The sequence below is a fragment of the Arvicola amphibius genome, chromosome 5 (genome assembly GCF_903992535.2).
Source record: "Arvicola amphibius chromosome 5, mArvAmp1.2, whole genome shotgun sequence".
Classification (NCBI taxonomy): Eukaryota; Metazoa; Chordata; class Mammalia; order Rodentia; family Cricetidae; genus Arvicola; species Arvicola amphibius.
Genome location: NC_052051.1, coordinates 39,492,459 through 39,564,547, shown reverse-complemented (window position 1 = coordinate 39,564,547; position 72,089 = coordinate 39,492,459).

Sequence of the window (72,089 nt, the reverse complement as noted above, 5' to 3'; positions counted from 1 at the left end):
CAAGCTGCGTTCTTAACTCAGTGTATTAACATTCACCTATGAAGTGATCTTAGGAAATGTTAATACCTCTAGCCCTATTCCATTATTCTTTGGCCCTAGCTTCCTCTTTTCATCGTGGTCACCACTGTAACTGAGGACCAGCTCCCAATATCGCCATTGCCATATCTTTCCAGTCTTTGGAGATAATTCTGTTCTGAGATGCCCATTAATTTAAATCTGTTTGACAGAGGGTGAATGCATATCATATGGATCGACCACTTCCTTAAATCTCATCAAATCCAATATATTTATAGGATTTTATTTAACTTCTAGATATTCTTGGAGTGCCTATCATCTTTATGTAGTTCTTGTATAGCAACTAGATAAAAAAAAAAAAGTTGGTTTTTAACAACCCTGGGCTGCCCCCCATTTTAATTACATCATGTGGTAGTTTAGTAGATTTTGTCTAAATTTTTCTGTCTGTGTCTGTTTTTCTTATTTCCATTTATAAGTCTTTCTAAGGTTTGTATCTTCTCAATCCACTTCATATTTGGCACAAAAATTCTCTTATGTTATTAAGGATAAAATATGAATTATCAGACTGATAGTAAGAATAATTGATATTATGTTAATCTCAGTTAAATCATTTATCTTTTCATACTCTGCTTCTATTTTCAAGTCATCTGAAGTAGCCTTATACAGGGTTCTAATGCCCTGTATTACAATATTTCCAATCCTTAACATGGGAAAAGTTTTTCCTTTTAATATTATTTAACTCTCTTCCCGAGGACTTCCCAGGTGACTTATGAAATCTGATGGCTTCTCAGTTTGTCCATAGCTGATGTGGCTTCTCTGTCAATGTGACTGTGTCACACACTGGATTGCCAAATGTTGTTTTTAACAAAATCTCAAGTGTTCAATTTTACCAATAAAGACTTGGGAGCCAGATTCTGGAGCGAAAGCCTGCTAGCTCAGAGAGGGAGAGAAAGCACCCAGCTGACCTTAGTCCTGAGCCAACATCTCTGAGAAACGCCCTCTCTCTTTCATTGTTGCAAAAAATAAATATAAACCTCAAATTGAGTGTCTCTCCCTCGACTTCCTGTGTGTATGTCTTCCTATCATCCTCACTCCTGCTTACTCTCTATGGTTTTCTTCTTGTTCACTTCACGTCAACTGGTTGCGTGTTCAGCCTGTTAACCTATGGTTAACTTTATTTAATCCTGTTTATAATAATCAAAAAGCTCTTGGGTTAAAGGTGTTGCTAGAGCTGAGTAACACCACAACTAGAAACAGATTTTTCTAGTAAATAAGGCAATCTCAGGGTGCCCAGTGTGATAAAATATCCTGCAACAAGAAAAAGTCCTCAGAAGACAAGAAGTGGGAAGACACTAAAATCAGAAAGAATATATTAGTAATCTTGTGGTTCCCCTGGAAGCTGGTACGTTCCTTCTACAGGAATTATTGTTTCCTGAAAAGATCCTACCTAGGACCATACTCTCCAACAAGGCCAATAGAAGTAACCCATCCTAATATCAGGGTTTTTGTTGGCCTGTGATTGTCTAGTAAGAGTTTTGTTGCCATGTTATAGGGTAAATTGATTTACATTCTGTTTATATGTGTATATGTTTATAATTTAAAAAGTTTATCATTTAAAAAAGATGGAGTAGTCATCTAATATTTTTGCAAGTATTTAGTACTAGTGGTCTCCCCATTTCCTTCCACCTTGCTCTTGTATTACTTACCCATTTAATCTTTCCTTTTCCATTATTCTCAATTTTCCTCTTTGATACTGTAGTTTTCCTAACATTCCTTGAAAGTTCCCACCTCAAAAGGATGTCCCCTTACTAGTTCTTTGACCTCTGTGGGTATTCCAACTGAGACACATAATATCTAAATATTCAAAGGAAATGACCCCCAAATATTACAGGCTATTGCCATCCTGTTAAGCTCCCAAACTTGGTAATAAAATTTTATGGCTAAAGACATCACACACTTCTGTAAATGGAAGCTGCTTGTTTGTTTCCCAGTTACGAATACCCGAAATAATCGCACGAAAACTGTAGTAATTAAAACACTGCTCAGTCTATTAACTAAGACCTCTTATTAACTGACTCTTACATCTTAAATTAACCTATTCCTATTATTTTTTATATCACCAAAAGACTATGGCTGACCTAGCAAATTTCAGGTGTCTGTCTCCTTCGGCAGCTATGTGGTGTCTTGCTAACTCCACCTTCTTTTCTTCTTTTATCTCTGCTTGGAATTCCTGCCTTGGCCTATTCTGTGCCACCATGGAACCAAAGCAGGTTCTTTATTAATCAATGGTAATAAAACACTCAGAGAATATAGAGGGGAATCCCACACTGTACTTCAGTCATAGAACAAGGAGAAATCAACCCATTATTAATCCAGAAGAATCACTCCTATTGGCTAACCTTCATAGAACTGGAATGTACTTATCCAGCTGAGATCTTTGTCAGCTACAATAATTACTGACCTGGAAAGACATGAGCACAGCTTCAGTAGTGGCATGGACATCATGGGAGTTAAAAACCACTTTCTTATTGGATTCCAGTTTTACTTTATAAGATAGAATTCGTACTTAGAATTATTACTGTGGCAAATAACCTGTGGCTATACAGGTCATGGGCCCTAGGAGAGGACCTATTATTCTGTCTCTGAGAACTGGACACAGTGTTAAAATAACTCATAATTTCTCATTATATCCATAGATCAGTGCTTCTCTCAAATCTCATTGGAGAAGCTTCTTTTATAGTACATGATAGTTAAACTAGAGAATACAACTGGTCAATGTTGTTTTAGAATAAACTTTAAATTAAACACCTATATTACAAACACACACACACACACACACACACACACACACACACACAAAGTACCACCCCTAGATGAGAGCTACTGGCAACTGATAGATATTGGGTGAGGCAGAGTTACTTAATTTAAGTGAGTAGCCCTGTGGTAGGAATAATATGATATATATTATCTCCAGAACACATTAGCAACACTAACTGAACTTGATGGTCATTTCTTTCCTTTTGAAATGAATGAGGACACAAGGTTGTGTGTGTATGGAATAGGTGTGTGGGTGCCTTGCCACATGCACCAACTTGATGATGGTGGCAAAAAGGCACTCATCATATCTGCTTTCTTGTTTTCACCCAGAAAATTTTCTTATTACCATCTTTTTCAGATTTTTTTGCACAATTTCATTCTTCTTCTTTAGTAAATGGTTGTATTTTGCTTTCTGAAACTGATCCAAAGTATAAATGAGCATTTTCGTATCCTGAAAGAATAAAGCTCTGAATTTCATGCTCAAAACACAGTAATTCAAAGATAGAACCACAATCCCTATCTTGTTGTTACACAAATGATAGCCATGATTTTTTCTGTCGACTTTCTTTCAGCTTCTATTAGCTCTTCTATAAATAGCAAGAACTTTCATATCTGACTCAGTATTTTTAGCATCTGGCATAGATCTTTCCTAGAGCCCATATCCACCAAATGCTAGAGAACAGTTTAATGAATTAATATTAGGTATAGCTAAGGAGATAGCATTTTTCCTTTAAGATAGGCATGTTTGAAAAATTTATGGATGGGTTAGGCAGTTAATAAAAAAACTTACAAATGAATAAACAAAGTGACACTACACACACACAAATATATATGTATGCATGTATGTGTATATATATATATATATAATTTGAAGTCATGTAATTTGCTGGACCAATTGGATAGAAGTAGAGACCACCATGAATTAGAAGGAGAGCATGAATGCATAAATAGAGACTACTAAGAATGTGGAAAAACGGGAAAAGGGAAAAATGAATAATGAATGGGTAAATGTGGTGAAATCACATTTTATGGATGTATGGGAATGTTATAATAGAACATCTCTTACATTTTACAATTAAGAGATGAGCAAAGCATAGTGCTAATCCCATCACAATGGGGACTGAGGCCGAAGACCTGCTTCCAGATTCACATCAGCTTGAGTTACACATTGAGTTCAAGGACAACATGAAGTACCTCTCACCTTAAGCTACTTGGCAACTTCTAGACTTTGTAAACAAACAAACCTACGAATCAGGCAAAACCCAGACAGGACTGGAAAGAAAAGAGAAAGCTCCAAGCGCTGATGGGAGAGGGGAAAGTGAGACAAAGAGTGAGATACATCTAGTACAGTGTGTGCCACTCTAGCTACCATTGTGCCCTGCTGAAGAACTCTAAAGGACAGCCTAGAACAAACAGAGTTATTAAGCTTATCTCAGCTACCATGCCAGCAAAGCATTTTCCTACAAACTCCTGGAAGTCACTAGCTAATACAGCAATTGGAAGTGTCCCTAAACCAGGGAAATACTCCCAGGAGGCGAGCTGTAGAATAAACATGGCAGTAATGAAGAAGGATAATGTCAGTGTTGAGTGCATACATTTCTCTGTAAACTTACTCTCTCCAAGCAAAAGCTAACTAAAAAAAATGCAACCCACATGCTTTTCTCCCTCATTCTGAGTCATACACCTGTTCTGGTGCTGTGTTTATGATCTGGGATATCCTCTTCAAAGTCATTATCTGCATAATTAAACACCTACTCATTAAGTAAATGACAGGAGTGAGGCATTATGTTGAACTGGAATGGACCAATGAAAAGGTAGGGACTGAATGAGAAATGACAGGCGAGAGGAGTATCACACATACCTGCTCCAAGTCTGAATGATGTTCTGTCCATCTTCCCAGCCTTGACTTTTCATCTCATACAAAATGGGCATTAAGTAGACATTACTGGCTTTATGAACTATAGTCTATGGACTTCATTTGGAAATGATGGGCACTGGGAACAATTAAAAATTAACCTGGATATTTGGGTATTTGCTCTGGACTGGGGCATTGAGGTAAGGTAGCAATGCTTAGTTGTCACTCGTTGGGCCATACATAACCCGTATAGATAAGAAGTGATTATTACGTTAGAAAATAAATACTGGCCTAGTACGGAAATAATACATCATTTGTGTTAATGGAGAAGCAGCGACAATTGAATGGTTCATCATATGGCACTGCTCTTTCTAATGGCTTGTTATTTCTTAGTAAACCAGAAGCAACATTGAGGTCAGAGTCACTCCAGTTGATCAGACATAGTTCAAACCAGGCTGAAGAGGCAGCCCTTTGGTTCTTTAAAGTAATTCCCAATATGGCCATTAAGGATCCCCATCCAGCAAGTTTGGGGGAGTCAAGGGCAACACGATGCAAGGGCACAGAAGTATTTTGATTATTTCGTGTGGATACAACTCAATTCTTCCTAAGACTGCAATGAGAATTTTAAAAACAAAACAAAACGAAAATCTAAAACAAGTTTTAAAATTCAAGAATGGGAATTCCTGCAAATTCATCTAAGGAACTTGTTAGGAGTCACAAGTTCAAAGAAGTTCTTGAAGAAAGGGAATTTTAAGCATTCAGCAAATTACCCGGCATCTTTATTTCCACAAGGACTCTGTAAATACCTAGTGAAATGAACTTGGTTCACTAGTGTGATCAAGGGAGCCACCTTTTGGGCATTGTTAACAATTGCACCATAGTTAATTGCTTTTTTGTGTTCTTTTTCTGGAGCTGCTGGCAACATCTGCTAAACTCAGAATTGTGTACAGCACTAATAAAGAGCAGAAGTGCCAGCCTGGTCTACAAGAGCTAGCTCCTTGACAGACTCCAAACCTACACAGAAACCCTGTCTCAAAAACCAAAAAAAAAAAAAAAAAAAGAACAGAACTCATCAGTCATCAGGTTTCTCAAAGAAGGACAGGACCTGGGTCTATTAATCATGTCCCACAGATTTTTTCATTATGAGAAATTATTTTATGCTGAAAACTTAGAAAGAATATTCAAAAATCCTCATTGTTTCCCAAAATTTTGATATCACAATAGTAAGAGAAATTAGTCTGGGAAATGGTAGCACACGCCTTAAATAACTGCAATCGGGAGGCGGAGGCAGGCAGATCTCTGAGTTCAAGGCCAGTTTGGTTTCCAGAGTAAGTTCCAGGACAGCCAGGGCTACACAGAGAAACCCTGCCTTGAAAACAGAACAAAAGAAAGGAAAATGAAATTACATAAAGTCGTCATCCTCATCTGTGATGAGGTTTCAGTTATCAGCGGTCAATGCTAATCCATAACTATAACGTGGGAAAATCCAGCAATAGATTATCTCTGTTATGGAGAAATCTGCAGAGACAGTGGAACCAAGCTTGTAGAAGCTCATGAACTCTGGACGACAGATGTGAGGCCTCCATAAAACTGAACTAGGCCCTCCACATGTGGGAGCTTGGACTATCTGTGGGGTACCTGGCTGTGGGACCAGGATCTCACCCTGATACATGAGCTAGCTTGTTAGAGCCTATTCCCTATTGTGGGATGCCATGCTCAGTCTTGGTGCAGGGGGAGGGCCTTGATCCTTCTCCAACTTAATGTGCTGGTCTTTGTTGACTTCCCACGGGAGCCCTTGTCTGTTAGGATGTGGGGGCTGGAGTAGGCAGGGGAGCTGGAGAAATGGGGAGAACTTTAAAAAAATGGTTTGAATTTAGCACACGCTGTGCATCTCTCTTAAGCAAGGTGCATGGTTGAATTCTCTGGTACTAGAATTGCAGACTTGCTCTATCCTGGAGGTAACTCCTCAAATTTTTCAATGAAGCTTCACCAGAATCTAAGTCAAAGGCAGATTTTGTTCCATGGCCACACCAGAAGTTGTTCCAATCCAGTAGGAAAGACCTTGCACTTGACTTGGTCATTTCTGGAGGAGTCTATGCAAACATTGATGATGACAATGACTTTCAGGAATCTGCTGAAAGCACCCTGTTGGCTAACTACAGTGTCTCTCAGAGGACCTATGCTAGTCCCTGCAGGCTCCCCGATTGTCAGTTCAGTCTCTGTGAGGACTTATGAACCCAGGTTAGATGATTCTGTGGGTTTTTTTTTGTGATGTCTTTGACCCGTCTGTCTCCTACAATCTTTCCTCGCTGTCTATAGCAGGATTCCCTGAACTTGGCCTTATGTTTGGCTGTGACTCTCTGCATCTGTTTCCACTAGTGGCTGGAAGAAGCCTCTGTGATGACATTGGGTTAGGCACCATTGGGTGTTACCATCCCATGCCTGTGAAGATTTCCCTTTTATACTAGTATTAATTTTTATCTTAAGCAGAGACGCGTGTGAGCACAGATGTCATATGAACAGCTCAGTGTTCTGTAATTCTATTTTTCTTAAATCCTCTAAATGTTCCTCACCCCTGCAGCTCATTGCTCTCCTTTCATTCCCTATATGGTTTGTGCTGAATCGACTTTAGTCACTATCTTTCTGCTCCTGGATATCATATCCCCTCATTGTGCTGCTAGGTTTCCCATTCATTTTCCCCACAGAGCTTGGCTCAGCCCAGGGAGAAACCTCACACTTTTTATTTGTTCTTCCAGCCCATGCCTGCTGACACCTCATCAGTCAGTGCGGATGGGAAATGGCCTCCATCTTTCCAGCTATTGTTAACGAAGATTATATCCAGGAGAAATTTATCAGCTGTCATCTCTGATTTATTTTATCTTCTCACACTGGTGATTTGGTAGTTATTTCAGCTGCCCAATGCAATTATTCAAAAGCTTCAAGGCTGTTTATTTTGTAAACAAGAGTTTCCTCTAGGTCTTTGTGAATTTTATAATAAACTTGCTCTTCCGAATGGTTCTTGCAGGTAGGTGTTGCCCTTGGCTTTTGTCTGCCTGAAGTCAGGGCGGCACAAGGCTTCTCACAGGGCTTGCTTTTTGTTCCCTTTAACCAAACAAAGCTTGGACTTTATCTTCTCTTCCACAAGAGCTTTTGCAAAGAACTTATTTTTTTTAGATTAATGAATTAGTTTATTTTTCTTCACCTAGAAAGTTTCTTTGGAACTATTTGTATTATTTTTCCCAGACTCTCTTTCTAATATTTTGTTCTGTTTCATATAGTTATTTTCTTTTATATTTTCTATTCCAGTGTTCCTGACATTTAGAAATAAGATATAAATACATTTCATTTTCTATAATATTTTATTCTTTAGTCTATTTGACTTTGTAAAAGATGGATCAAAACTGTGCATCTCTTCCTCAGAGAGATTTACTTTGTATTTTGACCCCCACACTCCCAGACAAAGGTCTTGGATGCTTTCATAATTTTTTTTCATATTTTGCAACTTTTAAGGTTAAGACATTTTTAAAGCATGTGAAATATTTGGTGGTCAGCTGAATATTCTCCTTAAGATAATGGCCTATGAACAAAATCTCGGTTAACTAATGTTAGTTATTGATTCAAGAGGCTGTTTCATGAAAATCATACCTGGCTCAGTGTTTGCAGAGTCTGTAGCTTGCATAATCCAGAACCTGTTATTTCTGGCCTCTGTGGAGAAGCCACATGTTATTACCAAATGCATATTGGTCTTTCTGTGCTTGCTGCCCTCTAGCTTTCAGAGAGCTGAGACATCTCCTCTAACCGATGTGAGCCATCTTTCAAGTCTTTTCTAGCTCGGTTTCTTCATTCTATAATGGCCTCTTAGTTTTTCTTACCCAGTATTGTTCTCATTCCCTTCATTGTTCAGGATTCACTTCTAGGACTTTGTGTCCTTATTCCTGCCATAATGACAAAGATTCGTCCTCTAAACAGCAACCAGAACTACGTAGCCTAAGGACAAACCTACCAGTTATTTTATGTAGATAAAATTACTGGAAAGTAGCTGACTCCATTCATTTAAATATTGAACAGACCACGTTCATGCTGGAAATGCAGAGTTCTGTAGTCATCAAAGAGACCATGTGACCTGAGGAAAACAGTGATTGGCTGGCATGAACGATGCAATTTGAAGGCTTCTGCTCTGAAATGTTATTATGCCAAGTGCAACTCTTGGTGCTAAAGACAAAAGTAATGGGTGATCCCAGCTAGGTCATTCCTGTGCTCAGTCTCATTACTTTGTCTTCGAGTACTGTCCGTTTCCTCCCTAGCTTCAATGGCAGGATGTCTATTGAGAAACAGTTTATTCTTGTTCTCACCGAATCCCTAACAAAACTTTCTCTCCTTAAGGGATCAAAGCCCCTTCTCCTCTGGGGAAACAAACCCAGGCTTTATCTGTAGGGAACAGTGACATGCTTAAAATAACTGCTCACATTATTAGGTGGACAGCGAAGAGAATGAGAACTCAAACCATGTAATTTTTAATTTTCCACATTTTGCACCTATCAAAGCACATTTTGTTCTGATGATATATAAAAAGAGACAAAGAATGTCCTGATACAAAAATTAAATATAAAAGGTCCAAGATATAAAAATGAAGTATAATGCATTCATAATGCAATATAGTACAAAAATGGTCTTAATTCTCTGAGCCTTCCTGATCCACCTCTCTCCAAGGCAACAATAGCATTTCTTCTTCTGGGAGATTCTTTCTTGCTGATGACTTGGCCCTGACTGTGGGCTGGCTTTAATTGATAAAACATACCAAATATAAAATGCCAATTCCAAACCTTGGGTCTAGCAACCTTAGATCCTAGCTGTGACTAGAAAAGTAACCCTGCAACAACTTGCTAAACATAGGGAACACGTAATCAGAGAACTGGAGTTTGCCTTTCTAAACTACCAATCACAGGCTGACCTGCCAGTAGACCAGATTCTAATGAAGAATCATAGAACAAAATATTGAAACCTACAGACACATAAGAACTAGTAAGCTGTTGTTCTAAATGACATTTTATACAGGTTGTTAATCAATAATCCTTTAGAAAGATCTGTTGAATATACGAATAGCCAGTCAAGATAGAATGCAGTATCTACTGTACATTGATACTGCTGTTTACATTTCTTGTCTTTCTATGGATCCTCTTAAAAAATGATAGTTGTATGATGACCCTTAGACACTAATGTATCATATCTACTTCCTTAAGTTTTTCTTTTCAGTGTTTAATCTTTATTCTTGCTAAAATGTAAATGATAAATAGAAGATTAAATATTTTTCTTCTTATGGGACCTCTGTGGACTTTTTGTTTTGCTTGGCTTTGTTTTGTTAATTTACTTTCCAGCCCCATCACAATTTCCACTCCCTCCCTAATATCCTCCCAGTCTCTGCTCCCAACCTCATTTTTTTCCTCCCATCCATTGCTCCTTTCTCTTCAGAAAAAAAAAAACCAAACAGGCCTTCTATATATCAGTCAGTCAGTACATATCAAGTTACAGTAAGACTAGACACCTCCTCTCCTATTAAGGCTGGACAAGGTAACTCAGTAGAAGGGAAGGGTCCCAAAAGCAGGTAACAGAGTCAGAAACTGCCCCTGCTCCCACTGTTAGGAGTCACACAAGAAGACCAAGCTACACGACTGTAACATACATTCAGAAAGCCTAGATCAGTACCATGCAAGCTCTCTAGTTGGTGGTTCAGTCTCTGTGAGCCCCTCACAGATTAGTTGTGCCCAGGTTAATTGATTCTGTGAGTTTACTTGTGGTATCCTTGACCCCTCAGAGTCCTACAATCCTTCCTTCCCCTCTTTTACAGAATTCCCCAAACTCTGCCTAATGTTTGGCTGTAGCCCTGTGCATCTGCTTCCATCAGTTTTGGGGTAAAGTCTCTTTGAGGACAATTAGGCAACAGTCTATGAGGTCAGCAGAATACATTTAGGAATCATTTCATTGCCTTTGTAGTTTTCACTATCCTAGGTCTCTGGGACATCCCTCCTCTGTGTCCTAGCCCTCGTAAGCTCCATTTCATGGTATAGGTCTCAAGCTGGACCAGTCATATGGAGTGGCTGGGCACTACATAATTTCATGCCACCTTCACCCTAGCACATCTTGTAGGCAGGGCAAATTGTAGGTGAAAGTTTATGTTTCTGGGTTGGGGGTCCCAACCCCTCCAATGGAAGTCTTGCTCAGTTACAGGAGATGACTGGTTCATGTTCCATATCCCCCATTGCTGGTGTCTTAGCTAGGTTCACTGTCATTGATTCCTGGGAGTTTCCATTGCCCTAGGTTTCTCACTAATCCCAGCTATGCCTCCTGAATCCAGTTGTCTTTCCTAGTACTCTCTCCCCTATCCTCACCCCAACTAATTTCTCCTGTTCCCATGCTTGTCCCTCCCACAAGCCCCCCATCTACCTGTGATGTCCATTCTATTTCCACTTCACAGTGAGATTCATGTGTCCTGCCCCTCTTGAGCCCTCCCTGTTACTTAGTTTCTTTGGGTCTGTGGATTGTAGCATGGTTATCCTTTACTTTACAACTAATATCCAATTATAAGTGAATACATACTATGTTTGTCTTTCTGAGTCTGGGTAACCTCACTGAGGAGGATTTTTTATAGTTCTGTCAATTTTCTGGCACATTTCATGATGTCATTTTTTAAAAAAAACCCTCTTTTTGTTATTTTTTTAAAAAAAAAACAAAAAAACTACCATTTTTTCATTTTACATACCAATCCCAGTTCCCACTCCCTCCCATCCTCCCAATTCCTCCACCTCCCCCTTATCTCAATCCCAGCATCCATTCCTCAGAGAGGGAAAGGCACCTTGCTCTGAGGAAGGTCCAAGGCCCTCCCTACAGTGCTGGGTGCCTGACCACCACAGTGCTTTGTTACTAGGAATTTCCCACCATTCTTTCCATCATTATCAGAACTCTTTTAGGCTAACAGAGAAACAAGAGAGCAGAGCTGGGGTTTTAAACCACTCTAAACTACTGTATCAGAGAATAAAGGCCACAATCTTACCTCTAGAAAATGCTAACAAGAATTGCAACCCACACAGAGCAAAATAATTAGAGGCTGCCTCTGACTCTCACCCATGAGCAAATGTGAAGCCTGGAAGAACTCTGCAGATAGTAAGAGAAGTCAGATGGGTAGCAGCCCTGCAATACAATTTGCAGAACCATCCAAAGAGCAATGTTCTCATGAGTTCTGACTGTGTGCATGTCTGCCACAGCAGCATGCAGAGACGCAGGGTGGTAACACCAGGTGGAAGGAGAGGGGAGATGCCTGAATCATTAGTGACAGAAGGGATGTCAAATTAAGGTCGTTAGTTAAACACAAAGCTGGTTAATGTCTACAGGGTAATAAGATCGTTTCAGTGCCCTCCCTCAGAGGACAAAAACCATCTGTAAGTTTCCAGTCTCTAGAAGTTAATATTTAACTTTCAAGAAGCTTGGCCTAATCAAAAGTAAATAGTGAATCAAAGGAGTTATATTACACTAAAGATGTTATGTCTTATATGGTGGCTAAATATAGTGTACTTTTTAAAACTTCAAACTAAATTGATTAAATTTACACATGCCAAGGATACTGTTCTTTTGTAGTGTGGGCCACATTTGAGATGTTCAAAAAGTACTTGTGGCTAGTGGATGCCGTACGTACAGCTCTCACACAGAGCATTTTCGTTGCTCAGGCTGTTTTGTTGGGCCACACAGTACTAGGACATCAGATGAACTACCGGCAGTTTTTTAAAGAATATTCTAGCAGGAGGCATAAAAGTGGTTCTGAGAAAGTATCCCTAATTGTAAGAGCTATGGTTTGCAGGAACTGAGAATTTCCTAGACAACTCTGGAGACAGAGATTGTGCAGTGAAATTCGCAGATGGATGCTGTAGTAAAGTTCTATTTTCCCTTATTTTTTTTATAGTAAACCTCTACATGACCTGGCCCAGTCTCAAAGCATCCTATTGCAGGTGTGTAAATGTCATGTGGTCTTGATGCTACCCACACAGGTCTCTCCTCTACAAAGGGCTTTCTGCTGTGAATATGTTCTCAGACTTATTATGAATGAATGTCATTCATTCTTTTCAAAAATTTTAAACTGGCTCCAGCAATGTAATAACATGGTTTTTCCTATTTTACCTATATCCAGAGAAATATAAATATATCCAAAGAAAGCTAAATATAATTAAAGTTTAGTATACATTAAAAAGAGCAAATTCTCAGTGGTAATAAGAAAATATATATGTTCTTTTTTCCTGTCTGAAACAGAATTTTTGTTCTAATTCCTCTATAGAGTTTTAAATTGAAGTATTTTATTCTAGAAAATTTTTATTGCCCTCTATGTGTTACAGATGGCAGCATTTTTCTGCTGGTAAAGTTCATAAAAGTTGAAGTGTATAACATTAAAGAATTATAATCATTAATAACATAATTGATTTTAAAAAGCATTATTAAGGGGTGGAGAGATGGCTCAGAGGTTAAGAGCATTGCCTGCTCTTCTGAGGGTCCTGAGTTCAATTCCCAGCGACCACATGGTGGCTCACAACCATCTGTAGTGGGGTCTGGTGCCCTTTTCTGACCTGTAGGCATACGCACAGACAGAATATTGTGTACATAACAAATAAATAAATATTTTAAAATGTAAAAAAAGCATTATTAAACTCTTAAAATTTTGGTAACTAAGTATTATATGTCAAGGCAAAATTTTGTTGCAAATGTTCTTCTTAATGATGTAAATAATTTTCCCAAATCATAAATTGGTGGGTAAATAAAATACTTGCTTATTGCAAATAACATGTTTGATCGTAGGTTCTAATCCTAGTCTTTTAAAAGTATAGTTGCTATAGAAATGTGTTTTAATAAAATAACATAAATTTTAATATAGCATTCAATTATTTGAACATTCCCAGTATGTATTAAAATCAAAACCATACCATCATCTAGCACAAAAGCTCTTGAGCTGAGTGTTCTCAATGTCGTAGCACTTGTCCTAGGTTAAACCCCCAGGACCCCCAAATGAAGTGAAGCTGAAACTTAAGTCCAATGGACAACATGACTTGATCAAAACTTTCTTCAGTTTTACTAACTCCTCATGTCTAGAAAACTCTTACTTCCAAAAGTATTTCTATTCTAGTCATTGTAACTTCCAAAACCTCGCTTTCTAAGGGGAATAGCAGACTACCGAGAAAAGCCTGGGAATTCTGGGTAAGATGGCAAACTAGAGGCCGTCTTGTCTGCGTGAGTGGGTGATCATACTTAAGGAAGCACAGAAATCAATGAAAGGAATCACTCAGTCGTCTGCTGCTGCCACTTCTCCGATCCACCAGTTGATTAACAATAGCTACCAGCTCCAGTGATCTCTCAAGATCTGGCCTGGTGCTACACTGTAAGAACTGCTGCTGCCACCCACGGAGAGGCAGCTATTGTAGCCATAATGAAGAACAGCCTTGAGTGCCACTCTGTGTACAGCGGAACGTCAACAGAAGCAGTTCCACCAGGGCTCTTCAGCTGAGAAGAGACCCTTGCATTCAGCGGTCCTGGATTTACCCCTTGTAGCCACCAATGCTAGATACCCCAGCAGCGGTGAGCATGGTAGGTTAAACAACCCTTACTGATGTCAGAGTAGTTAAGCAGGAAGCAGCTTTGCCTGGCCCATGACTGCCCCAAACTGTCATAGCTGCCACAACTGGGCTGAAAACACCTCAGCTACCTAAATCAGTACATCAGATGCAATTAGGTACACCTGTGCTCCATGCATGGCATAGTGTATTTGAAGTGTGACAGATCTTGTCTGCCAACACAGACTATTGTGCATAGGGAGATTTCCATAATTGAAAGGAAAGGAAAAGCTTTCCTTGATGAATGTAGTCTAAAGGAAGATGAACAGCAACCTAGTATTTGGTGAATACGGGAAAGAATACTTGAGACTGAAAAGGATAAACACTCCAAGATGTTAACTGAAAAAGTAAACGATGTTCAGACACTGCTAGTAACACAATAAGAACTTAGAAAATTCCAAACACCAAAAGATCAATAAAATGACAGGAATTAATGTGTGATTGTCAAGAACTCTGCTTATCAGTGAGCTCAATTTCTTAGTCAAAAGACGCAGACTAGCACATTGGATTAGGAATTTAATTGGGTATAAAAATTTACCTTTTTACATCTAAGAAGCATGCCTCACTTTCAAAGATCTGTCCTGTCTCAGGATAAAAAGCTGGGGAAAGCTATCAAAACCATGTTAAAACAGGAAATAAGCAGGCATTGGTGTTCAAGTATCTGACATAAAGAAAAGAACTCGTCAGAAAGGATAAAGCACACTTTAAACTGATCGAAGGAACAACACATCAAGGGGACATTACAGTTCTAAACATATGTATACTAAGCTCAGGCAAACACAATTTCATAAAACAAATACACAAAAAGTCATATAGAGATTAACACACACACAGGAATAGCGGGTAACTTTAGTATTTTTACTTTCAACAACAAACAGGTCACCTTATTAAAAAAGTAACAAACAATAACATTAAAAGACATAAATAAATGAATTAAACAAACTTCACAAAATATGCCACCCAAACACAATCAAAGTCAAATTCTTCCCAGCAATCTATAAGACTGACTCTAAAATTGATTTCATATTGGATCACAAAGCAAGTCTCAACATACATTAAGAAAGTTGAAATAACTACACCACATTATATTATATTTGACCACAGTGAAATTAAAACTACAGATTAATGACAAAAGAAACTACAGAAAATACACCAACTAATGGAGATTAAACAATATGCTACTGATTCTTGAATGGTTCTTTGAAGAAAGCAAGAAAGAAAATATAAAAATCCCTAATATTGAATGAAAATAAAAACACAACATGGCAAATCTATAGAATATGGTGAAGGTAGTTCTAAAGACTAATGACTACATAAAAAGACCAGAGATATATCAAACAAATAACTTAATGGTGAAGTATTTTTAGTCCTTAGGAAAACAAACAAAAACCCAAACAAGTGGACAGAAATAAATAAAAACAAGACAGAAGTTAATAAAATAAAATGCAAAAATTCAATGAAAAGGAAATTTGAATATTTAAGAAAATAAATAAGAGTGACTAAGCATTTGATTAGAAAGTAATTTAATTCCAATATTTTTCTGGAAGTTCTGTCACTTGAACTGACAATGCTTCCTAAAAGAAAAATTCCAGTTCCAAGCATCAGAAATCCGCTTTCGAAGGCTCAGTCAGAGTGATTCAAGTGATTACAAAAGAAATACATGTGCGTGTGTGTAATGTGTTTGTGTGGGTGTGTGTGTGCATGAGCTCACGTGTGTGCATGTATTATATATGTATGCAGATATGTATGTATGTGTGTATGTATGTATGTATCTTTTGGGTGGCTCTCAGAAGTCAAGGATAAGCCCCTGCTGCTGAAGATACTGCACACTTGGGATACAAGATTCAGATAATTCGAACTGCATCTAAGCAGAAAGCTTCCTTCCTGCAATGTAGTTTCTATTGTACAAGAAAGTACCATGCAAATTGCTGAGAGAAGGAAGGAACAAATAATCCTACCCATTTACAACATCTACGAAGCACAACAATGATCAGCATGACAAAATATCCAAAAAATGCAATAAGTTGCATTTAATCTTTGTAGTCACCAACAACTGTCTAATTGGACTTAATGCCCAGTCAACAGATGATAAACCTAGCCTGCAACTAGAAACATAGCCAACTTTCTGGGGATAATGAAGTGATAGATCCTAGAAAAGAATCTGATACTGCCAGTTTGCTACAACTACATAATTCCCAATTTCATTCTAAATCTTATCCTTATACCCAAAGATACCTGCCAAGCTCATTCAAGAAGCTTTTCCATTTATCTTTATTCAGAGGACTTTCTGGTGGATAGAGTATTGAAGTCGTCTACCATTACTGCATTGAGTTCAATTTGATTTAAATCCATTAAGAAAACTGATTTTGTTTGACAAATAAAAGCAAAACATTATTCAGTTATATAGATACATTATAATGCACATGAAAATAACTATCATGTAGATTACTTCTTACAAAACTCTTTCTAAAAACATTTTTAAAATGATCTCATGTCAGTTATGAAAACAAGATGATTGTATGCCTCTTTCCATTATTATTTTGTAATTACTCAAGATAGCGAAGATGATAAATATACTTGAGATGTTAGGATATGCTAGAATACTTTATGTACATATTCTATTTATACATGTTCATATTTATTTGAAATGTACATTTAGTTGTACATTTGTTCATTTGCCTGTGTTATATTATGTTTTAGAAAAATGAACTACAACTTAAATTACAAATTAGAAAGAACTTTGAAAATTTTGTTATAAATTTATGCTCAAACTTTATGTAAGCAATTTAAACGAGTAGCATCATCTGCTTAAAAACTGGTTTGGCAGTCAGCACATAATTCAATTTCATTTTTAATTGCCAGAAAAAGAATGTGACATTTATAAAATGAAATTTGATAAGGTTACAGCAATCAAGATAAATGCTAATGCTATTATTTGATAATAAGGACCATAATTATTACATTTAATAGCAACAAATATAAAAGAAGGTTCTTGAAATTTTCTCTGATTTTGTCCATCATGAGAAAATAATCTTAGCAAACATTCCAGTTACAGTTAAATTGACGTCCACTACCAAACCCCTATTTTTCATGTATCCAGAGATGTTGCCCCTCCCAAAACAGGCATGAGGAGTGACAATAGACCAAGTCACTGCTTACACATAATGTGACCTCTACACATTGATTACACATAGTGTGACCTCTACACATTGATTACACATAGTGTGAACTCTACACATTGATTACACATAGTTTGACCTCTATACCTTGTTTTCACGGACTCTACCTGAGAGAGTTTCCTCCTGTGTTCAGGGATTCAGGTTAGAGCATCCTTTCTCACTTCATCACACAGTCCTGTACTGACCAGAGAAATATTTAAACACAAATGATAATCAATTCGGAGTTGTGTACCTACCGAGAAATAAATCCTTTTAAATATGTATATTATGCATATTAAGTATGTACGTTAAAATATATATCAAGGAAAAGTCTAAAAACAAAAAGTCAGCTGAGCATTCCAATGAAAAGGTTATTGGAATAAATTCCACCCCTGCTACAGGGAAGCAATGTCCGTGAAACGAGGACAGAAAATATTTTGGTAATGGAAAAACTCCATGAATGGTGAACATAAATAACAATAAACATTAAAAACTAAGACAAAAATAGTTTATTAAAATTTTTAACAACAATTTCTGATGAGATTAAATAGAGATAAAAGAAAATTTAAACATGTAAATTTAAACATGTAAATTAAGGAGAAAAACTAAAGAACTTTAAAAGAGTTCTTTATAGAATTCTTTATAGAAGTCTAATATCTAGTTGGAATGAATTAGTCTTTAGAAAAACAAAATATGCAAAATTGGTTAAACATAACATAATTTAATGGAACAGCAAGAGTTAAAGAAATTAAAGACAGTATCAAAGATGTCTTCTTTCAAACCACCTTTTGCTCAGTAGGGTTTGCAAGTATAATCTAAAATTTAACAAAAAGTTTAATTCTTATTGTTTACTCCTTTCTTCAGAAATTGACAAAAGAGAAAACACTGCCTCCCTGTGACTAATAAAAAAAAAAATTTTTAAAATGAGTGCAGCATGCAGACAGTATTGAATGAATTCAAAACGCAATTTGATATAGATGATTTGCAAAAGAAGAAGGCCACTCTCCCATGGTGTGGGGTCTGCACTGAGAGAAGTTTAAATTGAAACCAGACAAGAATAAGCCATGAGAATATTGAAATTGTCAAGGCTGAGAGGCCATGAGCCATAAGACAGAGGCAATAGAGAAGATGGACTAGAGAGCTTTGAAGTATTCTAAATAGACAGGTCTTAAGTGATTAGAGGTAACATGAAGACTGACGTAGACGCCAGGTGTCTGGCCCATGAGTCTAAGAATTAGAGAGACACATTTCCACTGAATAAGTGGGGAAAGAGACGATAAGTGGGGGGGATATTGTTTGCCACAGAAAGAGATGGAGGAGGAAGAGGGCTGCTCATTCAGAGATGCATTTATAAGGCTCCACATACCAAGAGGAAACTCTGGGCCAGAGATGTACTGAGAAGGCATAGCTGAGATAGAGCAACCAGCACACAAGAGAGTCAGAAGGACAAGGGAGCAAAGGGGACCTTGCACTGGAAGATGTTCTTTCTGGGAAATGTGGCTGCCCCTGTGATGGGTCTCAGGAAATGCTATACGTCTAAGACTTTCAGCCACTGAAGATTGGAACCTACAGGCACATAGGTTCACCAGCCTTATTCCTGCCCTGCAAAAATAGGCTGAGCTGTTTGCCTGTTGGGACTAATTGAGTCCTGGCTTTCAGTTGCTCTTCCCTATCTAGAGCCTTCTAATTGAAGTTACTAGAAGCTGTGCCTAGCTTAGAGGATCAGAGGATGGGATTTTCACCTGTTGGCCATTGACTGCAGTGTATTTCAGCCTCCACGGTGCTATTAAAGAGGGGCTTTTTGTACCAGTGTTTGAAGGTCTGCGTGTCGGCCAGTCTCTGCGTGTGTGTTCTCAACCTCCAGGCCCTTGCCCGAAGCTCATGAACTGGGGTCTAGCACGTAGAGTGCAGACCAGGGCCGCGGTGTGCAGCATTTGCCAGAATATCCAACATTTTGTCATTGTGAGATATTATTTTCTGGAAAGTTCATGTTTCAGAACCATACAATCAAGTTTCAAAAAGAACCAAATGCACATACAGACATATAGACACACACACACACAGACAAAGACACACACAGAGAGAGAGACACACACACAAGCACACACACCAACTTAGAATGTTTTAGATAGGCTTCAGTGTCATGGTGTCCAGTGCCTATTGTGTGCTTTTTGTTAATAGTATACCCGTTGCTGGTATTGCCTTTCCCTATCTCACCTCCTTATCGCCGCACATGTTTTTCCTTGGGATCATCTCTGAAATAAATTACCTACGCTCAAATTCTTATCTCAGGATTTGTGTATTTGACAAAACTCAAGCCATCACAGGAGAGAGGAAGAATCATGAAAAGGGCATAGAAGAAATTAAGAGACAGAAATGGGGATAGAGCGCTCTGATATTACACAGGGCAAAGGAGAAAATAAATCCCCAAAGAAGAAAAGATAAACATATGTATTAAGAATCTGGAGGGATGGAATTTATGGAGACAGAAGTGTAGTCACAAGGGGGTAGGCATGGAGGAAAGAGGAACTTTTTTATATGAGTGGGCAGAATTTCCTTTTTTAAGATGGAAAATTGGAGCGTGGCTATACAGTAATTGAGTGTGTGTAACACAGAAAGACAACTGGGTCAGGCAAAACAATTTGTACTACTGGGTCAAGTCAGGTGACTATCTAAACTTCTCAATAGTATGTCCAACAGCTTCCAAAAAGTGACTTTAAATTCCTAGCAACAGAGGCTATGTAGCCTGAACTGGCCATCTCCCGTGACTACCTAACTGTCATCATAGAGCCTTTGTCCAGTGACTGATGGAAGCAGATACGGAGATCCACAGCCAAGCACTGGGAGGAGATCTGAGAATCTTGTTGAAGAGAGAGAGGATGAATTGTATGAGCAATGGGGTCAAGGTCACTACAAGGAGACCCACAGAGACAACTAACCTGGGCTCACAGGAGTTCACAAACACTGAATCGACAGGTAAGGAGCTCGCACGGGACTGTCCTAGGTCCTCTAAAGACATGTGACAGTTGTATAGCTTGGTCTACGTGTAGGACTCCTAGCAGTAGAAGCAGGCCTGTCCCTGACATTTTGACAGGGTTTTGGGAACCTATTCCTTATACTGGGTTGCCTTACCAAACTTTAATCTGAGAAAAGGAGCTTAGTCCTACCTCACCTTGATATGCCATGCTTTGTTGACACCTGTGCGAAGCCTGCCCCTTTTGAACAGAAACAGGGGAGGAGGAAACCACTGTCAGGGTATAAAATAAATGAATAAATTTAATTAATACAAAATTATTTCCTGCTTCTCATCATGAACAACGTCATGACTAGCTCTAAACTTGCATGAAAATTTGATCTCTAATATACAAGCTGGGTAATAAAATATAATCATATCTTTTCCCTGGGTCACAGCATTATTAGTAAGGTGACTGAAATGAACATAATACTTAAGTCTCTGTGTCTTATGGTATATGACTTTATGATCTCAGGTACAATTAACTTATATTTAAATGATCATATTAAACTAACATAATCAACTAGTATACAATTTAATTATTTTACACTATATCTTTGTTTTATTCCAATGATTGGAAAGTCTCTGAGCATTTCTTTGGTTCTCCTCCTGTGTTATTCCTATGTAATAAATGAATTTAAAAAAGAAAAAGAAAAAGATAGGATGTAACTGCTGGTACCTTTCAGAGCTCAATTATTCAGTTGACAGTATTTTTTAAATAAAATATGAAATGTAGACAAATGAATCAAATAAGACTTTCTCATTTCCTCTAAAATAGTCCAAAATAATGGCAAATTATATTATTGTAAATCCCACATAAAACTAATGTTCCAAAATTCCCCACTAAGAGTATTTTGCTTGGAGTTGATATTAATACCACTTTGCCTATAGGAAAAGAAGAATATTGTCCATTGTTTCAGTAAGTAAAATTTCCATCATGTCCTACAATTATGAAGATAATAATCAGTTTTGCTACAGAAGAAACTAAACAATAGTAACGGAGTATAATGGACCAGATTATTAATGCTTTATTCAGTACAAAAAGCAATCAGAGCTCCTTGACAGTCTCACATGTTACATTTGAAAGAATGGTTTTTTATTATTATTCTTCATATTGCAACTGGTCTAAGCAGAAAACTAATGTTCAGTGACTCTTTTCAGCAAATAAAACTTCGGAAAGGGCAAGTATTCAAGTTTCAATTTGATAAGTGTGATTCATACGCACTTATTGTTAATTCAGTGATTGCTGTCAGGAAACCATCTCAGCTTTAATGGCGTAAAATAATAATTGATATTTAGCTCATAAACCAATAGGTCAGTCATTTAGCTTAAATAAGCGGGAAAGTAATCCATCCTCATGCATTTGTGGCATATAGTAGCTCAACCAGATTGGCTCACATGGTTGGCTAGTTGCTTGGCATTTATGAAATAGGGTGAAAAAGTCTACTGCTAGGTTGTCCTTGCTTACATAGACAGAGAGCCCAGCAGCCAACAAAAAGCAGGGTAGGTATCTTCCCATCTATTCTCGGAACAAGGATAGAGTTATTTTTCATCTTCTACACAGTAAAAACAAGTCAAAGACTGTCTCTGAATCAGGGAACAGATAAACTGGTTCTATCACTTAAATGAGAGACACTACAAAGTCACATTGCCTCTTGCATGGACACAAGGCCACGGAGAGAATTGAGACCATTTTTGAGCCAGTGTAACACAATTATCCAGCATTTGCCATCTTTACTTTACTGAGATGGATTTCCCTGGAGCTTCTAATCAGGAAGGCTTTCAGAAAATGCAAGGACATTAGTATCCACTTCACCAAACGTGGACCAGTGAGAGACTAAAAGAAAAAAAAAAAAGCTTTCAGAAAAATGATTTTCTCTTCTCCCCTGCCCAAATAACCTTGTCAAAACAAGTAATATGCAGAGAAAGATTCTCAATAGATTAATTAGGCTTATTAAGGAAGAACACTGCAATGGAAATATCATTGCTATGATACGTTCTTAGCATATTCCAGAAAGGTGAAGCAAGGGAAAAATTTTAAAAGACAAAATGTAGGGACTTACATAAAATATTTTGAGAAAATAACCCTTGGCTACAAAAATCAATGGCATCATTCCAAGAGTAATAGCCAGCTGCTAGGCAGATGTTCTTGTGACAGTATATTTTTGTACAAGGTTGTGGTGTCCTTTGTGGATATTTTGAGATAATTGTTGCTGTCAGGAGTATGTTCATAGAACCATTCAAACCTTCTGGATTTGTTAAATTGATGAGCTGTTTAGTTAGTTGGTTACTTAAACTTGGTGTTTTAATTCTAAAGACTTTCAGGACCTGCTTTGAGAAGGTCTCTGTAAGGGCCCCTCAGAAGATACACACTGTCACATTTTAGCTTAATAATAATCTTGTTATCTCTAAAATCTGCCATTGTATATTTTCTTTCTCATTTTCTGAACCCCTGTTTTCTAGTTCCTCATTTCCAGTACACTTCCACTCCACAACAAAAAATGGGAAGATTAAATACATAGCAAAGTGTCCTAAAACTTGGTGTCTTACAAAAACCTGAGTTTTGGCTGTTTGGTTTGGGTAAGGCTGGGCAACATTTCCTTCTGATCTTAGCTAAACTCACAGATCTTCATCTGTCTTCAGGGCTGGTAGTCTAGTATAGCTCACCCTCCATAGATTAAATCAGGTGTGTTCTCATGGCAACAGAACATCTGTCCAAGACTGTTAATCTTGTGAAAATACTACTGTTGAGCTATTGATATCTTTGGAGAAAAAAAATCTGTGTTTACATTGTTTACATACATCATTAAAGATAAAATGTAGTCAGAATTAATTTCTAGATACAAAAGCACATGAGGACAGCACTTATAGCAGAATATGCTTGGGGTGAAGAATTTTTCCTCACAAAAGATTCAAGACCCAAAATTTATAATGCTAAAGATCACCAAATTTTAATTCCTAATGCTTTCACTCTTCTTAAAGGTAGACATATACAATGAGTAGTAGGATAGTAGACAATACAGATAACACAGAACATTTAAAATATGCATTATTTCTATAACCTTCAATTTTCTTTTTTCAGACAACAAAATCCACACAAGGAACTTAAATTACATAATAAAACATGTACAAAACAATAAAAATAATGAAGGAACCAAAAGAGAATAAATAATTCCAGCCTCAGAGAGAGTTGTTTCACATAGTTTATTTTTAGGGACATGTGTGTTTACAGTTGACCTGAACATATGTACACATGTGGAGGCCACGGAAGGATATTGGTGACTTTTCCCATCATGCAACACCTTGATTTTTGAGACAGAGTTTCTCAATGAACATGGAGTTCACTGATTCAACTAGACTAGCTAACCCCTAAGCTCCAGAGATATGTCTCTCTCCATGCCCTACCCCACATTGCTGGGGTTACAGGCACACACTGGAGTTACCTAGCTCTTTCCATTGATGCTGGAGATTCAAATCCAGATCTTCATTTTTAATTAGATAATTTTTGAAAATTTATACATGAATATTGTATTAAAATCATTTCCACTTCCCTTCCCCAACTTAACTCCTGCCATGACACCTGCTCACTCTTTAATTTATGGATTCTTTATATTTCTCTCTCCCTCTCTCCCTCTTTTGATTTCTCCTTCTCTCTGTCTCTGTCTCTCTGTCTCTCTCTCTCTCTCTTTGGCACACACACACGCACACACACAAATACACACTAACACACACACACTCACATCTATGGAATCAATTTAGTGCTCATACACACATGTATTAAAGGCTGACTTAGGATTACAAAACTTGTTACAGAGCTTCTTCCTGAAGCAAACTAATTCTTCTTTTCTCAGCAGCTGTTGATTGCCTATAATCCTTCCTCTATGAGCACGTACTCGTGAAAGTTTCTCGTCGTTGTTTTGGCAACCCTATTGTTTGAATTTCCTGGCAACAGCCTCCCTGTCATATCTAGAAGACACTGTCTCACCTCATAGCTAGCCTCTGGGTCCCTGCTTCTTACAACGTTTCTGCTCCGTTTCCCAAGATGTTTTCTTAGCTTTTGTAGTATTGTTTGCACTATAGATGTACCAAATAAGCCTGGACACCTCACAGAGCATTTGACTCAGTTGTGCATTGGTTACAAAGATAAGTATTTAGACTAAGCGTTAGAAACAATGCCATTTAAGACAACGGCAGTAGTAGATTCTTCTTTAGTGCCTATGACCTCTCCAGCCATACATAGTTGGCTAAGGATTAGGCATGTTGAGCAGGCCTTAAATTAAATTTAAGGTTACCCACAAAACAAAGGTGTAACTATTGAATCATTGAGGATAGCTTGGTGGGTTAGCCTTTGTTGTGGCTCATAGACTTCCCAGTTGGTAGAACTGATTGCTTGCATAGCATCTTCAGATTCTATAAAAGTCAGTCCTCAGGACGGAGGTTTCCAAGTAATTTCTTGTTCATTTTCTCCAAGACCTTGTCTGATGTATGTGGTGCCTTCAACAATAAGGTCTTACCTTCAGATAATATGAGGCGCCCAAGGGTCTACATGCTTTGGGAGTCTCTTGTATCTCCATGAATAAAAACTCAAAGGGATATTTCCCGTGTCTAGTACTGGAACACTTGTTAGACAGTTTATGAACCTTAGAGGATGATTGATACTCCATATAGTGCAACCCCGTTTAAATGTGTGTGTGCTTGTTTTAAAGATATAAAATATATGCCTCCTTGTGCCTTTTAAATGTCTTTACTGTTATCTACTTCTCCTTTCTCTCCCTGTATTGTCCCCTTTTCCCTCAAAAGAAATTCAGTTTTACTATTTTTTTAAATTATACTGTCAACAGAACAAAATAACTCTCACCGAACTATGAGCTGATCAAGCGATCCTAAATATACTCAGAAATTTTTGTGGAAAGTGGGAAAGGCATAAAATTCTTAGGCCCAATTAATTCCTAAAACAATTAACTTTAACAGAGATGCCTCTCAAAGGTTTGTTCTATATTATGAAGTCTTATAGAAATACTAGACTAGTATATTGTTTTAAAAAAATCAAAATTGGAAAAGTCTGTGAAATTAATAAACATAAAAGTAAGTTTCAGCACCAAAACCAGTTCATATTTCAGAAAATAATTAATTTCCGTTGTCTATATAAAATCTTAGTGAGATCTACATTGTGTGCTGGGGGTTAAATATTCTGGAAGACACATATCTCACTGTTACTACTTTGGGATAACAGCATCTGGAGAGAAAGGCTTTGCTTCTCATTGCATACATTCTGTTAGTGTTTGCGCATTTTACAATAAGATAGCGTTCCTGTAACAGTAAAATGTTCGATGTACCAAAAAAAACAAAAAAACTGCTGTCAACAGCTATGCAAACTCTGACATCATCCCTAAAACCGTAACTGTCTTTCCCAAGCCTGTCCACAGTAATTTCCAGGTTTATCATCATAGAACAACTTTGAGGTCTGAAGGCTTGCCTGGGAAATCTGCTGAGATGGTGTCTGCCTGATTAACCATCGAAACTTCAAGTGAAATTGATTAACACTGACATTTTTTCTACGGCCTTAATACAATCTTTGTTCGACTTAACGCTCTTCCAGTTTCTGATAGATGTTACTTTCTAGTGAATGTTACTGACCAGTTTTATTTCAATAAAACCTTGTTAGGGATTGTATCCAAAATAGATGAAAGCACAAGTCCCAAGTGAAATTGTGTCGACCACCTTTTGACCTAAGAAAATAAACACGGACCAAAACCATGCTTGCTGTTTAGAATTAGTAACAACAGATATGCGTCTGTAGTTAGATTTGCTTTTTGTAGCTGCTTTATTCATCTTCATTTTTCCCTGGTTTCTTTCTGGCCCCAGGTATTTAACTGGAATAAATATCATATAAAACAACTAAAGGATGTTTGTACATTTGTGTTACCAAGACAAGACACTAATGAGAATAGTAACATGCAGATGCTTTGTTTGCTTCAAAGCCTTGGGGATTAAACAAACACCGAATCTTTTTTTCCAAGAGCAATGCCCTAGATTTGCACGAACCTTCTCTACTCTGAAGCTGATTAGAATAGATGTTCAAACCATTTAATGTTTAAGGTAAACAGAAGAAATTTCATATCCACATGCACACACTAGAGGGAAAAATCCTTCCTAATTAGTTTCTGAACTAGGTGGGGAAACAAACTATACCACTCAGAGACAGATAACGATCATAAGAAATAAGAGGCTAAAAATTAAAGTCCCACATTCTTTCCAAATAGAAATTAACTCTATTCCCAAGAATTCTTCAATTTAAACAAAGACACTCAAGTAAAGCTCACTGGATAAAGGCTGTGTTTTACAGCATTAGGACCTGAATATACATAAAATCCAAAGATGATGGCACACACATATAAGAAATATGATTATAATCTCAGAACTGAGTTGACTGAAGCAGACAGATCCTGGGGGCTCACCAGATACCAAGTCTACTTGGTGATGCCAAAGGCCAGTTAGGGAACTTTTGTCAAAATAGATAAATAAATAAAAACAAAAATAAATAAATAAATAAATAAATAAATGGATACCTGGAGAACAATACCTGAGGCTGGCCTCTGGCCTCCACACACTCACACATGCAACCCTCCTACACACATCTATTCCTAACACACATGAACATAAGCATGCACGCGCACCAATAGAAACAAATATTCACCCCAATTTCTATTTTTTTTCTCATGGTTTATTTTTTTTATATTTAAAAATTTCCATCTCCTTCCCTCCTCCTCCCCCCCTCCCTCCCCTCCTTCTCCCCCTTCCCTCCCCTCCTTCTCCCCCTTCCCTCCCCTCCCCTCCTCCCATACCTCCCCTCCCTCCCTCTCAAGGCCAAGGAGCCATCAGGGTTCCCCACTCTATGCTAAGACCAAGGTCCTCCCAACTCCCCCCAGGTCCAGGAAGGTGATCGACCAAGCTGAGAAGGCTCCCACAGAGCCCGTCCATGAAGAACAATCAGAGCCCAGCGCCATTGTCCTTTGCTTCTCAGTCAGTCCCCGCTGTTGGCCACACTCAGAGAGAGTCATCTCTGACAGAGTTGGAGTGATCTTCATTTCCAGACTTTGCTTTTCTTAACTCCCCCCAAACCCACCTACCTCATTTTATCTTCCTGGTGTCCTAAGGGAAGTCTAACGTAAAATTGGGTGTCAGTTCTTCAAGTCTCTGGCTTTGTCGCCTACAATCTTGAAGAAAAGGGTTTTGTTTTTTTTTTGGTGCAAATTGCTAATTAATATGTGTAAGGAAGATGGTACTGAAACTAAAATGAGTCCACTCGAGTGTGAACATCAGTGGGTGAGCTGACAAAGTGGAGCAACCTGTCTTGAATTCTCAGCAAGTCTGCATCTGAAAAGCCAGTTCCTCCACAGGACTCTGAGTCACACCTATGGTGGCTGCCCAGGATGAGCCAGAATAAGATGGGAGAGTTAACAAGGCAGGGGCTGAATTTAAACTCAGGTCTCAGCTCTATCCTCAGGGACTTCTCCCTCAAGATCACAGGTTGGGTGCTCTAGCATCACTTAATCTAACCATAGGAAGGAAAGAAAGGTCCGTGAAGGGAGCAGAGCAGTCTCAGTGCACAGAAGGATTTGTGGTCACTCTGGTCACTCTGTATGGGTTGTGTCACTCTATGAAACAAGATGTAGGATAATTTTTTTAAAAAATGTGTCCTGTCTGTCTTGGTGGTGGTGACCCTTGAAAGGGAGAGACAAACCAGAGAACAATGTGCACGCAGACAACGCTCCTTCTAGGAGTCACCATCTTGCTGGCTAATTTCTCTCAGTGAAACTTTGTTTACCACTTAATTCTTTGCCGCTGTTTATAAAACTGTAAAAATGGTTTATACAATTTCTTTTTCTTAGATTTACTATAAAATATGCACCCAGATGCTGACTGTCACAAAATTACCCAGGTTTTCTTGTCCTCTTATCTGATCAAGGATTGACGGATCTGGAACAGGATGGGGGGAGGGAAGGAGAGGAAGGAGAGAGAGAGAGAACAAGAGAACCCCTGATGCCAGCATCATCCCCACCTTGTATTGCTATATGTAAATCTTGTCATCTAGTCATGTTTCATCTTTGTGACAGCCAAATAACTAGTCTAAGGTCCTCCTTTATTTTCTAAGTCAATAACCAGATTATTAGTCTCAGAATAATAATAAATCCCTTATTGTTATTTACTACAAACCATTTACTGCAGTTTTCTATTAACTGTAATATGATGTCAACTTTTATTTTAAAAAGTAGAATAAGAACTGATGATGATTTAGTGGGATCCCCCAAATGAAAAGACTACTCACAAATTTTGGCAGGATTGAGGTTAGCAGTCAGGTAAGGATTAGACTACACATACGAGGAGTAGTGAACCCAGCCACCATCTCTAGATCCAGACTCCCTGAGGGCAGGGTTGATGTCACCACAACCATTTGATAGCTCAGATGGAGGGTATGAGGGGTTATCTACTTGTAGAACTGGAAACCCGAGGCTGGCAGAGTGATAAAGAATTGCCCTGAGCCCTTCCCTAACCATTTGACCTCCAGCAGTGCTTCTCTGGGGCCTAACTAAAAGGAGCTGAAGAAGAAGAGAAAAAGATAATACGATGAATCCAGAGGCATCAGCCTTCCAGGTACTGAACAGAACTGAGAAGGCTGAGAATCAGCATGAACCAGAGAAACGAGGCAACGGACCCACCTTTCCTATTTCTTAGATACTTGTCTTGAACAGTGGTCCCACTCTTGCATGACCTGACCTTAAAAAATTATCTGATTCATTCAACATGGTTTCATGATGACTTTTATTAAGTTATGAGGTATATGAAGAAATATGACTATAAGAGCAAACTTAAATCATGACAGACAAATGATTGATATATATGAAAAGAAATGTCTGGTTAAAATGTGATGTGGGAGCATATCTCTGCCACTCTGTCTGCTTCCATGTTGCTGTCTCCTAGTGACTCATTTTTGAACCTTACAGTGGTGCACACTTCAGTTAATCATGAAAACTTACATTCCCAGTATTTTGGAGAGCTCAAAATTGACCCTAATGGTCTTGGATACCTTGTTAGCAAGTAAGATCATATGTTATGTGCGTTTCTTTTTCAGGAACTGAAAATTTGCTTGTTAGTCCATATTCTTGGAGCCATATCACCATGTTGAATTGGAATAGCAGAAGCAAGCCCTCTTGAACTACATTAGCTCAGCTTTATACAGGAGAACCTGCATTAAACTAAAGCTTAATACACTGGGTTTAGCTAAAGGCCAGGGTGAGAAACGGCCATGTGAAGCAAACTTCTGCTTAGTCTACAAAACTTTCATGAATAACATCTATTGTTTCATAGTATTTCTCCTATAAGCAGCCATATAAATTCCACTTGCAAGAGTTTTCTTTAACATGAGATTTCCAGTTTTGCTTCTTGTTTGTTGTAACTACTGAAGCAACCAGATTAAATCCCACTTACCAGTCACTGCTGCCATTAAGTGCATCCTTTATTCATTTTGTTGTATATTTATAATGACCTGTTTCATATCTTTGAAAAGCCTCAAAATCACTTTAAGAGAATATAATTTCAGAATTATAAATGTAAAAGATTATTCGTTGTGAGAAATTCAATTATATCAAATTGCAATAACGTACACAACTCCACATATGCATGTATATGCATGCATGTACATATGTATGTACATATATATGATTTCAAATGTACAGCCACAAAATATTTATATATATTTTGCATGTTTGCATCTATGTGTATATTCATGTTTATATAGTGTGCAATATATCACAAACATATAAGTATTAAATGATGGAGAAAATCAGTCACAAAATGACTACCAGAAAACCATGTTGTGCTAAATAAGACAGTTAGGCTTCAGTCATTAGTTTATTAATTTTACAAAATTTTATAGAAGTGATTCTACACATTCAGTGAACTCAAATTCCTCCAGGTAATATCTCTGTTCTCAAGGAAATTTTAGACGAGTGGCACAGGATGTGATGGTGAACAGGTAAATACTCTAGTTGCTAAGAAATGGTGGTTATAACAGAAACTAAGTGCAAGTAGAATAAAGGGGGCAGAAGTTGATTTATTTCATATTTCCTTCACAAATAACCAATATCAGAAAACTGGAGTAGTAGTTACCAAGTGCTGAGAAAAATATGTGACTCAGGAATTTTATAACCCTAAGTTCTCTCTCAAATATAAACACAAAATCAGAGTACTGAGTTTTGCATGATTGTGACAAAAATATCCCAGACAAGCATTTTTTTTCCTTTTTTTATTAAATTATATAATTTTACAAATTTTCACCTCCTCCCCTCCTCCCATTTCCCTTCCCCTATCCCCACCCCCGTTCCCCCTCCCTCCCCAGTTCAAGGAGCAGTCAGGGTTCCCTGCCCTGTGGGAAGTCCAAGTTCCTCCCCCATCCATCCAGATCTAGAAAGGTAAGGATCCAGACTAGGTTCCCACAAAGCCAGTACATACAGTAGAATCAAAACCCAGTGCCATTGTCCTTGGCTTCTCAGTCAGCCCTCCTTGTCAGCCACATTCAGAGAGTCCGATTTGATCACATGCTCCATCAGTCCCAGTCCAGTTGGTCTTGGTGAGCTCCTATTAGATCAGTCCCATTGTCTCGGTGAATGGACGCACCATTACTGGTGGGAATACAAACTTGTGCAACCACTTTGGAAATCAGTGTGGTGGTTTCTCAGGAAATTTAGGATCAACCTACCCCAGGATCCAGCAATACCACTCCTGGGAATATACCCAAGAGATGCCTTATCATACTGTAGTATGATTTGTTCAACTATGTTCATAGCAGCATTATTTGTAATAGCCAGATCCTGGAAACAACCTAGATGCCCCTCTATGGAAAAATGGATAAAGAAAGTGTGGAATATATACGCATTAGGGTACTACTCAGCGGTAAAAAACAATGACATCTTGAATTTTGCATGCAAATGGATGGGAATAGAAAACACCATTCTGAGTGAGGTAACCCAGACCCAAAAAGATGAATATGGTATGTACTCACTCATTAGTGGATTCTAGTCATAGAATTGAGCCTATATTTCATGATCCTAGAGAAGCTAGATAGGAAGGTGAACCCAAAGAAAAACAGACAAGCAATTTTTAAAAGAAAAGCTTAATTTTCAGAGGTTTCAGTCCATGGTCACTCGACACCAATGCTTGGGGCCTGTGACAAAGCAGAGCATGGTGTCAGAGAGAGCTTACCAGAGCAGAAGAGCTCACCGCGTCCCCAGGTACTGGAAAACACAGAAAGGAAGTCTCTGAGGCTCCGATAAAATGCTCCTTTCTAATCTGTTTCTTTCAACTCGTCCCCAGCTCCTAAATCATCTAGCAACTTCCAATAGCATCACCCACAAGAAGACAAAACTTCAAAATATGAGCTTTGGGGAAACATTTGAGATTCAAACCATAAAACAACAAGAAGAGCCCTTTCACCTCAGAAAGGGAATTCTTGACGATGAGATCCAATCAACATCAACGTAGGGCTATTAAAAACAAAAGTGAATACAAAGTGGGGGTGTAGTCATGATGGATATATTCCCAACACTTCAGAGTCACAGGTAGGAGAATCCTAAGTATAAAACATTATATATAAATTGTGTATGAGTGTATAAACTTAGAAGATTTAAATAAGAGCATATGTAGTGGATATTGAAGGCATATTACAAAACTATCACACGAAGAGAATTATAAATATGAAATTAACAAATATATTTCAAAAACTGGAGACAAGAATATAATACTCACATTATTAAAGACAAAATATCAAAGCATTTTGAATATATATGAAAATGTGGCTCATTTTTTAAAAGAAGTTTCAATGATGTTTGAAACAGTTCTCTCAAATGATGAAAGTAAACATAGATTTTTACTCGATCCCCCAAATCACCCTCCTATTAAACAACTGCTTCCTAAACTGTTAACAGCCTGACACAAATGACCCCATCTCAAGTGTTCACAGCCCTCCATGGATTATAAAATGGCCCTTGTAATATTGCTGAATCCTGAACCTTCTGACCCCTTCGTGGATTGCATTTCTCCCTGTAAACTTGAAGACAAATATTTCTCCTTTCCAAAACCACTTTCTTTCCCACAGTTTTGACCCGTGCTGGTGGTCTCAGAGAAACTTCTGTGCCTTCTGAATTTTGTCCTTGTGAGCCAACTGGTACTCCTAGCAAAAAGTGGGGGGGGGGGGGAGAGAAGTTATGAAGGGCCATCTCTCTCTCTCCCTTTCCAACACAGAAATGATCCTATTTTGATATTCCATTTGATTTGTGTTGGAACACTAATTAATACATCTTTTCTTACATTTTAACACCCCTTAAATTCATTTTTAAACAGCAATGACCTGTGTGATCCCAGGCCTACTGGCTGTGGTGTTGTACTGCCTTGGTTAATGGCTGACTTATTATAGACGAAACATTGGATGTACCACTGTTGTCTTTCGGTAGAAAAGAAGTCAACCACTGAGTTTACCATTCTACTCTGGGTAAGCTAGAAACAAACTTTCATGGATTAAATAATTAATTTCAAAATCATTTTTAAAATCAAACTGATAACATACTGGATTGTTGCTACATATAGAACTAACATGAGAAAGGGAGGGAAGGAGAAGGAGAGACTAGAAACTGGGGACAGACTACAGTCCAGGCAGCAGCAGAAAGAATCAAGGCTTCCATGCCCAGACTTTATAAGGCACCACATGCAAAGGACTAAGGAGAGGACCAAGACAGACAAGTATTGGATGAAGGCAGAGAGGGGTAATGGACATCCATCTAAAACATGTTACTCAACTTCTACAAAGGCCCTGAATTACTACTAGGCAGAGATCCTATCTGTGGGCACATGGAAGCATGTGAGCTCCACTCAGATGGCCTTCAGTGAACATGGATGCTATTCTCAAATTAGTGTGACAATTAGAAGCCAGGTACTTCCAGGGGCTTCCCTACACACCAAGGGACAAGTCCACAGTCCATGATTGGCAAAAGGGATACAGCTCCCATGCAGAATCAGATGAGGTTTTCCCAAGACCACATTCTTGCCATATTACTTCAACTTCTTTCTTGTGGGTTTCTTCTGAGGATCACCTCTTCATTACAAACACAGATCCTGGTCACTGTCCCTATTTAAGCCAAACTTTTACATGCTACAGTTTGATAGTCTGTATCCTTAGTCTTCCCCTCTTTTGTCTTTCAAATACTTATCAATTTCTTATCATGTGTGAGCCATTGATATTAAGTAAGCAAACATGAGAAAATCATTGAGGGAGGCTGCCCGAATTCAAAACAATCATTGCTCATGTTTCATTTGGTTGATCAGACTCACAGTTCAGAAAAAAATATAAATAAAACCCCACATTTTCTCTAAGTGGGATCTGTAAGTGAATAGCATATTGATAAAGTTCTTCCAATATCCCATTGTTGTAAGCATATACTAATTCCCTAATTCCATTATAAAAGACGGTAATACATATACCTACACTCATATGTATGTATACATAGTGTACACACACACACACACACACACACACACACTCCTGAACATAGAAACAATGCTCAAGGAAATAAAAGTAAACTAGGTTGATTAACTGGCTAATTTTATTAGGCTGCTAATTTTATTTATTTCCTAAGACAACTTATTTATATACCTAAGACAGCTTATTTATTTATTATACCATAATAGGAAATTCATTTATATAAATTATTATGTCAAAGAAGAGGTGATGTAGGAACTAAGAATTTGTTTATTTTGAAATGTTCTTTTTAATAATAGGGAGCTGTTAAACTAACTACAAAACAGCTTTCCCATAAAGGTACTCAGGACAAGAGCAGGGAGCTGAAAGTGAAACCATGTTCCTCTAGAACAGCTAGAAAACCACCAAGGAATAGTCTTCAGCATCAATAGAAGTGGCCAATAGGTGGTGCTGTTGCTGTGTGAAACGCACAGAAAAAAAAAAAAAAAAAAGCAAGGCCTTTTGGGAAAAATAAACACTGAGGAAAGAACAGGGGAGAAAAAAAACCCTGACTTCTACAATCCCCTAAAACTGACATGGTCGTTTCTTACTGTCTCCTGTCTCCGCTCCATCTCATTTCTCTGTCTCACTGGATTGAATGAAGAGCTCAGCCTTTGTGCTTTAAAATAAAGCTATGGCCAACCGGCTGTAAGTTTCAACAGGCTTCTGGCATTTTTCATCTAATCTGAACAGACACCTTACTTACTGGCAAGCCAAAAACTTGAATATGGAAGAGGGCATAAAACACCTCAGAAAGCATCGAAGTTCTACAACTTTGGAGGAAATTATTATCCCACATTTACCTTTTGCTTGGCCAAAATAATCATTTTTTTAAAAAAATCTAGGTTGAAATAATCATTTTGTTCCTAAAGTAATATGGTTTTGCACAATTCAGAATGCTCTCCAAAGCTGTGTCAACTTTGCAAAAAAGAAGCTCAATAGTGGATCCCTCATACACAGCAGTCTTCTTTAAAGCTTGGAAGATGGAATCTGCTCCTTTCTATGTGATAGGATTTATTATCTAGTATCTGTTTTTAAAATCAGTTTTCATGGTTCCGAAGTCCTGGTGTAGAAAGCTAGGAAGTCAGACCAAAACTTCAACACAAATAACAAAATTGTGAACACATTACCCCACCACGCATTCATTTTACAACTAATTTGTGGCTACAATTTTTTTTCATGAGTTCACTGGTTTCACAAGATAACGTTGACCTAATATAGCTAGTCCATGACACATCTTCGATTACTGCTACCTTCAAAGAAACACAAAGGCATATAGGTTGCGAAACAAATTGAAAAAGGAAGAGCAACAAAAATGATGTCTGATAGATGTGTTGATGGCTTACATTGTTTAAGTATGCAAGGCTCTGTACCAGACGATGTATCCATTAATTCATTTTCTCTTTGTAATGACCACATCAGGCAGATGCTATCACAACCACTCTATTCCAACAGAAGACATTGGCATTGAGAAATGACAAACAGCTTCCCAAGGACAAACAGCTAATAAGCTACCCAGAATTTGAATGCAGACAGTCTGAAAGATTCATACATTCATCACACTATTTTCAGAGATGAACGTGAACATTAAAATGCAGAGTTTAAGTTATGAAAGGTGCATCCAAAGTCAACACCAAAGTTTTGATGATTTGTGGTCTGAAGATTGCTCTTGTACTACATTCAGTTATGTTTCCCTTTAATGTAAATGCTGTCTGAACTGAGTCAGGACTAGGTAGTTCACCTCAGTAACTTCTCTGCCCTTGGCTAGAATGCTGTTTGGAATTTCATGCCCAATCATGGCTGTGAGCTGCACTATAAATTCAGATAGTGTATTTTTCCAATACTCTTCCAACAATATGAACTCCTACCAGACAAGTCCATAGTGCTAGCTTAATAGTGGGCTGTAAAGGAGAAAAAAAGAGATAAGTTTCGATATTAAAATTCCAGACCTATTTCCATCCTGGCAAGAAGAAGAAAGATTAACAAGTGCCTTCAATCATAGGCATCCAGCATTACTGAAAACGGCTGGTCTAATATCTCTCCAAGGACATAAGAAGATGATAAGCTAAGAATCTCCAAGTTTGCAACATTTCATTTTTTAAAAATTGCTCATTTATTTTACAGCCCAAGTACAGTTTCCTCTCCCCCCTCAAAATTTCATTCTTGATGTCTTAAGATCTTCTGATGTTCTTATTAAAACAGTTCTTCCGCTTCTGAGGAGAATGCTAACTCTACCAGTCAGTTTAGGTTGAGTTATACTGTATGAGAAAAGATATCTCAATTCCCAAATCTTAAGAACTTGCAACATCAGAGTTTTCCTGTCTTGTATAACAATCACAGCTCAGCTGTGGCTTTTCCATCTAGAACCCAGCCGAGCTCAAGCATCACTGCACCTGGGACCAGTCCGTCCGGGAGCTATAGGAAAAGGATGTTAGTAAAATCACAAAGCACAAAACCCAGATCCTCTCCTCAAGACAGCATTCTGACACTTCTGAGCATGTTTTCTGGGCCAGAGCAAGACATGTAACCAAGCCTGGTGTCAATGAAGAAGGAAAACTTAATCCTCTTTAAAAGTCTGGAGGCTCACCTAATTAATATTCAGAAGATGCTACAGTCGTCATATTTAATTGTATTATATAAGGCTAGGGAGGCCTCTTCCTCTACAAATTAAGAGTGGAAAAGTACAAGCAAAATTTAGAACATCGCCTAACATTTATGGAAAAAAAAAAAAAACCCAAAACCTTGTCGAAGCACTGAAGTGCATCTCTACCTTCCCCAGTAGGAACACATTCTGCAAAAGTCATTTCTGGTACATCGCTGACTTGAAAAAGCACAAAACAGAATTTGGGGGTGGGAGTGGGGGCTGTAGTCCAAGATGGAATTTCTCCATCACCAGGTCCACAGCCGCGTATTTTGTAGCACTGGGAAATTTTCAAGCCTCATTCTAACTGACTGCATTGCAGTCCTGTGCCAGTATGTTCACCACGGCTTAAAGACTGTTGAAGGGCAGGGAATCCGCTGAAAGTCCAGGCACACATAAATCAAGGCATCGCATCACTCAAGTCTGAAAAATTCTGCCCAAGTCCGATTTACAGTGAGTCTTAGGAAAATTGATCTGAAAATTGCGGGATATTAAATGTATGATTTGGCTGCGATAAGCAACTGCAGCCGTTTAGAATGGACTAAAACCTTGATTGCTACTGCTTTAAATTGCATCTAAATAAGGGGATCTGTATCCTGAGGGGATAATTAGAATGAGAGCTTGAATGTAATCTTTTTTGGAAGTCAAAATGAGATCTAATTTACATATAGGAAAAAAGCTCGTCTGTCTGCCAAATCTGAAGCAGCAAACCTCTCTCTGCATTCAAGTTGTGCTGTGGCGCATGCCTTGTCCTGACTCTAAAAGTTTCGTACAAATACATGTTAGGATAAGAGTCATGGTCGTCATGACTTACAGAAAGAATCTCCTTGATTCTTCTTCAGTCACAGGTCAAGCTATGATTGAAGGCATCCTAGTTTCACAAAGGGAGGTACAAAAAGCAGCAGTTTTGATGCATGCCTTAGTTCCCAGGTTAGCCAAGTAGTCTTTTAAACCTGCAACACAGATGAGGTTTACCGTAATCTTTGCTGAGACTTCCCCTCTCTGTGTTTTTCTCCCATCTTTGACCTTGACATTTCCTAATGTAGCAATCCACTCCCCCCTCTCTTTTCCAAAAAAATAATCTATTCTTTGTGTATTTATGTGTTGGAGTGCACACATAGCTCAAAAGTTGACAACACATGTCCTCCTGGATAGCTTTCCGTTTTTGTTTTCCTGGGGTGAGGTCTTTCAGTGAACTGAGAGCTCACCAACTAGGCTAAGCTAGATAGGTAGGTTTCCCTGGGACCTGGGCCTCTCGAGGGCTTAAACTATAAACAGTAGTCAAGCTTGTCCAGGCTTTCCATGAGCTCTGGGGGTCCCAGTCTGGCCCTCACATTTGCACGGTAAGCACCGGGTGCATTAAGACATCTCTCCAGTCCCCAGGCTATTCTTTTCAAAAATGTCTTTAATTAAAATTTCCTAGCAGGTACTTTAATGTCTGGGGAAATGTAACCATTTAATGTAAGCCATGATGTGCAATCATCAACAGAAAACAATGCTCTGGACAAAGGAACGATGAAATAATGAGAAATTAAGTACAATTAAGTGTGACCATGTGATATATCCTTTTTTTGCAAAACTGCACAGCAGAGAAAATTTAAAGACAGCAGTTCAAAAAATAATTCATGTTAAAGTTACATGTCTGTCCAGCTCTCTGAAGAATGCATAGGGTTCTTATTAACTGAAAATAATTTTTCCATACAATATATTCTGATCACAGCTTTCCCCTTAGCACTTAACAGGTTCTTTCTTCTTTTAATTTTTAAAGAAAATATGTATTCTGTGTGTAATTGTGTGGATGTGTGTGTGGTTCTACATGGATGTTTCCCCACGTACATGGAGGTCCCTATGGAGGTCAAAAGATGGAGCCAGATGCCCTGGTGCTGGCAGTACTAGCAGTTGTACCTCAGGAGTGCTGGTATACTGCGAGGTCTTAAGAGAATCAGAGAAAATTACTCCTCAGTGTGAACCTTTAAAACCTGCTTTTCCATTATGAAAGACACACTGAACTCGGTATTTTTACAATTAATGAAATAGTAATCTAATTTTACATAATAAATGTGCTTGAATAATGTCAACCATGTAATGAGTTTTATTCAGTGCTCTGTGTGTTTGGTTTTGTTTCATTTTCTTTCACTGCAATGAGAAAATCTGAATTCATTTCCTGCCTCTTTTACTTCTTCAGCAGCTTTCCAAAACCAAAGAGTTGAGTTTAAAAGAAAACTATACTTAAGGATACTCAATCCTGATGTATGTGTGCCTTTTGCTTGCTTGCTTGCTTCCTTCCTTCCTTCCTTCCTTCCTTCCTTCCTTCCTTCCTTCCTTCCTTCCTGTTCCGGGGATTGAACCCAGGCCCTCACGCATGTTAGACAAGCACATTTCCACCTCGCTTTAACCTCCATCCACATCACTCAAGTTCTTCACTGTTTTTTTTGCTTGAGGATGAGCTACTTTGGCAAAGTAAGCAGTCACAGCCACGTGTATCTCTGTTATGATGGGCCATATGTACACTACTTGAGCATAAAGCCAACTCACCTGTATGAATGATTATAACACTGCCACCTACCAGGGAGTTTCCAGTTACTACTTAGTCTAATATATAAAAACTGCCAAATGAGTCTGAAACTTGTTTTAACCTTAGAAGTGTATTATAGATCAATACAATAAATTTAAATTTATAATTAACAGTTTTAATTTTTCGCCAATGATATAGACTTTTTTAATCACCATTCCTTTTCAGTCTTCGCATGTTGTGTCAATTTATATTTTATCTAAGTTGTCTTTACTTTGCTCTTTTGACTTTGCCTTCTGTATACCCACATAATGCACTCTTTAAAACTATCTGGAATCTTGATTTGTGCATATCACACTTTTATTTATGTTTCAATTAAATATTTATTTAGAAACAATATAGATGGACTTGGAAAAAACTTGCCCTGTAAAAATTTACATTTAAAACATTTTTGGCTTGGATTCTTCTGCCAACTATCCAGAAATTTCTAGACCAGTATGACCTAGTAGCTGTGTCTTTAAAATGAAGGGAAGTGAAAGGTGATTTGAAGTACCATATATCTAATGCCATCGAGCATTCCTAATGTCATCAAACACAATTATAAATATTTTCATAGTATTTTTTTGCCTAAATTACATTTCACAGTTAGAGCATAGAACCACCCAGACTGCCTATATTTTAAACATTCAGTGGGTGCAGAGACTGGTGGTACACACCTGGCCATCTGTCCTAGATAAAAGGCTCACCAATACAGCTTGATATCTGGAAATTTCAAGCAGACTGTCACTCCCCTGCCATAAAAATAAAAAATGCAACACTTTCCACTACCTATTTGGTCTTATTATAGTTGTATTTCTATTTCTATTACTAACCACTTTTATTGTTTATCTGTACCTAGTGTTCATTTCTTACTAGACAGTATCTCTTGAATCACAGCTATATAAAATATAGAAATTAGTACTATTTCACTCTCAGTTCCTTTCCAGCTATACTTTCAAAATTGTCTTTGTCACTGTTGTCTGGGTTTCTGTCCTGCCCAGTTCCCACAATCGTTGAGTCCCAAAGAAATCACACAGAGGTCTACATTAGTTATAAACTGATTGGCCCATTAGCTCAGGCTTCTTATTAACTCTTATAACTTATATTAGCCCATTATTCTTGTCTATAATAGCCACATGGCTTGGTACCTTTTTTGGCAAGGCAGTCACATCTTGCTTCTTCTGTGGCTGGGCCAGGACTGCAGAAAATGGGACTTCGTTCTTCCCAGAAATCTCCTGTTTTCTTTGATCCGCCTTTACTTCCTGTCTGGTTGTCCCTCCTATACTTCCTGCCTGGCTATTAGCCAATCAGTGTTAATTTAAAATATAATTGACAGAATACAGACAATTGTCCCACACCATGTCACTACCTTTAAATTGTTGTGTTTATAGTCTAAATGTTCTGTTCTATCACCATTGTAGACTAAGTTGCCTTGTGTTGTTTGTAAGACTCTAGACATACAAAACCAGTAACAGAGTAGATATCATGGCTCAATGTGTAAAGATGCTTTCCACCAAGCCTGCTGTCTTTAATTCAATCCCAGGGACCCACATAATAGAAGAAGAAACCCAATTCCTACAGATTATTCTCTGAGCACCATGGTATACACACACACCCCTGTACCCATACACACATCAATAAATGAAAAATAGATAAATCTAGATCATTATTTCAGACAGGCAAGATTGAAAAAGTTTACTGTAGAAGCAAACAGTGAAATTAAAGCATTCGGAAGCAGGCTCATACACTCTTAGTGTCTGATGCTTGAAGAACGATTCTCCATATTAAGGACAAATGAATTCTCATTTCCTGTAATTCATCATTTTCTCTCTATTGTGCTTCTGTTTAGTTTGTTTCATTTGAGAACCATGCTTGCTATACAACTTTAAGTTTTTCTTGGTGTCCACTTACCTTGTTAAGGTGACCAGTCATTGTGTTTTCATATTGTCATGCTTTTAAATCATACAATTAGGTTCAGGAAAATGACTGCCTTCTAACCTCCTGTCTGAAAAAGCTCTCTAACTTGCTTTCTAATTTGAATTTATTGCCTTTTATATCTTCATTGAGCTGTGCTTCCACTATTTAATTTCATGGATCTATTGGTCAGGGTCAAATTTTTCTTTTACATATTTCAAGGAAATGAAGGTATTTTAACTAATTTGAAGAAAAACAGCACATACAAGAGAAGTAAAAGTTTCAGAATCTTTGCATGCATAAAAATCATTTCATTTTGCCCTCACACTAGATCATTACGTTTTTGTATTCTAGGAAATATAGAATTCCACATAGAATTCTTGCAAATGTATGTTAGCATAGGTCCATTGCCCAGAAGTCTACAGTCCAAGTGAATCACAAAGGGAGTAAGATAAACCCTTGCATTTTTCCCAATCATAAAACTGGTGATGAAGCAATAGTCCAGATGACTTTTAGTCTCTGTTTTGTACTAGTTGGGAAATCAAAGGTTTCATCATATACGTTTCCCTTGGTAGATACTTGGAGAAACCACAATGTACATTAGCAAATTCTGAAATGTTCTTTTCCTGACTACATTTTTCAAAGTTTTAATTGCCTAGTGAGTGAGTGCTTTGGGAATTTGAAAACACATCCTGTGAACAAGAGGAAATGCAGACATGTTGGTCAAGCTGATCATTTTCTTTGTAGATCTCATGCTTGCTTCAGCCATTGTTGCTACTCTGTACGCTCTCTACTTGATGATTGCCACAGGGACTCTCATCTTTGCTATTTTTTACATTTTCACAGGAGACATGAAGAAAAACTCTGACCTCCATAAGAACAGAAGCTGGGTGCTGGAATCTAGCAATGCTACAGGGAAGCTATTGGCTGAAAACACAGGGAGAGTCAGCTCCCTGATGCTTCCTGGACGCTTTCCAACCTTCCGGCCCATGGAGAATGAGTCTTCCTTCTAAAGAGACAGAATGCAGTGGAAGAACCACGTGGGAGGACTTCCAGGATGCTGTCAACAGCAAAAAGTGTTTCTCTAAGGTGAGGCTATCAGATGTTTGCCATTTTTTCCTTGATACGAGTGAAATATGTAACGTGCATGCTTACGGTGAGAGAGAAAAGCAATTTTTTTAAAGTTCTTACCTTTTATTTCTCAAAATAGAGCAGTGGGCAGCCCCCGTATGTCTCACAGTAAGGTTTATTACTTAATAACTTGAGATATCCTATCTCAAGTATTGATCAAACAAAGAGAAGAAAAAAGAGTTGAACCTTTCAATTCCACCTTCTCTAGCAATGTGGGGAAAAAAAACTTTGACAGAGGGGAAAGGTTTTTTATTTGTTTGTTTGTTTTGATTTACGAGACAGGGTTTCTCTGAGCTTTTGGTGCCTGTCCTGGAACTAGCTCTTGTAGATTAGGCTGGTCTCGAACTCACAGAGATCTGTCTACCTCTGCCTCCCTAGTGCTGTGATTAAAGGTGTGTGCCACCACCGCCCAGCCAGAGGGGAAAGTTTAAGGAAACCGATGGTTTGACCAGATGCAGAATTTCCCCCCTGATTCCAAGTGCCGAAGATAATCAGTGCCCTCAAGTGTGATGTTTTCAGATCGGCCTTTACGGCATATGAGTGGGCAGACAAGAGTCCTGTTTCCTAGCTTTGGTGCTTTGAAACAGTGGATGCTGTAAAGAAAAACATGTCGGTGTGGTGGAAAGACAGTTCAAATGCTGAAAAGATGCTGACTTAGAATTGTTTTTCCTTGCTCTATTTCACAGCTTTGGTTCAATGAAAGCAAACAGTTTGATCTTGTCTTGCTTTCTGTCTGATAAATGTCTACCATGGATGCCTTGGGTTTAAGTTCTTGTGGGTAAGTTGGTGTGTTTTATGTTCATACATATAATCTTGGTAGCAAAAGACTCTGGTTAATAGAGTCCATTTGTCAGTCACTATATAACTTCTTAAAGCTAATCCTTGGCTCTCATATCTCATTCCATTCATGTTTTTGGATTTTCTGATGTCTTATCTTTTTAAGGCATTTCTTTCCAACAAGCTGAGAAGGAATTTTCATCTCTCTATAACATTCAGATGAATGACTTACATGAAAAATAGTGAAATCGAAGTCAACAAGAAAAGTTAACTTTATTCCATAGTCAGTAAATAAATATCTAAATTCCCAGAAATCAATAAATTCTAATGAGTATGATGTTCTCCAGTCCTAGAGCTCAATATCACCTCCACAGACTAAAGCTGGTAAAATGTGGTGAAATGAGTACAGTTTCTCACAGGGGACTTTAAAATTTATCCTCATTACACAGCCTCTATGTTTGTACACAGATATAGAAGAGGCTGATCCAACTAGTAGAAAATAGGATACACTGCTACACCACACCTTTAAAGAATAACACTAAGTGCCGATCACTTACATGTGCTTTGCAACTCTAGACAGGGTTTTTCAATTCTAATAAAACTTGCTGTTGTACAAATATTATTGAAGAAGATTACATAGTCATTTCTACTCATTGGCATGCTATTAATTCCTGCCCTGACAAAACCGAGAGGTCCAGGGAAGTGATTAATAACTCACAGTCTTGATTTTGAAAGTGAAGAAGAGAAGATCACAAACGTAAGGGCTTGCCTGAGGTCAGAGACTCTAGGCAAGAATGGAAGAGCAGGGATAGGAAAACAGCTGTGGAAGGGACAAGATCGGGAGCCCACATGCAAGCCCTGAGTGTGATAAAACTGAAGGGAGACCAGGAAAGGCTTTAAACTGGAGTTGAAGGAGTTTCTGAAAACCCAAGAAGAGTCGATTGCCACTATGGTAACATTCAGGGTTAGTGACTATGGCTGCAACCCAATAAAGGTCCTTGTATGACCTTTGCCATTTGTTCTTGGTCTAAAGTTGATAGAAATATTGTAATTCAAAATGATACCAAAATTGCTCTTCACTTTGATTCCTTTGCTGCTGGCCCTCCAGTTCTTCATACTTGTGTTTTACATCCATTTGCATTCCCGGCATTCTTATCAACAGTCTATGGTTCTACCTCATTTCAGACCCTTCTGCAACCAGAGAAGCAACAGCCCCCTTGGTTTCTAGATGGATTCCAGAAACACATATATTCTAAATTCAGTTAGGTGACGATTCATTTCTAAGACTTATGTACCAATGATTAAAATAGGGGAATATGGGGTCTATTTTATAGTCATTTGACTCAGAGTGACCCCAACAGTTGTCTAATATGCTTCTCACCCAGATAAGAAATATCTTCTGCAATAGACCCAAGAGAGAACTTCCCAGTTTCTCCAGAGACATTTGCATGAGAGTCTGTTTCTCACAAGGCAGCCTGTTCTTGAGAAGTTCTTTGTAATATCCAGGGAAATCTAAGTCCTGACACTCAAGTCTTTGCCCCATTTCTGTTCTGCTATGCAATCAAAAAAAATTACTTCACCGGAACTCAGATTCAGAGAAGAAAAGGACGTCTCTCCTTTGGATTTCCATTTACTGCTTAAGGTAGTGAATAGGCTGGTTTTTTTATATACAAATAGGAGTGGTTAAAATTATAATGCCCAGGTTATGGCGGTTTTTGTTCTTTTTGTTCTTTTAGTTTTGTTTTGTCTAGTGTATGCCCTACCAGGAACCCTCAATGTGTCTTTTCTGACTTTTTGTACATATTTCTTAATCAAGAATTTTGAAAACCTTTCCCTCAAACCTTCTCAAGAACATTTTGCCCTGAAGAACAGAAGTTTGTTAGCACATATGACACTGTTAACAAGTAACTCTGATGGACTACCCGAATTTCACTGTACACTGAAAATTTAATTCAACCTGAATGACTTCCACAGATGTGCAATAATTTTCCGGTGATGTTATTGGGAAGAGCTCATGAGTCTGGCCATTTGGAAACTTGCCAGTTTTAACAATACAATATTCTGTGAAAACAGTAGCAACAACACAGTGTTGAGTAATGCTTTCTGTGTAGAATGAATCCCATTTCGTCAAAGGTAGGTTTAAGTGCAGAAAATTTACTGACCAATCCTGGTCAGTAAGATCATCTAAGAAGGAATTGTGGTAGGAAGGAATAGCACCCATGGGTGGGATTCCATGGTTTCTTCATTACTTTGGGGGAAGTCAGTACAGAATTCTAAATCTCTGGTTGAGAAAGATACACTATCAGAAGACAAAGAGGGAGTCTTGAGTCCTAGAGTACATGCCTACACGTCTCTTTTTGGTTCTGCATCTGGTGACCTTTCTAATGCTATATAAGCCTTTGGGTTTCGTAGTCTCATTAAGATTTTGACATCATTTGTTGGCAGCTTGTGTCGACTCAGTGCCTCCCTGGACTTTGTTGCCCAATCTGCAAAGGAAGGCATATGAAGCCAACCTCTTAAATGGCTCTTTAAGGTCTAAGTGCTGCAATTTCAACAAGCAAAATGAGTTTTAAAATATGAAGCCAGGTCATTGCACATGGAGTTTATACAAGACTCTCTTAGCATCTTGATGAGAAATGGGAGCCCCTAGGGATCAGGTAGATGTTTCTAGGAATGTTTATGGACCATGTCATTAGCCTTTCCTGGTCTACTATTTTGTTACTTTGGGTATGAATTGAGCTCTTCTTTGAGACTTACTAAACTAGGCAGTATAGGCAAAACAAAGATCCCATGTCATTTGGCTTCAGAACACTTTTACTGTGTTTCAATACAAAAGGATCAGTAGTGCCCATACCCGGATGAGATACCTATGAGAAGTAAACCAACTAAGCAAAAAAAAAAAAAAAAAAAAAAAAAAAAAAAAAAAAAAAAAAAAAAAAAAAAAAACACTTTTTTTTCAAAAAAAAATTAAAGGGTAAATTTCAAAGATTCAGTTTGACAGTTTTAATTTTATCTGTTTTTAATATCCGTGTGTTCTGAATGACAAAATTAATCCAGGCTGTCCAATTGATTTACATTGCAAATCATCTCTCTTATGTTTTAGAAGACAGATTCTGTTAAAAGCAAATGAATGGCTTTGGCAATGGTTTCTTGGATAGGACACCCAATGCCTAGGCAAAAAAAAAAAGTAAAAATAGATAAATTAGGCTACCTTAAATTAAAAACGTCTGTGCATCAAAAGACATAATCAAGAGTGAGAAGGCGACCCATTTAACTTGGAAGAATATCTTCCCATTATCTATCTGACAATGTTTGGACTCCAAAATGCATAAAATACCCCTAATGTTAATAACAACAACAAACCAACTTACCAATGGGGAAAGTGTTTTAGTAGAATACTTAGAAATGGCCAATGCCAACACGAAAAGAGGCTCCACATTATTAGTCACTGTGAAAATTCAAATCCAAATCCTAATGAGATAGTGTCCAATAGCAATTAGGAGAATAAAATTTAAGATAAGAAAAATAAGAGATGTTAACAAAGATGAGTCAAAACTGGAAAAATTGGAGCACGTGTACTGTTGGTGGGAATGTAGAATGGGGTGGCCTCTGTGGCTCCTCAGAATGACAAAAATAGAATTATCACATGATCCAGCAATCCCACTTCTGCCTGCACACTAAAAATGATTCCAAGCGCAATTTTAAAGAAGAATTTTCTCTCCCAAGTTCCTAGCTGTGTACTCACAAAAGCGAGTGACAGCAACTTGAGTGTGTACAGATAAAATTTGAATGAACAGATAAAAATATAGTGCATACATTCAATAGAATATTGTTCAGATTTAAAAAAGAGCCTTATGTATATTAAAACATGAATCAAGCTTGAGGACGTTAAAGAAAATAAATCCCAATTATAAGAAGACAAATTATTCCATGTGATTCATATGAATTCCCTAGCGTTGTCAGATTTATAGAAAGAAAGCAGAGTGGTAGTTGCCTGAGGTGTGGTAATCGAACAGGGCTCATTTTTGCACAAGGAGTTCTTGAGAAGGATGGCAGTGATTGTGCCATGATAGATGTCAGTCTGCTTAAGGTCAAAGAATGGTATTTCTAAGCCTGGAAATTTATGTCCTGTATGCTTCACATAACTAAAAATAATGATGAAAAGGAAGTAGAAGAATTATAATCCTGTCACAATTTGATTTTGTTTTTGAAATAACATACAGGACAATATAAGAATCAAAATGCTTTTAATTTTGCATGACTATAAAATCCAGACTAGCTGGTCAGTGGTGGCACACACCTTTAATTCCAACAGTTGGGAGGCAGAGGCAGGCAGATCTCAGTGCATTCAAGGCCAGCCTGGTCCACAAAGGCAGAACTGTTACACAGAGAAGTCCTGTCTCAAAAAAACAAAACAAGACAAAACTAGACTATAGGGAAAGATGTTCACCACAAAAGAAAAAAATAAAAAAAAAATCCAAATTACTTACCTTTTCAAAATTTACATATAGCATTATGCACAATTATATCACAGACTGTGCCAAGAACTTTTAAGAGACAATTATTGTGTTTAGGATAAAAGCCTATAGAGAAAAATAAGTGGTTGTAATATGTAGGCAAGTTAGTCACACTGTGGTAATTTGGCTTATTTTGGCTCTTATGACCATAAGGTGTCTCCACTGGCTGTCAATTTCTCATGGTAAGTCATTCACTAAGTCCCCAATTGAAATCCTATAAATGCATATTAAAGTGTCTTCAGTGAATTGAAAACAACTCATAACACAATTCAATGCTTAATTGCCTGATTTGCTTTTAGCAATATGGGTCAGCACTTCACTTGCTGTTTCAATACAATTAATTTTTAAAGAAATATTGAATTACTTTTAAGAGAACATAACCATAGCATGAGGCTTTTACCTAAAGACATATGCTAAAAGACACTAGAACAAAGACTACTGCAACAAAAAAATACCACAGAATATTCTCTACCATATGATCATTATTTTCAAAGACTCTCCAAACAGGTGGCAACTTGTATTTTGTTATATATGCCTAATAACTTATATCATATATATGTGTGTGTATATTAACAATAAATGTTAATACATATTATATTGTTAATACTGTCAGCTTGACTGGACTAGGAAATTACATGATATTAGTCAACCATGTGCCTGAGTATGTCTATGACAGCCTTTTCAGAGATGGCTACATAATGAAGGCTCTGACCTCATGAATGCTTTAATCCATTGATGTATTCAAATTTTGAATCCCTGCTTAGAAGAAGTCTGTCAGGAAGAAAGGTCTTTAAAGTTTATACCTTGCCCTTGTGCTTCCTGCTCTACTCTATGTACTATGACGTAAGCTCCTCTGCAAAGGCCTCATCACCATAATGAATCCTCTGAAATAGTGAGCAAAAGAGACCTTTCCTTCCCTAAGCTGTTTCCATTGGCGATTTGGCCAAGTAATGATAAGACTAACACATAACCATATTCTCCAAGATTTGGATTCACTGTTTCCTTTCAAGATGAAGGCAAGGAGGCCTAAATTTCTAAGACCAACCTTTTCATCTAATCACATAAATTCTCCATATCTCCATATGCATGCTCTGAAATCATGTAGACTGTATCTAAAACCCTACTCAACGTTATCAACTTGCCTTGCCTCGTGGGAAATAGACTTAACATAATTATATTGAACATTGCTAGGCTTATTTCTAATACAGAACTTGAAATCTACCTACTTTAGTCTTTGAGACATTTTCCCCTTGATTCTAAGTAAAGAAATCAGGACTGGTTGCTATGGGAAAAAATCAAAGATAACAACAACAAAACCAACGTTTTAAAATCTTGCATTTTGTAGCATGTTTCAAGAATAGAGATTGTTTCATTGTGTGCCCACTCAGGTCTTTCCTCTATCCCTGTCACTCAGGATACTGTGTAAGTATCCTGGAAGGATATGAGGGTCTTGTTGAACAGAATAAAGTTTTAGGGCAGGAAATATCCTGGATCCATCATTGGTTAATTCTTAGGCAACTTCTGAAAACTCACAATTAAAAAATGTATTTAGTGAAACCTATATGAGTGGGCTACTTAGATTTTGTGCTGATTAAATGAAACAATAAATAAAATCACGAATTAAAAAACAAGTAAATTGATTTATAAATTTTCTAGACTATAGTCTCCAAGGTTCTATTTGTCTACCACAATGTTTTTGGTTTTGTTTTTGCTTATTTTGATTTCTCTCTCATAGTCAGGTGCCATTAAGAGTAGAGCATTGTTTTTCTTTTATGGATAAATGATAAGTAATGTTTCTAAATTAAAACAGCTGTTCCTTGAGACTAACAAGTTATTTATAAATATATAGAATATAATAAACATGACAATTTGTATAATTATTCAAATTCAGTTTCAATAATTTTTAGCTGCCATCATTTTCAAAACTTCAATTTTCTTTTATAATCCCTGTTAACAGATATTAACCACAAAAAGATAATCTAACAAATCATGCAGTCAAGTATCTCAATAAATACTTCAGGGCATACTAAGACCAACTAAACAGGGCTGAAAAAGTAAGAACTGATAACGTTTTCCACTCCAGTTTATGTGTGAATGGTTTCCTAAATGTGAAAAGAATGAGGAATATATAATCTAGAAATGTTTTAGTTTGAGTTTTGATATATAGCAGTTTCCCCACAGAACATCTTTATGAGCTACTGAGATTTCAAGTAATTGTTTATCCCAACGAGTTCAAAAGGAACAAATCACAGATTTCCCTGCAAATGAGATTCATGTCTCCAAAACAGGCCTGGTGAATTTAAACACATACGTTGGAAAACACTTTTTGTCCCAAGAGAACATATGCCTTGCAGCTTGACTTATTTAACTGGAAAATGTTTGCAGTATGTTGGGGAGAATAATATAGACACAGGTCTTAGGGAACAGTTACTGTGTTTATATGCTCACAAATCACCCACATACCAATTGATCATCAAAAGAAAATGAACAATTTCTGAAAATGGACATGACTGCAATAAAAGCTTTTAGCAGCTGTATAAATTCAACATTTCTTAAGTTGCACTAGTGTTATATAAAATATGAGTTTTTCCAAAATGTTTCATCTGGAAATAGAGACTCATAGAGTTTATAAATTGATATGCATCCATTTACAATGGTCTCGGTGCCCAGGAGACACCAAGGTTTCAATGTGGAAGTGCTTGCTTCTGTCACAGAACAGAGCACGTTAAAAGCCTCTGAAAGAAGGGCTGAAGACTTCAGCCTGGCCTTTTATGAAGCTTATTATTGTCGTTTTTATTAGTATTACTATTATGTTTTTCATTATTTAAAACAACTTCAAATCCAAATATATTTTTATTGTATTTTCTCCAAGCCCCTACAGATCCTCTCCTCGTACTTATCCACCTAACCTTAAGTTCTTTCTCAAAAAAAGAAACAGCTCTTGGGTGACCAAGAACCTGAGACTAGATAACCCAGGGACCAAATAACATTTCCCTAAGAAAAGTAAAAAAATGTAATGATAAGGTGACTCCTAATGCCATTTTGCTATACTCATAGATCAGTGCTTTTTCATGCATCATTAGAAAAGCTTTCTCCTGCAGAGATAGGAACAAATCTGGAGACCCATAGCCAGACATTACACAGAGAGAGTCCTTGGAACGCTCAGTCAGAAATGGGACGTCTTCTTCAAATCCCTCCCCTCAGGGCTCAGGGAGCCCCACAGTCTGTGTTTTTTAAAAATGACAAAATAGACTCCTTATTGATGAAATGATTCTGGAGGCCCTGAGAAAACCTAAGACGTATTAGGTTCAGAAGGCAGGGATTCTAAGAGTCATGATTCCAAATCCCAGTTGGGAAAACTTAACCCGAGATGCTTGGGACTGGACATGTTTTGGTTTTCAGACCTTTTCAGATTTTGTACTATTTACATACACATAATTAGACACCTTAGAGATAGATTATAATTCTAAATAGCAAATTCATTTATTTTGTATATACCTTACTTGTGTATCTGAAAGTAATTTTATATAATACCTTTAGTTTTGTGAAATATTTAAAATTTCATGGTCGGGAATTTTCAACACAAAAAGGAAAACTATATTATCAATATTTGGAAGTAGAGAATAGCCAAAAGCACAAAGAAACTTAAAACTACCTAAAATTAGCATTTCTCAAAGTACAAGTAGGTTTGAAACTATTGATGTTATCGAGAATTGCATTGAAATAATGACCCCTGTCACAAGCAATTACAAACAGCACGAAACCACTCACACCCTGGGGATGGCAACTTGAAGCTGGAAGGTGGAAATTCCATGTGTTCTGCTCTGAACTTTCTGAATTCTCCAACAATAGCCATAGCTATCGCTTTAGCATTTAACCTTATGGATTTAATTGAAAATGAGAATATACTATCTTTACATTTTAGTTTAAATTTGGCTCGAGTGTGTCCCTGGAGAATTCCTGTGCTGGAAGCTGCATTCCCTGGAGTGGTGAAGTGGAGAGGTTGTAGGTGGGGCCTCTTGCAGGATACTTCATTCTCTAAAATTATAATGGAATCAGGGATATTATTATTTTTGTAAATTAAAAATAATCAGTTCAAAATGGAGAGGTTCTTAGGGAAAGCACAGGATTTGGAGGCAGCCCTGCTTCTAAGCCCCTCAGCTCCTTCCCGAGCTCCATGACCTGGGGGAATTTCTTCAGTTTCCTGAAGTCCAGCTTTCCTCAAATGAAAATAGGACATAGAGAACAACTATATCCCAACAAGGTTCTAATACTTAGAGAAGATAGTGCATATTAAATGTGTACTATACAGTGGGAGCTCAAAATTTGCCATTTCTTGGTGAGACCATCTACAGAGCATGATAAGTTCTCAGTTCTCTAGGTTTTTAAATCTCCACACAAACCTTAGCTGTAAATTTTGACAGGCACCCACGTTCTATTCTGAGTATCTGAGCTTTGCTCTTGGAATTTTTCATCAGTTGTACTACCAAGGAATATTACACATAATCTAAGCAGAATTCTTTTCATTGTGTTGAAATTTCACTGAAATCAAATGGTGATTAGCAGTCAACATGGTGTACTGCATTTTTCTCATTCCCTTCAGCATTTCCCGTTTGATTTTGTAGGTACCAGTCATGCTCTAAACCCTATGCAGATGCCTGGAAAGTTCCGTGGCCTTGGTCTTCTGTATGTGGGTCTTGATAGAGGAACTATTATGCAATACTCACTGCTGTATAAAATTTAATTTTGTGTGTGTTCCAAAACACAATTATCTTTCTGTTATTACATAGGTTGTTTCTCATTACCCCTGATTATAAATGATGCTGCAGTGTGTGATCTTAAATATAAACCTTTTGTGATACAATAGGAAGAATTGCTTTAGAATGAATTCCTCAAAGTGGGATTTCTGCCAAGTTTGTGAGGGTCAGGAAGGCTCCTTAACATAGATGGTGTCATTGTTTTTCAAAATACCCTTGCTCACAGTGAGTGAAATTTAAGTGTGCACTTTATTTCCTTATTACCAGGGGAGAAAAGGGTGGTGGTAGTACCCTTTTAGTAACGGTCCCAAATAACAGTCACTGGGGACACTATCCTTGGAAGGGATTCTGTGCCACTGAGTTCCTATGAAAATGCACTGGTATAAAGTGAGACCAGCCCATGTTCTTGGCCCCCTCTGCACGAGCTGTGTTTCTTTTGGCCTTCTGAAAAATGCCATGATAAAGGGAAGGGAAGGTTCTACCAGAAGGCAGAGAGATAAACTGCTCAATCTTAGGCATTTTCACTCCAAAATTGTGAGCTAAACTTCTTTTGAAATTATTCGGTTTCAGCTATTTCATCACAACAAAAGAAAAGGGACTAATACGTTCTATATTAACACAGATGACATAAAATAATGAATAGTATCGCTATAAATAGATTACAGAAGATGGAGATCACGGAGTCAGGCTAGCTATGGTGGGGTACAGACTGAAGGAAAAGGACTTTGAGATATGAAGCTGTTATGGAAGTAGAGGTGGTTCAGCCTAAAGGAGGAGACAGATGGCAAGAAGTCAGGACAAAGCTGCAGCAAGAAGAGAAGGGAGTGTGTCACTCAGCATGGCTCAGTGGCATGGAGATAGGAACGCTTCTGGGCACACATGTGTGTCTACTCTGTGGTGACCAATTATTCCAGGTGTCCCACTGACAGTACTTAGAATTTCTGGTAGTTCTAAAATATACCACGCTTTTTATTTTTTAAAAAAAAATGCAGGGAAGTGGTAGAAGGGGCATAGCTAGACGAAGAGTTCCCGGCGCTCAAAGACTGCTGAGGGGAGAATTGGTCCTCAGAGGGGAGCCCCTAAATGCTTATCCACATCCCAGTGTCGAGCCCTAAAAATAGACACAGAGGCAGCACTAAATGGACTCAGTAGGCGGCACTTATTTATACATTTATTTGCATATAGCAATATTTATATGTATGTACATAAAACAACAATAATTAAAGAAAAAGAATTTGTTGAGCTGAGGATGGGAATGTGGGAAGGGTTGGGGGAGAAGAAGGGAGGAATGATGCAGTCCTGTTTTAATGAAACTTTTGAAAATTTATAGTATTTATTTGTGTTTTAGAAAGTATTCTATTTACTAGATATTTAACCTAGTTGACAGTCAGAACTACTTGTCTTGCTCTTAACCAGTCTGGACATGCTGGGTTTCCAACAGGACAGCTGCTGATGCAAATCTATTCGTTTCCTTGGCAATGAAACATTAGAAAGGGCAGGTTACTCATTCATGAAGAAGTCACAAAATTCAAATACAAATTGTTTTCATTTTTTTCTATTTGGAAATACATTATAAATAGGCCAAATAGATACCATGTTTTCTACCAGTAACCAGGCTTTGATAAACAAAAGATGATCAGCACCTTCTTCCTAGCAATCTCCTCCCTGTCGTTGCCTTTGCTGTGCTGCCTTGGTTCACTGCCTCCCTTCTTTCTTTACTCCAGACTAAGAAAGCCATCCAGTCTTGTCATCTTCCTTCTTAGGTGACCTTGCATAGTTACAGTCTTCTGGACCACCAATTAAAATATTATCCCCCACACAGTGAGTTCACACTGTTTTCTTTCCAGACCACTGGGCCGATTTTATGTTGTGATTGTCTAATACCTTTGTCCCCTCCAATGAACACCCATGTTGATCAGGCCCCTGTTTGCTCTTTAGTATTCTGAAGCATCTGCTATGTTATCAAATTAACTTTTTTAAATTTTTATTTTAAAGAAAGTCATTCAAGTTAAATACTTGAATATTTTACATACAATATTAAACATCAAGTTAGCATTGCCAATCCAATTCCTGTCTTACATTGGGTTGCAGTAAAGATAATCACAACTCCCAGTCTTTTAGGTACACTCTTAAGTTTTAATTGACGAGACACTGTCAGTGATCAAGACGATATCTTAATGAAGGGAGTAATGCTCTATTATGCGTTAATTAGAACTTGCCAGGAGAACTGATGAAAGGCAGCCCATTCCGCAAGCCACCTGACACCCCCACCTTATCTAGCACTTAGATGTAGATGAGCAAGCTTCTAATTCAAATAAGCAGTGAGAGAAACAGAATCATTTGATGCTCGAAAAGGGTGAGTGACCCTGCTGATCTCCGTCTACCATGGTGACTAATGTAGTTTCCTGGGATTGATGACCAGAAGAAATAAGGAATTCCTCGTAGTACACTGCGGGTAAAATAGCACTTAAACCACCTGCTACAGCATGGATTTTTCTTTATGAATACATAAGCAAATGACCTTTCCACACCAAAACAGCACTGTGTTTTGCTCGCTTATCTTTGCAGCCAGTAGTCATTTCCCAGATGCACACAAGAGACATGGGCTTTCTTAAAGAGTGAATGAATATGCAATGCCATCATCTTTTCCTGACCACAGTGCCTCGACCCCCTTTCTTGCCCCCATGAATATTTATAGTTTATTTTTAAAGAAAAGTCCTCAGCATCTTCTGGAGAATTTGATGGCTCTTGTCTTTCCTAGCAGGAATGGTTTCTCACCTTAACTTCAGTTTTAGACTTGTTTATTGCTTTGTAAACGGGAGGTAGAATTTATTTCCTCATCAGAACAAATACACAACCAAATAATGGACATCTCCTTCTCCTGCAAATGGTGTGCTGAGATCATAGCTCAGCTCGTGAGGGCTGCCACCTTCTAGTCGGTGTTCTTCAGTGATAAATGCAGTGAGGTTCAAGGTTTGATGGGGATGGATTTAGATGTCCCCATGAATCTCATACTGGAATTTCTGATATGATCTGCTTCCAAACTTATATGCTCAACTTCAATAGGAAGATGAGAGGTAGAGGGATCATAATCACAGCACATCAGCCCTTGAAGTTGAGTATAGAATATGTGCCATAACCCACGTTACCCATAAAAACATTAGAAAATAAGAAACAGATAGATAAATAAATAAATATTGATAAAAGCCAAACATGCAAAAGCCTAAAATCCCAACAGTTGGAGGCTCTGGGAATTTGAGACAGGAGAATCAGGAATTTGAGGCCTGCCTCCACTGACCAGAATAGATAAAGTGGGGGCAAAGTGAATAGAGCCTGATACTAGTTTCTTAAAAGAAACTCACAAAATGTGCCCTAGGTGTTTGAGGCTGAGAAGCATCCTATCTGGTGAGATAAATAATACGTGAGCAGGCGGTAAAGAGAAACAGAACAGCTGTAGCACCTGGAAATTAAGACCAGCTAAATAGCAATGGCATGAACTATGCCATCATTATTTTCATAGTTAGTTTTTTCTTAGTCATTCAAACAGCCATCCGTGTGTGAATAACAAAATTATCATTTCAAAACAAACCCAGAAATACCCACGAGCATGAGGAGGGTCATAAAACTCCAAAGGTGTGTATTTAGGACAATACAGCCTCAAGAAAAACAGGACCATAACCCTGAAAGCTCAGTATTGGAGAGAATACACATTTTATTGAATGACATTGTAGCACATTTGGTGAAAAGTCTTTGGAACTTAATAAAGCTCGAGCTATCAAACATCTCGGGACATTGAAAACTGTTCCTTCAAAATGTTTTAGCCAGCAAAAGTCAAGCATTGTTATTACTGTAGGAAATAAAGATAAAAATAAATGCCCATATCCTTTACTGGTCTAGGCATGGTCACAGAAGATCCCCCTTCACTGCTCAACTGCAGAAGCACAGAGAAGGTGCCCTTCTGCTCAGCCATGATTTCTCTTGCTACCCTACGATGCTGGAAACACTTCATTTGCCTCATCCGTCACTCCCTGGAGGTCACTTGCACGGACTATTTGTGAAACGCCTACTTTCTCACACTGTTCATAAGTGTGATCAGCGGTATCTTAGAAACCCAGGGTTCCTAGCAAAGCCTCACCAAATGCTATATTAAGAGCCACTTCCCAGAATCAGAAAGTTCTCGTAAAATTTTATGGCAGCAACGATAAGCACCACAGATTCCAAAGAAAGGTGAAAAGTCATTGAAAATTGACCACGGTCTGGAACTAGAACGTTCGTTAGGGTTTGAAAATATTCAGAAAGAATGCCAAAATTTATGTTTAGGAGTATTTCCTCATACAAATGGTCTAGCAGGCAGCATATTCTTTCCTTTTTTAACTTATACATGTTTGTTCACATTTAGCCGTGATTTTAGTACCAGCATCTGATCAGGGGAAGGATATAAAAAGTTATTGGCAGAAGGGTAGGGATATGTGGCCATGGCTAGCACAAGGTTCCCTGAGGTTGAGCTTGTGTGTGCAGATGGGAAGAATCCTTTACACAGTTCCATCTCAGACCCTGAAATGGAGGGCTGGGCAGAACAAAATAAACATTGCGTTATACTGTCTAGTCACACCATGGCCGGTGGAACTTGTCCTCCTAGGGCAACTCTGAGCAGAGACACAGAGTAGGGCACAAAAGCATGCATTGAGGAGCTAGGGAGATGACTGAGGGGTTATGAGCATGTGTGGCTCTTGTAGAGGACCCAGGTTTGACTCCCAGCATCCACTTGACTGCTCACAAAGCCCTGTCAGTTCAGTTCCAGGACATCTGACACCTTCTCCTGGCCTCCACGGGAATAAGAAATGCATTTGGTATACCTCCTTGTTGGTAAAATATCCATAGACATTAAATAAGTGACTTTAAAAGTTTAAGTCCTAACCAGAAGGACAGAAGAGAACAGAAATAGGCCATCTGTATTCTTGTTCGAAGACTCTCCCAGCCAATGTTCTTGACTCTGCACTTTGAGAATCGTACACATTAAACATGGCTGAGGAGAGAAGGATGGTTCAGGGGTTAAAATTACTTATTGTTTTTTCAGAGGACCGGGGTTCTGTTTCCAGCACCCAAACAATGGCTTAAAACTGCTTGTAACTGCCTTTCTATGTGATGTGACACTCCCTTATGGCCTCTCCAGGCACTGCACATACAGAGTGTGCATAAAGACAAACATTAACAAACCCATACATATAGATAAAGATAAATACTTTTCTAAAGGAATGACTAAGTGGTGTGTAGAAGACAACCAGACCCTCAGGAAAGAAGGCAGCTGTTCCTACTTGATAAGAAACATTTTCTCAGTGTTGCTTGTTGTAAAATGGAGACCCAGAAGATGTGAGCTGGGGCACAGGAAGACTATACACTGGCTTTAGAAGCATGTAGGACATAGGATGGATGCAAATCCATCTGTTCTGGAAATCATTAGCTCAGAGCTGAATGCATCACTTCTGGACAAGAGTCAAGAAAGGGGACCTCTAGAACAGCCAAAGAGCCGTCCTGGAGGTAAGGCTCTGGTGGAACGAGTTAGAGAGATGAAGAGGCAGGACAATCAGGTTATGTCCTTGTCTTGGATCACAGTGCACCTCTCTATGCTTTAGTCACAGACCGGCATGGAGGGGGTGTATCCTATATCTTTCTATATGTGCGTCTGATACTCGGCTGCTGCTTATTTTAACTTGGGAGTTCTAACAGAGAAACACCATCTGCCAGCCATTTTATCTGCACACAAATTAAATTTCTTTAATGCCTTGGGTGCTCCGACTTTATACACTTTAGGGAAAGCCCCCATGTTCTTAGTCTACCACCTGGCTTAGCTTAGGTGCTCTAAAGTTTAGTCTTGGGATAAGGCATGGGTTCAGATATGTTATTAGTGAGCCCACGGAAAGAACTGCTGTAAGGGAGTGGGAAAGTGAGGCAGTCATAAGACACGTGATTGTAAAAAATAGGTCTATTTACTTTTGGGGTGCTGGGGATTAAATTCAAGAGCGCACACATGTTTGAACATCTGCTCTACCACAAATCCACACCCTTAGCAAAGGCACTCAATAAAATGAGCAAACAAGCCAGTTGCTGCCGTTACAAGGTTTCTCTGAGTGTGTCCCATGGAGTCCAGAGAAGCTGGGGTGTGTGTTCACTGCAGTCAGTTACTGGGTGCAGGCTGGTAGTGGCACCATTAAAGCCTGCAACTATCTGCAACTGGTAGCAGAATGATCTCACTGTGGAAAAAGCCTCCAGGTGGAGTCACAGCAGAAAAGAGATGAGCAGGCATGGGAGTACCTTCAGCTGCAGTGGTTGCGGAAACTGGCAAAGATGACCATCGGGGCATCAAGAGCATTTCCGGTCTACTCTGAGATAGTCTGTCAAATGGTGAACCTCTACAAACATGCATATAGCAACTACTTTCTCCTGGCATCTAACTGAGATTTTGTTGTTGTTGTTGTTGTTAAACTTTATAGACCAAAACTTCACACTGACATCCCGTCTTCTTGATGAAAATCCCCTTACTGCTGTTAGAGAACAAACCTGGAAGGAAACCAACAGGCTCATTGCTCTGGCAACTGAAGGATGTAAAATAACAACTGTTTGGCTTAGTTCCCAAAATGAACACATGGAAATAGTTGGATTTTTTTATTATTCTTTTTTGCACTAATCATTGCTCTGGCCCCTTACCAATTTGGAAACCGTCAAAGATGAATTCATTCTGATGAAAAAGCCAGATGCCAAGGTCTGAAAATGTGAATTTGGCCAAGGACAAAGCCTGGAAAGACCACAGAAAGACACAACTTCTTCCACAGTATGGCAGATACAACATGGCCACACCTGAACATTTTCCATCATCAGAGTTATGGGAGCATATCTCTTCTGTGCCTTGCACTGGGTGGACGGGCCCATCCCTTTACCTAGGTAACTTGTCTTAAATAGGCACTACGCCATATTTGCATGTGAGACTTGACAAGGAGTCATCCTTGGGATGGATGCTGCATTCCTCTAAGTCTTGAATGAACCAGGACAGCCTTTAATGAAGAAGTAAGGCAATAATTTTCTGCTGTATATTTCTGAAAGTTACTATACCATTTTTTCCAATAGGAAATGAACTTTAAGTGTGCCATTGTGTATAGAAATGAGTATGCAAAACTACGTAAATATGATTGCAATTATCTTAAAGTGAGCAGTACTAATGAGAGCCATAAATAGAATAAAAGAGTATGCTATTCTAAAATAAAATATATATGGACATGGAAAAATAGGAATGTGAAGTTGTTAATCTTTTAACAAACAACATGGAGAACATTTACATATGATCTTTGTTGTTTTGTGTATTATATGTATCGGTGTACACACTTTGTAAATCCACTTCTAAATGCACTAAGTTCTCAATTATGCTACTCTTATTTTCATGTGTATAGACAATGTATATAGTATTTCCAAGTATTTATTATCCTGAGAAGAATGATTTAAAAGGGTTAAGAATAATCAGAAGACATTTTACTTTACTTCATGTATTCTTGCAATTATTGAAGTTTTAAGCTATATATCACTTGCATAACATAGTAGAAGAATAACTTTAATAAAAATCATTTGTAAAAATAAAAAATCATGAATCATATTCACTGTATTTGGTCATCACTCACTTACTAAGGGAACATTTTCTCATAGTTACTATAATTAAAGTCCCATAACTTAAAATGTCAAAAGGCATCAGCCAGCAACTGCTGCAATGTGGACCACGAGGCCCCACCTGAGACCAGCAGAACTGTACAGTCAGCAACATGATCCTCAAGTGACTCTTGGGCTTCTTAAAGATACATTCCTCTACAGCAAAAAGCATGCTTTATGTTTTATGTTTCAATCACTGAAAAATAAACTGTTAAAAAGTAAAACATTTGACTTAAAAGTTTCTTAATGTTTGAAAAACAAACACTTAAATGTTTTTCAAATATGAAAGGTAATTGTAGAGAGAGAAAAACTTCCCGCAATCAAAATTTTTAAAATGTGAAACACAAAACCAAAATATTTCAGTGTCTAAATTAATAAAGGCAGGGCAGTGGTGGCACATGCCTTTAATCCCAGCACCCAGGAGGCAGAGGGAGGCGGATCTTTGTGAGTTTGAGGCCAGCCTGGTCTACAACCAGGGCTGTTACACAGAGAAACCCTGTCTCAGTTAAAAAACCAACCAACAAACAAACAAAAAAAGCAACAGAAAGGAAGGAAGGAAGGAAGGAAGGAAGGAAGGAAGGAAGGAAGGAAGGAAGGAGAGAAAGAAAGAGAGAGAGAGAGAGAGAGAGAGAGAGAGAGAGAGAGAGAGAGAGAGAAGGAAGGAGGGAAGGAAGGAAGGAAGGAAAGAAAGAAAGAAAGAAAGAAAGAAAGAAAGAAAGAAAGAAAGAAAGAAAGAAAGAAAGAAAGAAAAGTCATTTATCTATTTTAAGGTTGAAGCCATCTTGTAAATTATGGTGTTTTTCTTCTCTGTTCCACTTCCCATATGGAGAGTCAGCCAAGCCCAGAAGTCTGAGACCTCATTTCCAGGGAGCTTACTCAGTCAAGAACAATGTGGAGAGGAGGCCACATATGACATGAGCTGACACTCCACAGAAGGCAGATCTTCCTGCTTCCACCAACGAGTCCCCTATCACTGCTTCACAGTGCTCAGAACAACCTCACTGAGCCCTGTGGGCATTCCTCAGTGGACACTCCTGGCCCAGGTGTGACTCTGTCTCTCATAATTCCCCACTGCAAAGGCATGGCCTGTGGTTCTCTTCCTCGTACTGTTATTAGCAAAAGGAAGTACTTCTGTTGTCCTGGAGACCAGAAGTAGCACACTGCTGTGCCTGTTGCCAGTGATCCAGTTTTAGTTTCTGTTATTGCTTTTAGATCTGCAAATTTTGTGGTCACAGGCATGCAATACTTTTACTCCTAGTCTCTGTCTCTGTCTCTCTCTAATTTATTTTTTTAGTTTATTATATACATTTATTGCATATCATACAAGGACATTTTCATACAGGTATATATTTCATGTTGACCATATCCACCCTCCCCCCATTAGTCCTGCTTCCCTGACTTTACCTCCATTTTTATGATACACACACACACACACACACACACACACACACACACACACAGTTATATGGTTTTATATGTATTTATAAAATCTAGGCACCAAACATGAAAGAAAACTTACTTCCTGAAATTGGCTTCATTTTTGTGTGTCTGTCCCTACCCTACATGTCTAGATGATTCGTCTAAATTCTCTTGACTTCATTACCTAAACTTCCCATGTTTCCATGAACTCCACTGGTGTTGTTCCTTCCTCTAGCAAACTCTCCATTTAAGTTATCTCTTTGCTCAACACAGCTGCTTGGCATCTTGCTTGACCTTTGATGTGCCTTCCCAGTGTATTCTGTTCACAAGACAGTCTCATTTTTGAAGTTTCCTCATGTGCCTTTCCTTCTTTTGTTCCCAGCTAATATAACAACAATGCCATTATTATGTTGCTACCAGTGGTAAGATAGATCGGCAGCATCTATTTTCATGGATGGAGAGAGGGCCAGGGCCCATTTTGATCTGCTGCTTGGAGTGACCCCATTCACATTGAATGTAGAAGTGGGATCGTCCTTCAAGCAGTATGTAACTGCAGATCGGTGATGTATTCTGAAAGGGACCTTGCGATGAGGTTTCCAAATATTTGCTTTCCTAAGTGTAGTTTGGAAAACAAAGCCTCAGCATCACCTTGGATCTTGGAGAAAACCAGAGCTCTGGGACTGTCTCCATTTTTTATTTCAAAAAATTGAGATGTCATTGTAGCAGGTTTCCTGGGACTGCCAGCCCCCACACCATGACACAGAGACTTAATATTCTGAATACCTGGTCTTATCTTATACTTGTTGTGCTAGTTTTTCTAACTTATTTTAACCTGCTTCTCTTCATTTGTGTTTTGCCTTGGGGCTTTTTACGTTTCTTTCATTCTGCATGTCCTACTTTTCCTGCTTCTTCTGTGTCTGTCTGACTGACCTCAGGCATCTCTCTTTCTTTCTCCCTTATTCTCTCTTCCTTACTTTTGAGCCTACATTCCTTCTCCTACTTATTCTCTCTGTCTGCAAGCCCAGCCTATCACTCTACTTTTTAGCTACTGGATGTTCAGCTTTTTTTTGTTGTTGTTGTTGTTTTATTATATCAGTCAGATACCTTATCAGTCAGATGCTAAGCAATGCATCTTCACATTGTAAAACAAATGCAGCATAAACTAATATAACATACCTCTACATTGTTAAAAATGGAGCATAAAAATGCAATACACATCTATATAGTTAAAGTAATATTCTGCAACATGTTTCATTCCATAAAATTTATCCTTTCCAGGGATGTGCTTCAGTGGTGTTTTCGACGTGGTAGAATATCACCACCCTCTAATTCCAGAACATTGTCAGTGTTCCCACAGAGTCACTTCACACTTCCCTGTTTCCTAGGCAACTGCTAATCTATTGTTTATTCTAGATATGTCATATAAATTTACATAAATTTCATATGAGAGAAATCTTAAACATTATTTTCAATACTTATTCATGTAATGCAATGTTATTGATACTTTATTTTTTTTACAACTGGACAATATTCTCTTATGAATCTACCACATTTTCTTTGTCCACTCTTGGTTGACGGTCATTTGGGTTGCATTAGCATAGTTGCCCATTAGTAATGATGCTATTATGAATGTAGGAGATTTTGTGCACACAATTAAAAATTATTGGGCACATTCCTAGGACTGAAACTGCTTGTAATATTTGAAACCTATGTTTAAATTTTGTGACAGTATTCTGAGAGGCTGTGCCACTGTCAATTGCTTTCAACGGTGAATGTGGCTGTTTTCCTCTCTGTCTCCATGGTTTTTAGCCTCAGCATCCCAGTTTCCTTTCTATTGCTGTGATAAAACACCATGACCAAGGCATCTAATAAAATGAAACATCTAACTGGCCTTACAATTTCAGAAGGTTACCCTCCATGACAGCAAAGCAAGGCATGGTGGTAGGAACAACTGAAAGCTTATGTCTTGGTCCCTAAACAGGAGACAGGAAGCACACAGAGAACACATCAGGAACGTCCTGGAGCCTTTTGAAACCTCAAAGCTGGTCCCCATTGACACATCCCCTCCAACAAGGGCACACCTTTTAATCCTTCACCAACAGTTCCATTAACTGGGGACCAAGTATTCAAATATATGAGCCTATGGAGTACATTTCCAGTCAAAACACCAGACAAGTTGATTGGAAATGTGACCTCATTATAATGCAGACTGTCATTTTCAGGTAACAAATGATTTAAAGTTTTTTCATGTTTATTGGTCATTTTATACGTTCCTTTCAAAAATTTCTATATAAATCATTTTTCATTTAGTTGTCTTATATTGTTGTGTTATATATCACTGTATGTTCTAATACTATAATATTACCAGACATATGGTTTGCAAATATTTTTCAGTCTATAGGTTGTCTTTTGACTTCCCTGCTACCACCACTAGCAGTTTCATGATATCTAGTATGTTTATTTTTTTTCTCTTGGTTGCTTACATACCAGGTGTCATGCCTGAGAAACTATATCTAACTGAAAGGTTATGAAAATTTACTTCTATTCTCTTTGCTAAACATACTTTTTAAAATTTTCATACAACCTATGAAATGATCATGTTATTCCCTTCTCCCAGCTCCTCTCAGATCACCTTTGCCTTCCTACCCACCCTACTTCATGTTTGTTAATTTATTCTCCCCCCTCACTCTCTCTCTTTCTCTCTCTCTTTCTTTCTCTCTCTAAAAAACAAAAAAAATTGAAAACCGGAACAGACAAAAACCGAACTTTAATAATTATATTCCAATACATAATTTTAATACAATGAGTTCCATTTAAAATAAGATGTGTATATTCCAACTTTGCCTTTTCATCCTCTTGTGAGAGCATCAGTTTTGGGACAGGCTAACTGACCTAATTAGATTGTCCTAACAGTGTTGGTCATCAATCTAAGTATAGAAGCTTATTTTTGAATTGTCAGTTTTATTTCATTGATTGCTTTGTCTATTTTTTTGCCAGTGCCACACTGCTTTCTTTGCTCTAACTTTACAGGAATGTTTGAAATCAGAGGCATCAGTTCTCTAGCTTTGTTCTTTTGCAAAATTGGTTTGATTTGAACTGGTAGATAGAAGCAAATATTTGCACATTAGTGAAGTGGTATGTGAATTTCCCATACATACATGTATTATATAATGTTAACATAATCAAATTAAGCATCTCTCCTCCAGCATTTATCACATTTTGTAGTGAAAACAAGTAGTACGAAGGAGCGGGCCGCATCCTGCCTCCCGGCTAGCTTAACCCCTGAAATAACCACACAGAAATTGTATTAATTAAATTACTACTTGGCCCATAAACTCTAGCCTCTTATTGGCTAACTCTCACATCTTGATTCAACCTATTTCTAATAATCTGTATGTCACCACGAGGTTGTGGCTTACCGGAAAACATTCAGCATGTCTGACCTGGCAGCTTCATGGTGGCTCAGCTCTATCTGCTGCTTTTTTTTTCCTCCCAGAATACAATTCTGTCTTCTCCGCCTATCTAAGTTATGCCCTATCAGGCCAAACAGTTTCTTTATTGATTAACCAATGAAAGCACCACAAATACTGAAAGACCTCTTACACCAAAAACATTCAAGATACTAGGCTTTTGAATTGTATGGTACAGCCCTCATGACACCCTGCATGGGCCTGCTCTTGGAAGCTGAAATGCACAGCACATTGGTTGTTATGTGTAACCAGCACACAGCAGCACCATCTAGGACTCTTCACTCACATCCAACACTGCTGTCCAAGATGACAGGAAGTCTTTGTTTCCATGGTTCCATGGCTGAATTTTGTTCCGTTTTATATATGTACCACAGTTCTCTCTCTTTAAAAAAATGATTTTACATGTTAATGTTTGTATATGTGTGAGGGCAGGGAGCAGGAGAAGGAGCAGGGAGAAGGAACAAGACGGGGATGGAGAGGAAAGGAAAAAGGGAGAGGGAGAAAGGGAGAAGTGGGGGTTGACCATATGTCACAGAACATGTGTGGAGGTCAGAGAACAATTTCCAGGAGTTGATTCTCCCCTTGTACCATGAGTTTTTAAATCAAACTCAGGCCACAAGGCTTGCAGGGAATGTGTTTTTATCGCTGGGCCATTTCACTAGCCCTTATGTAAATTTTTTTGTCCATTCACATGATGGATACTAGGTCATTCCCATTTCTCAACTATTATAAATAATGCTCTAGTGACGAAGGCAGCGCCACATTCTCTCATGCTCAGTTGCCTCCTTTGGATGGATATCCAGAAAGGGGACTATTGGGGGATATGGCATCTCTATTACATACTACTTTGTACTTTAGTACTTTAAGTCCCATGAATAGTGGGGAAATATTCTTTTCTCCATAGTCCTACCAGTCTTGCTCTGCTTGGTCATTTTTAATAACAACCAATTTTGTTTCATCCAAGTCCCCTGTATATCCATAAGTATTGTATTGGCTTGATAATTTCTCTAAAAACACATCCAGGATTTTGGTGAGCACTCTGTTGTATACGGAGCTCAGTTTTGTCAACAAAACTGAGTCTTTCAGTCTATAAACATGGACTTTCTTACTATTGATCTAGTCTTTGACTTCTGCCAGCAATGATTTAGAGTGTTTATTTATAAGTCTTGTGATCATTTTACTTTTATTACTGCTCAAACACAGCTTAAATGTAGAAACCATTTAATGACTCCCAGGAGTCTGCAATCCCAACACTAGGGAGACAGAAGCAGGAGGATCAGGAGTTCAAAACTTGCCTAGGCTACAAAACAAAACCCTAACTCAAAAACACATTCGGAGTTTACCACAATACAAATTATTTGATGATCTTCCTACATTATCTGAGCAACATTTAAAAAAATAAAAGTGAGAAATTGGCAAGGATTTTTTTTTTAAGTAGTAATTTCTTCTCAAGTACTTCTGTCTATAAAATGTGGTCACTATTTTGAAAATGAGTTACTTTAAACTTGCAAAAACTTAGCACAAGAAAATAAATTTTCTGCACAACGATCATTTTGCTGCTTGGTCTTATGTAATAGAAACAATGTCATGAATGTTACTGGTAAAGCTGGAAAGTGACTGAGAATATTTTCTATCTCAAGCTTTGTTTTTTACTAATTTAGCAGCATTGGGTATAATGTTACTTGTGAGAAAAGAAACAAAAACAAATCAATAAGTTCCTAGTCTATGGTTCTACCTACATGCAGCCTCAGACCGCAAAACATTGCGTTAAATAAAAGAAAATTAAACAAAAATCAAATATTGTTACAGGATAAGAAGGTACAGTAATTACTCTAAAAGGGGCAAAGAGTTATGAAAATATAGTGTTTGAATTTTATTTACTTAAATGTCTTCACTGAATTGAGAATGTTCTTTAAAAGCTTCTAATTACTGATTGGAAGATTTACTATACTTTAATTATTTGAAACCAGAGAGAAGCTCCAGCTATAAATACATTGAGACTAAATATCTAATCATCTTAAGATTGGGCAAATATTTAATTTGTTTTGTTTTGAGAGGATATAATTATCTAAACAACATTAATTTTATACTTTTTGTAGATATATTCTTAAATTCTAGGATGTCTAGTATATAAATGGTTTTGGAATTATAGCAATTTATTTTGCTTTTTTCCAAGGAATTCAAATAAGAGAAATTACTTTCTATAATTGCAATAAGTTAACAACTAATATTAATTCCATGGCTGAGCTTAAACCTAATCAAAACATTGTATATTTACTCTACAGACATATATAATAGTAAAAAAAATGTTGGGAGAGCATAGCTATCAGTTTATATAGACCCTTCATATTTCAGGTCAACTATAATCTCTGGGTGGCTATTCAAACCATATTTACATTATACAGAGTAGATATATAAGTCAAAGACTTCTTTAAGTAAATGAGCCAAATGAAAATGACTATTGGATATGATAAAAGACAGATTTTTTTTTTCATAGGTAAGAGGCTTATCTTAAAATTCTTAAAATATGGGAAGTTCAGTTAACTCAAGTTCACTGAAGTTCAAGTTCTTTGGATTTGCTCTTCTTTGGTTGTGCTGGCAGGCTCTTGTGCTAAGAGGTTCCATCTCAGGGTCAGAAGACACTTGCAGGCATCCTAATGGAGTGTGAACTAGATTATTCCAGTTAAATCACGGATGAACCATGGTCATCTTTTCAGTAACTAATCCCTGTTTTTGTACAGCTCCCATTCCCTTTGATTTTGAAAGAATTCAAAGTTTTCTTATGCAATATCTAGGCTAGCATTTTTCTCTGAGTGTTATTAAAATAGTAGTTAAATTAGTTACTCAATTATGTTAGTTGTCAATTTCGCACAAATTAGCATCACCTGAGTCAGGGATACACCAGAAAAATTATCCCGAGTGCTTTGATGATTATAAGATGTATGCCACTATGAGCAGCAACTTCTGATGGCAGTTTAAGGAAAGGGAACATGGTAGAAGGAAGATCATCTCAACTTTGTCTTGCCTTGCCTTGCCTCTTACAACTCTTAATTTGCTCTGCTGCTGCTGCTGCTGCTGCTGCTGCTGCTGCTGCTGCTGCTGCTGCTGCTGCTGCTGCTCCTGCTACTGATGATGAAGACAATTCCTTTGAAGATACCAGTAAAAACATTTCTAAGATTTCATCCAGGACTAAGGACCAGTAGTTCTTCAGGAACCTTCTGAATTTTTGTCATCACATGTAGTATGGAGCTGCAGGCTGTGTTCTTGCCACCCAGCTCCCGGCCGCCTAGCTAGTTTAGGCCCCAAAATAACAACACACAAACTGTATTCATTTAAACACTGTCTGGCCCATTAGTTTCAGCCTCTTACTCACATCTTGAATAACCCATATCTAATAATGTATGTAACACCACGAGTGGTGTCTTACCGGGAAAGATTCAGCATGTCTGACCTGGTGGCTGGCTCCATCGCATCTGTCTCATTGAGGAGAGGCATGGCATCTGACTGAGCCATCTACCTCACTTCCTTCTTCCTGTTCTGTCTACTCCACCCACCTAAGGGCTGGCCTATTAAATGGGCCAAGGCAGTTTCTTTATTAACGAATGAAATCAACACAAACAGAAGACTCTCCCACATCAATCACATTGAGGCTGGTGGACTGAGCAACTATCAGCCATTGACAGCCTGCCCTCAGAAAGAAACAATTATTGTGTGTCTACTCCCACTGCTGAGGCACTCAGTCTCAAGGACTGAGTAACTACTCAGTTCTCAACTCTCAGTGTGATTTTGTTGTTGTTACACTTTAATTCTTATTATCAGACATTACATTTTGTATTACATTTTGACTTATGAAATTCTTTCTATGTTAATCCCATTGGTTCTGCTCCCCTAAGGAATCCAAACTAATAGATCAATAAAATCCAAGCACTATCAGTTATATCATGGAACCCACCCATGTGTCTGATAGATGCTCACTGAGCACATCTTGTGAAATACTTGGACCATTGTGACCTCTCTATGAAGTCAACAGTTGGTTCTACTATGGAGCTGAGCAGGTAGGGGGAGTCAGAAATTTAAATAATTACCTACATGCAAGCTTCAACATAGCTAATGCACATGCTTTTCTGGATTTTAGCCTGAGCTCCAAAGCACTTTCCCCCAAAGCCTACAAACTATAAATTTGGTTTTGTTGTTGTTGTTGTGTTAGTTGTTTTGCTTTTGTTTTTGCTCTATGGGCTCCTATTGTTCCACTGCTCCTTTTCCAGACTGGCTCTCTATTTCTACTCATTAGTCTGAAAGATTCCCTTTGGAATTTAGGAAATTCTTGGGATCCTATTTGCTTCCCTCTAAAAGGTTAAAAGAATAAACTGGAAGTGGCTTACTGCTGGTTTAAATCTTCATGGAGCCTCTTGTTTGGGGAAGTCTCTAGATGAGATATAGTCACCATTTCTGTGTTCTGGAACATGTGACCTATAGATAGCTATTGTCTCTCATCTGGAGGTGCATGCGCAGACTTCTGTTCTCCTTGTGTGACATAATTGTATTTAGGAAGAGTGCAAGAGCCAAAGTGTAACTTCCCCAAACTCAGTCTTCTCCACTCTCCCCTCCCCAGCCACATTCCCTGTTTATATTTCCTGCAGCATGATAGGAATTGGGAGGGAGACAAATCAAGTATTTCGTGGTCCATCTTCATGGAGTCTCCCCATGATCACCTGAGCTGGGGGATGATCTTAGAAAGGCCTGACAGCTCTAGCATCGCTTGTACCTTATGCACAGGTATCTTATTGGCCTTCCAGGTCCTCAGAAACAGAATCTACATTTTAACTCGGATCCCCAAATAATTACTAAGTACGTCAAAGCACCGTCTTGCCACCTTTTTGAGCTGCCAGTGTTCGCAGAAACTAATTGAAATTAAAAATAAAATAAATAATTAAAAGCAGATGTACTCTCAGCCGAAAACCCAAGTCGGTACATGAAAAGAGGCCCCTGGTCTCTAAGCACAATTCATAAAGTGCCAACCTAAATACAACCTTGTTATTTTCCAAAACCAAAATAATGAAGGGAAAACATTTCAAATTTTAAGGAAGAAGCAAAGATTTACAAACAAAGTAGAAAGGAAATTTCGCTAGGTGTTTAAGAAGTATAAAATACCCACCCACTGGAGGGAAGTGGGGGGAGTTTATGGACAGTAGGAAACATTCACGGTGCTCAGGCAAAGGACATGACCACAGAAATTTAACACATGATAAAATACTCATCAGAGTACAGTAAGCATATTCACAGATTGCGAGAATTTAGAGAATTCTAGCCTAGAAGTACCCAGCTGAGGCAAATCCTGGATCTGCAACTCCAGTCAAAAACAAATGATACTGACAGAAATGTTCAGGGCTTAAGATGAAAAGGAGAAAAGTATTGGCCAAACATGATGATGCATACTCGCAATCTCAGTTACTCTGGAGGCTACATCACAAGGCACACATGAACTTGGAACCTGGACAAAACTGGGTTGTTTGCCGTTTTAAGGCAGAGAAGTTCCCAGTGTAAGCTGTTGAATCACATTGCAAGACCAACAGCACGGTTTCATCCATGATGTATAAACAATTCTTCATCATCCTCAGAGGAAGTGACTATATTATCATTTGTTCTCTAAAAAAATCATCACCAAAACTTCCTGGCTTAAGACAGCAGAAACCTGGTCTCTGTGGACTCCACTTCTCTACAAGTGGGGCTAGTTCTGGACTTCTGGGATTAAAATTCTGGGATTAAAGATGGTGACTCCAGGCTGGAGACAAGGAACATTGAGACCTTCTAGGTGTCTAGGCCATGGCTGTTGGCTGGAGGCTTCGGTTCCTCTCTGCTTTCAGATCAAAATTCTAAGAGTCAGAAGCTATCGTGTCTTTTGTGACCTCAACCCTGATGTCCCACTGTCCTTCCCACTACATGGCACTTATAGGAAACAAGATGCACTGAGTGTGAAATGGAAGGAACTCGAGCTGTGTGGTTCTCAGTGGAGAGTTAGAAGATAATATAAACAACACACAGCACCTCGATATTATCCCTGTTTTCATAGGAGCGCACATTCTTACCTTTCCTCAGATTTATATGGACAACCAGAAAGGTAGGTAGAAAAGCCAGACTTGAACACTGAAGTCCATCACCATGACTCTACCCGAGAACAAAGAGGGGCAATGATAGACCAAAGTCCAGATTCAGATGGCTCAAGAAACAGCAGCAGATAAAGGAAAAACTGCTAGCAATGTAAGAACGGTATGATAAAACATTCTTATTACTGAAGATTTAATATATTATGAATTGAACAGATTTTAAAAATAGTCAAACACAGAGGAAATGGAATAATACAATAAAGTTGATTAAATATATTCATTTCATTTCCCAGATAATACACTTTTTATGTCCTTTTATGAATTATTTCTTAAAGTCAGTTAATAGTCCCACTATCTGATCATAACATAGCAAATTAAATTATTTCCAAATGATCAACAGTTTAATTAATTGAAAATAAAGCAACATACTCCATCTTGGCATCAAAGAGTGCACAAGTAATATTTCTGCTCTTTATGAAGCGATTAAAAGACTACTTATTATTAAGACCAGGAGACACGAATGAAAATGTGTTCAAGGAAAAATGTATATCCTTTAGGGCCTACATTAATAAAGTATATTAGAGATAAAACAGTTTTAACCTAAAATTAGTGAATAAAAACATGTAACATGAATAGTGCTATTATGAGATATTAAAGGAAAACAGCTGAATTCAATAAAATTAAAAATATATTAGAAAAGATATATCATAAAAGTGCCTCCTTTGTAACGATCTAGAAAACAGAAAAGCCTTCGTGATTCTGATTAAAGAGAAAAGGTGCACCTAAAATAAAAGAGTAAAGGACACAACCACATCACGTGAGAAGTTAGAAGAATTATAAAATGCACCACACCAGTCACACACGAGGCCATTTGAAAACTTGCATAAACTGTTATGAATTACTAGCACTGATCTAAGTGAGAATCCCAAATAGCATAGTGCAAGAACTGGGCATTATGATAAAAAGTGCACTATTATAAATGCAGACCATAATATTACCTAGTTAGAAATCCTGTCTTTGAGTGATAAGTAATCCACTTGATGT